At 39.4% G+C, this 53,770-nt stretch overlaps 3 protein-coding genes across 6 annotated transcripts; all 3 read right to left on the bottom strand.

Annotated features, from left to right (window-relative positions):
• Positions 1-5,596: 5,596 nt before the first annotated feature.
• LOC103698692 (cysteine-rich receptor-like protein kinase 6) lies at positions 5,597-22,289 on the bottom strand. Of its 2 annotated transcripts, none has more exons than XM_088724255.2 (7): positions 20,853-22,289; positions 7,818-7,940; positions 7,580-7,710; positions 7,207-7,417; positions 6,711-6,948; positions 6,490-6,640; positions 5,597-6,384 (listed from the first exon to the last, which is right to left on the bottom strand). In XM_088724255.2, the coding sequence occupies exons 1-7, from the start codon at positions 21,682-21,684 to the stop codon at positions 6,040-6,042; spliced, it is 2,031 nt and encodes a 676-aa protein (XP_088580381.1). In that variant the 5' UTR covers positions 21,685-22,289; the 3' UTR covers positions 5,597-6,039. The 2 variants fall into 2 exon arrangements, with proteins under 2 accessions (XP_088580381.1, XP_088580376.1); XM_088724250.2 differs by having other exon boundaries at positions 7,580-7,713; positions 20,853-22,276.
• Positions 22,290-24,759: 2,470 nt separating this feature from the next.
• Positions 24,760-33,792, bottom strand: LOC120110673 (cysteine-rich receptor-like protein kinase 10). The gene is made up of 6 exons (XM_089930896.1): positions 33,458-33,792; positions 32,289-32,416; positions 31,940-32,150; positions 25,623-25,860; positions 25,395-25,545; positions 24,760-25,307 (listed from the first exon to the last, which is right to left on the bottom strand). The coding sequence occupies exons 1-6, from the start codon at positions 33,600-33,602 to the stop codon at positions 24,957-24,959; spliced, it is 1,224 nt and encodes a 407-aa protein (XP_089787022.1). The 5' UTR covers positions 33,603-33,792; the 3' UTR covers positions 24,760-24,956.
• Positions 33,793-46,349: 12,557 nt separating this feature from the next.
• LOC148715234 (cysteine-rich receptor-like protein kinase 6) lies at positions 46,350-52,520 on the bottom strand. 3 transcript variants are annotated; one of them, XM_088724208.2, is made up of 7 exons: positions 50,544-52,520; positions 48,546-48,668; positions 48,071-48,204; positions 47,699-47,909; positions 47,204-47,441; positions 46,983-47,133; positions 46,350-46,877 (listed from the first exon to the last, which is right to left on the bottom strand). In XM_088724208.2, the coding sequence occupies exons 1-7, from the start codon at positions 51,391-51,393 to the stop codon at positions 46,533-46,535; spliced, it is 2,052 nt and encodes a 683-aa protein (XP_088580334.1). In that variant the 5' UTR covers positions 51,394-52,520; the 3' UTR covers positions 46,350-46,532. The 3 variants fall into 3 exon arrangements, with proteins under 3 accessions (XP_088580334.1, XP_088580337.1, XP_088580341.1); XM_088724211.2 differs by having other exon boundaries at positions 48,071-48,201; positions 50,544-52,384; XM_088724215.2 differs by lacking the exon at positions 48,546-48,668 and having other exon boundaries at positions 50,544-51,842.
• Positions 52,521-53,770: the final 1,250 nt, after the last annotated feature.

Here is a 53,770-nt window from a genome sequence, read left to right as displayed (position 1 = left end):
CATACTTCCAAGGATGCTGATGTGCCAGTTGGGAAGCTTAGTAAGAATGGACTATTCGGTGTAGATTTTAATGCCCTCTGGAAAGCCCGGGTACCTGAAAAGGTGAAAGTTTTCATGCGGCTAGCCCTAAAAGATAGACTTCACATGGGTGATCTTCTTGCAAAGAAAAGTGGGAGGTTGAATTCCCTCTATGTGGCACCATCTCTGATATAAGTGGGTCCAGCCCACTTGGGGAGGCCCAAAAAGCCCACTAGGGCTTTACCTCTTGCTTTTTTTTGGCAGAGCCACAGGAGAGCGCGCGTGAAGAAAAGAAGAGGTGCATGAACATCAAGAGGTGCGGCGGCACATAACGAAAAAAAAAAAGGGGAAACAGAGAGAGAACAGTGCATGGCGGAAAGAAAAAAAAACAAAAAGGAGATAGAGAGGCACAAATGGTGTAGTGATACTGAGAGGAAAAGGACACAACTTGCCGCATCAATTTTGCATGCCATACGGAAGAAATAGGTTTTTTTTCTTATTTTTTTTGATGTGGTTTTTCACACAGTGATTTAACAAATTGAGTTTCTATCTAAGAATTGTATTGGATGCTATAGAGAGTTGTAGTATTCATTGCTAGAGATCTCATTACATTCTTAGGTTCATCACATTATAGTAGTTTGGGTAAGATCATTGTTACTCTTAGGAAGGTGATATTGGAGTTTTTTCAATTTATTGAGAACTCAAGTTTTGGGCATAAACTTGAGTATTGTAAACTCTATATTCATTGTAGTGGATTGATCGGATTTGCATTGTGGTTTTTTTCCTCTATACTGGATGGTTTTTTCCCTCTATACTGGATGGTTTTTTCCAAGCAAATTTGGTGTGTTTTCTTTTTGCTCACCAGGTGTTTGATATATTGCCTGTATGAATATTGCTTCTAGTTGGTTTTGGTTTTGGCTTAGTTTATTCTGCAATATCCCTGTTTTGGCCCCAACAAGTGGTATCAGAGCCGAGGTTGTGTGAGTGTGGAGATATTGTGGGAGTAGATGGAGAATTCTTCGGGTACCATGATGAAACTTAGTGCTTCTAATTATTTTATTTGGAAGCCTATGATGGAGGATATTCTTTACTGTAAAGATTTACATAAGCCCATTGAAGGTGCTAATGCTAAGCCAAAGGACATTAGTGATAGTGACCGGAAGATGATGCACAGGAAAACTATTGGGTATATCAGACAGTGGATTGATCTTAGTGTGTTCCATCATTTATCTCAAGAGACAAATAATGCCTACAATCTTTGGATGAAGTTAGAGGGTCTATATGAGAGGAAGACAATCCAGAACAAAGCCTTTGCAATTAGGAGGCTTCTGAATTTGAAGCTAAAAGAGGGAAGATCTATTTCTGAGCATTTGAGTGAGTTCTAAAACTTGGTGAACCAGTTGACCACAATGAAGATAGTGCTAGATGATGAGTTGCAGGCATTATTGCTGTTGAGTTCATTGTCTGACAGTTGGAAGACTTTGGTAGTGTCACTTAGCAACTCTGCTCCTGATGGGATACTACAATTTACTCTGGTGAAAGATAGCTTGTTTAATAGAGAAGAGACTTGGGTAAGGACAATGCACATGCTCTTATTATAGAAAACAAGGAAAGAGGTAAGAGTAGAGACTTTAAGGGGCGCGGTACTTCCAGAATTCAGTTTAGTGCAAGAGGAAAATCAAGTGCTTCTACTGTAATAAAGAGGGTCATATGAAGAAACACTACAATGATTGAAAAAAGAAATTAAAAGAGGAAAAGAATCAGAAGAAGGCCAATAATGAGACACCACTGCTTATGTTTTAAATGAAACAGTGGCAGTTCTCTATGTAGGAGAGCCACAGGAGAGCCGAGAAGCCTCTATTCTGGTAATCGGTTGCTTCCTTCGGCGGCTCGAGACCCCCTACTCCGATGGCATCGCTCCTGATCCAGTTCCTTGGAGTGGAGGAAGGAGAGAGTGAGAGGCAGTGAGAGGTGAGGGATAAAGCCCCTCTGTGGGAAGTCCATGGGCTTTTATAGCCCTCAGTTAGAAAAGAGGTGGAGTGCGATCGTGGCTATTAGGCGGTTATAACCGCCTCAATAGTTGGCAATTACGGTCGTCTTCTTCCTCCTGAAGACACTAGTTTGGGTTTCCAGATGGGCCGCCGACTATGGTCTAAGGCGGCCCATCTGGCCCGGTATTGACACTATCTAAGAGTTGTATTGGATGCTATAGAGAGTTGTAGTATTCATTATTAGGGATCTCATTACATTCATGGGTTCATCACATTGTCGTGGTTTGGGTAAGATCATTGTTACTCTTAGAAAGGTGATATTAGAGTTTTCCAAATTTGTTGAGGGCTCAAGTTTTAGGCATAAACTTGAATATTCATTATAGTAAATCTATATTCATTATAGTGGATTGATTGGATTTTTCCTATTGTTTTTTCCGTCTACACTTGAGGATTTTTTCCGCGTAAATTTGATGTATTTTCTTTCTACTCTCCAGGTGTTTGATATATGGCTTGTGTGAATATTGCTTCTAGTTGGTTTTGGTTTTGGCTTAATTTATTTCACAATATCCTTGTTTTGGCCCCAACATCTGAGACCGTCTCCTATTTCTTCATCAGATGTCCAGTTACCTGGTCCATTTGGGTTGCAATTTTCTCTCACCTTAATATCAAAGGTCGACTTGTTAACTACCTCTCACTTTAGTCTTGGTGGAGGCGCAAGAAGGTTCTAGCCCCTTTGAGGAAGGGGTGGGATCAGTTGCTTATGGCACTTTCTTGGCACAGTTGACACGGGAGTTTAGAATTTTTTGAAGGAAGAAAAACTCTTCAACTGCAGTCCTGCAAAAGACCACCCACACGTTCTCCATATGAGGCAACCTTTGCTTGGGCAAGGCCCTAGATAGCCATAGGACCATCCTTAATCTCCTTGCCCCTTTGTATTTATAATTGTTCTTTCTTTTCTTCCTTCTCTCATTTTTAACCATCTTCTTACTCTCTTTGTAAATATCTTTTTCATTTTACATCAAAAAAAAAAAAGAGAATATCGTAAGTGAGTTCAGCATATTTAAGTGAGAGGGCTTATGTGTACACATTAGAATCTGTTTATGCTTCTTCAAATTTTCTAATTTTCTATTTTGAGGCAAATAAATGTGTAAGACCCATACAGATGCATGTTTAGTCTCACATCGACTATACACTGGGTAGATTTAAGATACTTACATCGGGCCAAGGAACTCAAGTAACATATTTCAGCTTTTTTTTTTTTTGTTGAGGTCTTGAATTGTTATGAATGATATAATTTCAGATCTGGTTCAGAGCCTATGTGGACTAGAAAACACTACAGCATGGATCTAATGAGTTGATCATGGGCTAATTGTGGTATTTGTAATTGAACTTATGGTACTTATGAATGGATTTAAACTCTTAGCCTGGCCATAATGCCAAGGCTTAATTGGGGGGAGCATATGAGGATCTGTGCAGGCATGTATTTAGTCCTATATAACTATGCACTGGACAGATCTTGCATACTTATACAAAATCAAGAAACCTAAATAATGTTTTTTGACTAACTTGTTTGGATAAAGTTGTAGGTTGTTACAAATGGTATCAGAGCAAATTCAACCCATGACTTATATGGACTGGAGGACATTGCAACATAGGCTTATTTGATTGACCCTGAATCAGTCATAGTATATGTAATTGGATTTGAATTAATTTGGACCTTTAGCTGCTGAGGATACCAGGGCGTAAATAAAAGGTGTATGTAAGGATCTGTGCGAGTATATGTTTATTCTTATATCTACTATGGACTAGATAGATTTTAAGTACTTATAGCGGACCTAAGAACTGAAATAGCATCTTCTAGCTAGTTCTTTTTAGTGAGATTTTGTGTTGCTACAAATGGTATCATAGCTGACTCGGCACATGACCCATGTGGATTAGGAGATACTACAACACAAGTTCGTTGAGCTAACTATGATCCGATCGTAATATTTGTGATCGGATTTATGATACTCATGAATAGATTTGAATGGATTTGAATTCTTAGCTTGGCAAGGATACTAGAGTTTAAACGGAGAGAGCATATGAAGATTTATACATATATGTATTTAGTTCCATATTGGTTGCACTGGATCAATCTTGGATACTTATATAAGGCCAAGAAACTTAAATAATATTTTTCTGGTAGCTTTTTTGGATAAAATTCTAGATTATTACATAATGAAAACATAATTTTTTTTTCAAAAAAATTGCCAGTTGTATTCTTGCGATGAAACAGACCCTTATTATTGTTTACATTTCTTTACTAGGGTAAACACTAGGCAAAAGCTCAACAGAGCTTAGGAAAGTACTTGGTAAAATAATTCCTCACTTCTATATTGGAGCTTCTCCCAATTTGACATGATTGTTATAGATTATTTTACATGATTGCTGATAAATTGGCTGGACTAAACCATTGTGCCTCTCCCAATTCAAGTCATAGATGGTGTATATTTGTGGTATGGCTCGTAAGATTTGCTTAACCATCAGAAACCATTGCAAGAAGCTCATCCTTGGGAACCAGGTCAATCCGATAGCAATCATGTGTCAAAATAAACAATGGTTTAGTCCAGCCAATGTTTTCTTCCGGCGGGGAGCAGACGATCCAAATGATCTCTCAACATACCCAATACGTGCTGCAGTGTCGTTCATAGATCGATCAAAGTTAACCTTCAGCACATCAATGGTAGGGAAGTAACATTAATACCACCCATAGTAACTTAGTAAGTGAGTGTCTGTGTCTGTGTCTGTGTGTGTGTGTGTGTGTGTGTGTGTGTGTGTCTGTGTGTGTGTGTGTGCTCTTCTCCTTTGAAACCGCCTCTCAATACTTGCTTGCCAAATAAGCTATCCAACATTAACAATCATGGACTTTGTTTCTTTCTTTACCTGTGGCAGAGATAGAAGATTAAACAAGACCATCGAAGGAGGCGGCAAAAATCAAACACGATATATTTTCTAACCTTTCTAACATTGCCTGGCAAAACTACAAAGTACCAAAAACCTGGTTACAGTCGGACTCGCAGTCCGCACATAGGTCACATGATTGCATACCGGCATTCAGAATCCCTCTTCTGTTAAGAATAGATTTACAAGGAATTCTAAACCATGCCAATTTCCACCATTTTTTTTTTTTTTTACCCTCGCTGTTGTATGTAGCTTCCATATCCAGGTAAAGGATGAAGCATTGTGCTGATAAGGCAAAGGCAACAGTAGCTTATCTATCTCCTCTACAAGAGCTTTAGCATGCCTGTTCTTCCCCCAATACAGCTGACCAGACCAGACAGCTTTTTATGAAGGAATCTTACATATATTGTCCATCATTTCAGCAGGAAAGATAGAAGACAATTTGGATTTGTTCCAAGATATTTCAGCAGTGATAAGATTAACCACCTTTCGATTTTCTATATCCACTTCCATATTGATGAAGGTAAGCTAAGCATTTAAATTTGAAATCCAAGGGTCATGAGTTACATTTACCCGAGTACCGGAGGAGACTAACATCCAAATAACTTGATGTTGAATAGAAGCAACATTCAAGCAGATCTTCCTCCATATAAGCATTCCGAGATCCAGAAAAGTGGTACTTGGCACATACCATCTAAACCCATAAAGAGTTAGGCCGAAGTACTAGAGGTCGGACATACTTTTAGCCGCTCTAACCTAGGTAGAGTGAGAAGCCTTTATCATTTGTGCATCTGCTCCATTGGTTGATTATTTACTCTACCTGTTTTGAAGATGTTGCTACAGGGTAGGTTTATACGCCCTCTTTTTCTGTATAATTGCCTTGAAGTATAAGGTTTCGAATAAATTAGTAAACATTATCTCAATGGAAATCTGATATTAGGTTATCTTATTAAAAAATGGAAAGACATAAGACATATGTTGATGCGCTAATGTTTCAAAGGACCCGAGGGATACTACATGTATTACATCCACAATATTCAGACTTCAGGTTGTTCAAAATACTCATCCACAACCTTCTTCTTACCTATATCTATCTTGGTTCAAGCTCCGTTATTGATACCTCATTTGGCGATATCGGTGACGACCTGTTCGCAGAGCGGTCATGTGTATCTCCATGAAAATCATTTGAATAAACATCTGAGTTCGTGCCACTCTTTCCAATGTAAAATGCAGGTTGGGAGGGATCTTGAAGAGACACAGAGTCGCTGCTGAGCATCGTAACGACTGTAGACATGGTAGGCCTGTCAGATGGATCTTCCTGAACACACAATAGTCCAATCTGAATGCATCTCAACACCTCGTTTCTTGGGCAATGGTTACCCAGAGATGGGTCCAAGATCTCCAAAATTGCTCCTTTTGTCCACTGCTCCCATGTCTGCATAAGGCGAATTTACTAAGTAAATAATCTATTATAGAGATACAGTGTGCATGTGGGAGTGGGTGGATGCTGTTGCAGGTGCTGGTGTAGTTTGAAACTCACATAGTTCAGAAGGCCTTTGGAAGATTCAGAATCAGAGGAACCAATGTTCTTCCTGCCTGTCACGATCTCTAAAACTAGAACTCCAAAGCTGTATACGTCTGACTTGATTGAAATTTGTCCACGCATGGCATACTCTGGTGCCATATATCCACTGCAACAAATTGGATAGCCTATTGGGATCAACCATAACAATGGGTAAATCTATCAAGATTTTCACTTACAATGTTCCAACAATTCGGTTTGTGATGCCTTGACTTTGGTCTCCACCAAAAAGCCTAGCCATGCCAAAATCTGAAATCTTTGGGTTCATGTCTCGATCTAATAAAATGTTGCTGGCTTTTAAATCCCGATGTACAATTTTTAGCTGAGACTCTTCATGTAGGTATAGCAAGCCTCGAGCAATTCCACCAATGATCTTGTATCTGGTTGCCCAGTTCAGCTGTTCTCTTTTTACAGGATCTGTTCCATACAAAAATAGTTAATTAAGGTAACACGTATTAGAATAAGTTGAGAGGATGGAATTTAGAGATGACTAGACCTTTTTTCCCCCTGTGCTGACAAAAAGGATGAAGTTAAAAATGAAAGTTCTAGATTCAATAGAATATAAGCAGCCACTAAACCTAAACAAATACAAAAGGTCTAGAAGAGTAATAATAGGCTGCAAAAACTATGATAACACAAATTCTAAAAGGGTGAGATTTCTGTGGAAGGCAGTACCAAAAAGAATGGTGTCCAGGCTTCTGTTAGGCACATATTCATAGACAATCAACTTCTCTTCTTCCTCCAAGCAAACGCCCAAAAGCCTTACAAGATTCCTGTGCTGGAGCCTAGCAACTAAAACTAACTCATTTTTCAGCTCTCCTAGTCCTTGTGTTGAACTTGTTGATAACCTCTTGACTGCTATTTCTCGTCCATCGGGTAATAATCCCTATACAGAATTATAAGGCTTGAAGTATAGAACCAAAAGACTACAAACATATTTATACAGAACCGATTAAAATGAAGAAAAATAAGAGATGATAAATCTTTATTTTGATGTATGACTGTTATTTTTAGGTGAAAAAATGTGCGATTGTTGCAATCATGTTACCTTATAAACTGCACCGAAGCCACCTTCTCCAAGTTTATTCTCTTCAGAAAAGTTTGCTGTTGCAACTCTTAGCTTGGATATATCAATTAATAGTGACTCAATACTTTCGATCTCTTCTGCGTTACTCCCATCTACTGAAAGAGAACATTTTGAAAAACCGTTATCAGAAATTTTTATAAATATATAAGGATAAATTTCACTCAAGCAACAGCAAGCATTTGATTTATGGATTACTTACAGGGTAATTTTATTGCTGACTTCCTCCTCCAGAAGCAAATGCATATAGCGGAGATTAGCACCAGAGCACTCACTACAGGTATGGCAATTGCAAGAACCATACCTGTCACATTCTTCTTGCTTCCTGCATGGATAAATGAGCAATTTAATATATATATATATATATATATATATATATATTGCACAATCTATGATGTCAAACATGAAGCCATTAGTTGAGTCACATTACATCAGGGAACTTATATTGTGAGTAGTGGATCTTTATGTCATAATATGAAAACTCAGAGAGGTGGGATAACATGTGGAAATTGAGAGAAACGGAATAACTTGTTTCAATGTTCACTGTAAACCACATCTTTGTCATTTAAGTTGGGCAGGAATCGAAGTGTTTTGAGTGAATGGATTGGGTTTGAGACAGGGCCATGAATTCTTGAAAGATTGTCATATAAGAAGAATCTGATTGCAATTATTTTATCCTCTGATCCCTGCTGTCAGAACATGTTCTATGGAAGTTTGCTAATGTGAGGCAACTACGATTGTTGGTGAGCATTGTGAACTATCTTTGATCTGATAAACTGGCGGAAGTTTCTCTCAGAAAAGAGATTTGTAGAAAATTCTCAGAATAAACTGGTGGGAGTTGGCCTAAATTTTAATAATGGTTCTTTTGTGGAGAATGACATTTGCATACACTACCAGAAAATACGCGTACAGTGACGGAAAATTAGTGACGGACCGTTATCAGTCACTATTTGTGACTGATTAGTGACCAACAGAAATTTGGTCATCGTGGTGTAAACTTAGTGACCGATTAGTGACACTATTTCTCAGCCCTTAGTATTAATCCCCAGCTGCACAGCCTAATAAAAAATGGTATTCTTTGTTGTGTTACAAATGTTTGCGGCATGTATGGTAATTGAGGCCGATCATATTGTGGGAAAGCTTTTATTAGTATTTACTCTATAAACCTTATGATTCTTGTCTGATAGTTTTGTTGACTGGAGTGTCTCGGATAAGTGGATTGAGTTTGGATACTTTGTGGTGAATGTTTTACACCATAGAGGTTGTATAGTCCTCGATGATTGCCACGTCATCTGATTGTGGAGACATACAACTGTCAAATACGGCATCGTGTTGCATTCCAAATGTTGTACATCACTATTGAATGCTAGATAGCTGTCTGTCTCCATGATCGAATGACATGGCAGTTAAGGATGATAGTGTTATTTTGATGATTAACAAGCAATAATCGAGAGTATGTTATAAGTTAATTCGATACTTCATTTATAAGTCTGTTACTCTCAGTATATTTGTATAACAAGTTAAAGATGCATTTCATTGTTTACTTGGATGAATCTAATCTTGAGTTGCAGCAAAGTGTGGATTGAGTCGACCCCAAGGTTGATTGGGTCGACCCCGGCACATCAAGAAAGCATCTGGCACACTTCTGCAAAAATGGCACAGATGAACAGTAAGTTGGGTCGACCCAAGGAAAGCATGAGTCGACCCAAACTTCAAGCTTCTCAACAACTCAGAAAATGGTTCTCTGGAAATACTGAGAGGGTCGACCCAAGATGAAGTTGAGTCGACCCAAGCTTGAGTCGACCCAAACCCTGAGAGGGTCGACCCAAAGGCAAGACAGAACAGATGACAGAAAAGGTTCTCTGGAAACCCTGAGAGGGTCGACCCAAGAAGAAGTTGAGTCGACCCAACTGAACCTTGAGTCGACCCAAAGAAATGTTGGGTCGACCCAAGTGAAGGAAGGCTGAATTGCAAGTTTCTGTGGTTCTGAGAGGGTCGACCCAAGGAAAGGTTGAGTCGAGCCAAGTGAAAGTTGGGTCGACCCAAGGACAGGTTGAGCCGACCCAAACACGGGCAGAAGCATAACGGCTAGTTCTGCAGAAGTACTTTTTGTCCTTCCAACAGTGAGTAACGGCTAGTTTTTGAATTCTAACCATTGGGGCTTGTCCAATGGATGAAGGAAACTATTTAAAGTGGCACTATTCATCAGAGAGAACATCCTTTTGCAAGAATATCAAAGAGTACACAAGAAAGACAAAATGCCCTAATCTTCTTCATCCAAGTGCTTCATTCAAGAGTCAAAAAAAAATGGTTGAGCAGATTCCAAAAGTCATTAAGAGCTCCATCCACCCTTGAAGAGTGAAGCATCCTTGACAAAGAAGAGAGAAGTCACATCAAGCGATAACTATTCTCTAAATTCTTCTTTGTAGATTATATTGTTATATTTGCTCATCTAGGAGCTTAAATCTTCTTACTTTGGTTATTAAACTCCTTGTAAAGGTTAGTTGGTAAGCCCGCAAAACCAACGGAATAGGTTGATTGGTGAACCCGTAAAACCAATTGTAAAGGTTCGTTGGTGAGCCCGGAAAACCAACATAGGTTCGTTGGTGAGCCCGTAAAACCAACATAGGTTTTTGGTGATCCCGGAAAACCAAAGTGTAAAGGTTTTTGGATTATGAACCCGAAAGACAATCCAACTGTAATCCGCGGGATTATAGTGAATTCCCAAGGGGTCGCTTGGGGAGTGGACGTAGGTGCTAAGGAGAGCACCGAACCACTATACTTCTTGTTGTTTGTATTGTGATTTGTTTAATTCCACTAACTCATCATTTAACATAAGTAAGATAGTTAAAATTAAGAGAAACCAATTCACCCCCCCTCTTGGCTTGTCACCTTAGGCAACAAGTGGTATCAGAGCAAGGTGCTCCAATAGTACTTATTGATATCACAATCAAGAGTTAAAGATCATGACAACCCAAGTGGGATGTTCTATGAGTGAGGGACAATCCACAAATAGACCTCCTCTATTTAATGGCACAAACTACACATACTGAAAAGCTAGGATGAGGATATTCATTCAAGCTTTAGACTATGAATTATGGTACATTATTACTAGAGGACCTCACACACCCACACTTAATATAGAGGGCACTATCATACCCAAACCAGAAATGGATTGGAATGAAAGTGATAGAAGATTAGCACAGTTAAATGCAAAAGCAATTAATGTACTTTACTGTTCATTAGATGTAAGTGAATTTAATAGAATATCTACTTGCGTCTCTGCAAAAGAAATTTGGGACAAACTTGAGGTCACTCATGAAGGGACTAATCAAGTTAAGAAGTCAAAAATAAACATATTAGTACACAAGTATGAATTGTTTAAAATGGAATCCACTGAGTCCATAACTGATATGTTTACTCGTTTTACTGAAATTATAAATGGGCTTAAGAGTTTAGGAAAGTCTTATACTAACTTTGAATTGGTGCGAAAAATTCTCAGGTCTCTACCAAGAGTTTGGGAGGCCAAGGTAACTGCAATTCAGGAAGCTAAGGACCTCAACACACTGCAATTAGAGGAACTTCTAGGATCACTCATGACCCATGAGTTGACCATAAGGCAAAATTCAGAAGATGAGGTCAAGAGAAGAAAGCCCATTGCCCTAAAGTCTACCACCCCTAAACAACAAACTGAGTCGGAAGATTCAGATGATGATGATGAATTGGATGAAGAAGGAATGACTATACTTGGAAGAAAATTTAGAAAGTTTATGAGAGGTAAGAATAGATTTCATAAAAAGAAATCCTTCTTCAAAGGTAGCTCAAGCAAAGAAAAGGGTAAGGACAAAGAAAAAGAAAAAGAAACTCCTATTTGTTATGAGTGTAACAAACCTGGGCATTATAAGATAGATTGCCCAGAATTGAAATGGATGGCAAGAAAACTGAAAAAGAAGAACTTCATGGCTGAATGGAGTGAAAGTGAGGAGTCAAGTTCAGAAGAGGAAGATCATCAAGAGACGGCCCAAATGTGTCATATGGCCAATGACGATGAGGTAGATTCTGAACTTGAATGTGATTTTACTGTTGATGAATTACATGATGCATTTTTAGAACTAATGGAAGAACATAAAAAACTAATCAATAAAAATAAAGTTCTAAAAGAAGAAAATCAATCTCTTATCAAAGACAAGTTAAAACTATCTCATAACTATGAAACATTAAGTAGGAAACTCACAAATGAAACCAAGAATCTAATTGCTGAAAATGTCAAGTTAAAAGAAGATGCTGAAAAATATAAATCCTTAGTAGATAAGTTTACACTTAGTTCAACCAAATTAAATATGATTCTTGATAGTCAAAAAGCTGTATATGATAAGGCTGGATTGGGTTATAAAACAAATAGGAATCAAAAATACTTAAAGAACATTTTTGTTAAAGCTAAAAATGAAAATATTACTTGTCATTGCTGCAATAAATCAGGACATAAAGCATATGAATGTAACTATAGAAAGTCCAGTCAAAACAAATTGAGTAATAATCATAAGATCAAATTCAAGAAAGTTTGGATTCCAAAAGGAACATCAAGTACTAACCCTAAAGGATCCAACATAGTTTGGGTACCTAAAGCTCTTTTTTGATCTTTATTGCAGGGGTGTCTTGCAGCTAATAAAGAAGAAAAACGATGGTATCTAGATAGCGGCTGTTCAAGACACATGACCGGTGACGTAGACCAATTTGTCACCTTGGAATCTAAGAAGGGTGGAGTAGTAACCTATGGAGACAATGGTAAAGGGTATATCATTGGAAAGGATAAAATTTTCATTACTCCATCTATTTTTATAGAAAATGTCTTATTAGTTAAGGGTTTGAAACATAACCTACTTAGCATAAGTCAATTTTGTGATAAAGGATTTAAAGTCACATTTGAAGCATCAGTATGCATAATCACAAATCCTAAAGCTAATAGCATTGTACTTGTAGGACAAAGGCAAAGAAATATTTACATGGTAGATCTACATGATTTAGGCAAGAAAAATGGATTATGCTTAATTACTAATGAAGAAAAAAAAATGAAACAAGTTGGCATCGTAGACTAGGACATGCTAGTATAGAATTAATATCAAAACTAGTCAATAAGGAATTAATAAAAGATGTGCCAAAGTTGATTTTTGAAAAGGATAAAATCTGTGGACCATGCTCATTGGGAAAACAAACTAAATCATCCTTCAAATTAAAAAATATAGTATCAACAACTAGGCCTTTTGAACTCATACACATGGATCTATTTGGACCCACTAAAACTGCGAGTCTAGGAGGGAAGAAGTATGGACTAGTTATTGTAGATGATCTTTCAAGATATACATGGGTTTCATTTTTGGCACATAAGAATGAAGCATTTTCAGAATTCTTGAAACTTTATAATAATATCATAAATGAAAAGAAGCTCACCTTAGTAGCAATTCGAAGTGATCATGGTACTGAATTTGAAAATCAACACTTTGAAGAATTTTGTAATAAAAATGGTATTTCACATCAATTTTCAGCACCTAGAACGCCTCAACAAAATGGGGTTGTTGAAAGAAAAAACAGGACATTGGCAGAAATGGCACGCACGATGTTGTGTGAGTCAAATCTTCCAAAGTACTTTTGGGCTGAAGTTATAAGCACTGCTTGTCATATTCTAAATCGAGTTTTAATACGACCAATAACCAAGAAAACTCCTTATGAACTTTGGAAGAATAAGAAACCAACTGCTAAATATCTTAGAGTATTTGGATGTAGATGTTTCATCTTAAACAATGGCAAGGAGGATCTAAGTAAATTTGATGCCAAGTCAGATGAAGGTATCTTCTTAGGATACTCCACATCTAGCAGGGCATACAGAGTATTCAATAAAAGAACCCTTGTAGTCGAAGAGTCAGTTAATATCATATTTGATGAGTCTGATAGTGAGTCTGCTAGGAAAGAAAATATTCTTGATGATGATACAGGAATTATTAACTTTGAAAAGTTGAATATTGATGACGTGCCAATTCAAGATAAAGGAGATGATTGCGTGCCACCACAATCTCAAAACTTGCCAAAGGAATGGAGGTATGCATCTGGACACCCTAAAGACTTAATCATTGGTGATCCATCTCAAGGGGTAAGAACTCGATCCTCTCTCAGAAATTTAAATGATTATCTTGCTTTTGTTTTACAATTAGAACCTAAGACTTATGAAGAAGCTGAAAAAGATACTAATTGGATAAATGCCATGCAAGAAGAATTAAATCAATTCAAAAGAAGTAATGTATGGACATTAACTGAAAGACCAAAGCATAACTCTGTAATTGGAACAAAATGGATCTTTAGAAATAAATTAGATGAAAATGGGTTAGTTATAAGAAATAAAGCTAGACTTGTAGCTAAGGGATACAATCAAGAAGAAGGGATAGATTTTGATGAAACATTTGCTCCTGTAGCTAGATTAGAGGCTATTAGATTACTTCTAGCATTTGCATGTTTCATGGATTTCAAATTGTATCAAATGGATGTAAAAAGTGCATTCTTAAATGGTTTTATAGAGGAAGAAGTATATGTAGAGCAACCTCCTGGTTTTGAGAATCATGAATTGCCAAATCATGTGTTTAGATTACATAAGGCATTATATGGATTGAAGCAAGCACCTAGGGCTTGGTATGATCGATTAAGCAAATTTCTGCTTAATAATGACTTTAGTAGAGGAAATGTAGATAAAACACCGTTTCTCAAAAGAAAGGACAAAAATCTATTAGTGGTACAAATATATGTAGATGACATAATCTTTGGTGCCACAAATGATACTCTTTGCAAAGAATTTGCTGATCTAATGCATGGAGAATTCGAAATGAGTTTGATGGGAGAACTAAGTTTCTTTCTAGGATTACAAATCAAACAAACTAAAAAAGGTATTTTCATTCATCAAACTAAGTATACAAAGGAAATACTAAAGAAGTTTGGGAATGAAAATCATAAGGGAGTAGACACTCCAATGAATCCTACTAGTAAGCTAGACAAAGATGAAAAAGGAAAGAGTATTGATATTAAGCTTTATAGAGGACTAATTGGATCCTTGCTCTACCTTACTGCTAGTAGACCAGACATCGTATTTAGTGTAGGAATATGTGCTAGATACCAATCAGATCCTAAGGAGTCACATTTAAGTGTTGTTAAAAGAATCCTTAGATATTTAAGAGGAACTACGAATATAGGATTATGGTACTCAAGAGACTCCTGTCTAGATTTGCTTGCATACTCAGATGCTGATTTTGCTGGATGCAAATTAGATAGGAAGAGCACTAGTGGAACATGTCAATTCTTAGGAAACAACTTAGTATCATGGTTTAGCAAAAAGCAGAATTTAGTGGCACTGTCAACAGCTGAAGCTGAATATATAGCTGCTGGCAGTTGTTGTGCTCAAGTACTATGGCTTAAGCAACAACTAGAGGACTATGGAGTTAAGCTAGATAATATTCCTATTAAGTGTGATAATACTAATGCCATCAACCTTACTAAAAATCCGGTTCAGCATTCTAAAGCCAAACACATAGAAATAAGATATCATTTTATTAGGGATCATGTGCAAAATGGAAACATATGTATTGAGCATATATGCACTGAAAAATAATTAGCCGACAAATTCACAAAACCCTTAAGTGAAGATAGATTCTGCACGCTAAGGAGGGAATTAGGCATATATGATCCTTTCTATTGAAGAGATATAAAAGGGAGCAAGCAGTCTCATGATACATTCCTCCCATTTCTAAAAACTCATGAAACATGAGTCAAAATTGTCATATATAGATTCCTTACTCATGTATCATTGTCCTAGAAAGAATTTGTAAGGATTGGAAGCAAGAAAAATTTTTAGAAGCAAAAAGGAAGAGAAAGAAAAAAATTCTGAACTTGGGTCGACCCAACCCAGAATAAGGTCGACCCAACGTTGAGTCGACCCAACGTCGGGACCCCACTGTTAAAAGGAAGACCCGTGAGCTTTTTTAGGGCACTGTTTGCCCTTGTCCTCTTCTGAAAACTCTATTCTCCACTCTCCAAACTCCTCCAATCAACTCCAAATGCTAGATTACTTCAAGATCTTGGAGAAATGTGACCCAAAAGAGCCGTAGCCAAGAGATCCGGAAGAGTCTCACGGATCCAACGTGAGGAAAGAGAAGCTACGGAGCTATCTACAGTGTCTCCACAACGTGAGGCACGTGCAGAGCCACCTCCTCCTCCCTCCCCCTCAGTACAACTTGCAAAGTTTGCGGGGAGACCGGTTACAACGGGGAGAAGGATCCATTCCGAGTTCTTTGATCAAGAAGGGTTCCGTTTGGGGGAATGGATCCGAAGGCAAGGTTGGGAGTATCTTTGCTCCCTAGATGTGGTGATCTACCCCGGACTAGTTCGGGAGTTCTATGCCTTCCTCAAAACTGGGATGGGAGGGCTCATTTCGGAAGTTCGAGGAGTTAGGGTTCGAGTTTCCGAGGAGAGTTTGAGTGAGTTGCTTCATCTCCCCTGCGAAGGAGCAACTCCAGAAAAGCCAGAAAACAAGATGAGAGCCCTGCAGTTGATACTTGAGAATGAAGACTTCGACTTTTCGGAGAAGGTAATAGCGAACTCTCTTTCTGCAGAAATGAGGTTGTTGCTCAGCATCATAAATAAGATTCTATTTTCGAAGAGCGGGAGATTCGATCTCATTACAGAGCGAGATCTAGTAGTGATGGAGCATATTATTCAGAGTATTCCCCTGAATCTCCCGGCCATGATACTGAGGCAGATGAGGAAGGTGATCTACAACTTCAGAGTATCCCTGCCTTATGGTATGATACTCACCTTGATCTTCCGACAACACGACATATCTGTCGAGGGGGAGATCTCCAGGCATCTGCTTCATACTGATACATACACTGCACGATCACTTATTCGCATAGGCTATGAGAAAGTGAACGGGCAGTGGGTTCATACTGAAGCAGGGATTCAGGGTGATGCACCTGAGGGTGATGCACTAGATATTGGAGACCCTATCCCTGAGGATGAGGAGCATATGGATCATCCTACTGCACCTTCAGAGGCTGGACCATCGTCATCTGTTCCTGCGGGAGATACAGATGAGTTCTGGAGTAGGATGACAGAGCTTATGTCAGCTCAGGCGAGGACTATCACTGATGGGCTGACGAGTAGATTAGACATCATGTCTGCTGATATCAGTGATCTGAGGGAGCAGATGGGAGCTCTACGGAGAGAGAGAGAGACTCATGGACCATCTGTGCCACAGGCTGCTGAGTCAGAGATTTCGGCACAGAGTTATCCAGCTCATCGTGCTCCACGCCAGACTCAGTCTCATCAGGCTCGACCTCCCCTCGCCACGTACACTAGGAGGATGAGGACTAGATCCCAGCCATTAGATACTTCCTAGGCTGATATTAGTATTTCTGTTTAGAGCCTAGGATAGGTATCTAGTTCTCATATGTATTTTGTGTTGATCATGTATTTTAAACTTTGATTGATGAACATTGTATTTGTTTTTATTTTTGGCATTATTGTACTAAAATGTTCCTATTTTGATCAATGAAGTTTGAATGTTTGTTATTTATTGTGTCTATTCCCATGCACCTATTTGATGATAACAAAAAGGGGGAGAAGTAAAGAAAGAGAAGTAAGTTGTGTAAGAAAAGAGAAATAACTTGTAAAACAAATTGAAAATTATAATGGAAAAGCATATACATTTAAGGAGGAGCAATTTGTAACAATAAAAATGATCAAATCAAAAATTTCTATCAAATTTCAGAATTTGGCACATAGAATTTCAGAATTTGGCACGCACCTTTCACACCTCGATACATAACCTGAAACTCATGCTTTATCTCAAATTTTTGGAGTTTCAACTTTAATGAAATATAAATGAAAGGGGGAGCAATTTAAAAAGTCAAATTGGAAACATTTGAATGATATAGGGGGAGACTTCACTCTCATATTTGAAAAGCTGAAATTCAGCAACTTGAGCCCTTTTAAAACTGATTTTAAGATAAGTATCAATAGGCTCATACTCTATATTTTGTAATCATCAAAAAGGGGGAGATTGAGGATGATAGTATTATTTTGATGATTAACAAGCAATAATCGAGAGTATGTTATAAGTTAATTCGATACTTCATTTATAAGTCTGTTACTCTCAGTATATTTGTATAACAAGTTAAAGATGCATTTCATTGTTTACTTGGATGAATCTAACTTTGAGTTGCAGCAAAGTGTGGAATGAGTCGACCCCAAGGTTGATTGGGTCGACCCCGGCACATCAAGAAAGCATCTGGCACACTTCTGCAAAAATGACACAGATGAACAGTAAGTTGGGTCGACCCAAGGAAAGCATGAGTCGACCCAAACTTCAAGCTTCTCAACAACTCAGAAAATGGTTCTCTGAAAATACTGAGAGGGTCGACCCAAGATGAAGTTGAGTCGACCCAAGCTTGAGTCGACCCAAATCCTGAGAGGGTCGACCCAAAGGCAAGACAGAACAGATGACAGAAAAGGTTCTCTGGAAATCCTGAGAGGGTCGACCCAAGAAGAAGTTGAGTCGACCCAACTGAACCTTGAGTCGACCCAAAGAAATGTTGAGTCGACCCAAGTGAAGGAAGGCTGAATTGCAAGTTTCTGTGGTTCTGAGAGGGTCGACCCAAGGAAAGGTTGAGTCGATCCAAGTGAAAGTTGGGTCGACCCAAGGACAGGTTGAGCCGACCCAAATACGGGCAGAAGCATAACGGCTAGTTCTGCAGAAGTACTTTTTGTCCTTCCAACAGTGAGTAACGGCTAGTTTTTGAATTCTAACCATTGGGGCTTGTCCAATGGATGAAGGAAACTATTTAAAGTGGCACTATTCATCAGAGAGAACATCCTTTTGCAAGAATATCAAAGAGTACACGAGAAAGACAAAGTGCTCTAATCTTCTTCATCCAAGTGCTTCATTCAAGAGTCAAAAGAAAGTGGTTGAGCAGATTCCAAGAGTCATTAAGAGCTCCATCCACCCTTGAAGAGTGAAGCATCCTTGACAAAGAAGAGAGAAGTCACATCAAGCGATAACTATTCTCTAAACTCTTCTTTGTAGATTATATTATTATATTTGCTCATCTTGGAGCTTAAATTTTCTTACTTTGGTTATTAAACTCCTTGTAAAGGTTAGTTGGTAAGCCCGCAAAACCAACGGAATAGGTTGATTGGTGAACCCGTAAAACCAATTGTAAAGGTTCGTTGGTGAGCCCGGAAAACCAACATAGGTTCGTTGGTGAGCCCGTAAAACCAACATAGGTTTTTGGTGATCCCGGAAAACCAAAGTGTAAAGGTTTTTGGATTGTGAGCCCGAAAAACAATCCAACTGTAATCCGCGGGATTATAGTGAATTCCCAAGGGGTCGCTTGGGGAGTGGACGTAGGTGCTAAGGAGAGCACCGAACCACTATACTTCTTGTTGTTTGTATTGTGATTTGTTTAATTCCACTAACTCATCATTTAACATAAGTAAGATAGTTAAAATTAAGAGAAACCAATTCACCCCCCCCCCTCCTGGCTTGTCACCTTGGGCAACAGCAGTGATTAAGGGTTGTACAGTTCTCTTTGGTGCAAAACACGCACTGCAGAGGATCCCGACTCAAGCGAATTAGATGTGAAGCAGAACTAGGGTTTCAAAATGGATTGCCATTTAAAAGGAATCCATGTGCAAACTTTTCATGTTCCAAGGTTAGTAATCAGCATGTGATCTTATGGAAGTATTAATTTGGTGCAATTATAATAGTGTGAACTACTTTTGATCAAACAAGATATACTGGTGCTAGCTAGTAAACCCTTAAATTAAAGAAAAGGTTCTCTACTTTGGCTGGTTTGTAGAAATGACCCTTGTATCTTACGGCACCAAGCATTAGTGCCTCGCTCTGTTGTTTATATAATATTGCTTTCTTTTTCTTTTTTTTTACTAGAGGCCAATAAGGAAGAGTTGATCTTTATTGTTACTTTAAAGGGTGTTATGTATGTATACCCTTCTAATATACAAAATTATATAAATATTCTCGTAAAATTACTATTTTCATGTATATTCTTCTGTTTTTTCTTTTTTGTATATATACATATACCATTTCATGTCTTTAAAAAATAAACGGCTTAAAAATAAAATGACTGAAATATCCTTATGGGTAGATATAAAAAAAAAGTTGTAAGGGTATACACACAAATAGCAACTTTATGAGGGTATTTATGCAATTTCTTATATTTAGAAAGATGTATATTTAAATAATCTATTAAAAAAACAAAACTCGGTTGAAATTTGCCAAGTCTTTTATGATTCAATTGGATCGATAAGTCAAAAAAAGATCGAGTCACATTTTGGTAATGCTATTTACCATTTGATTTTGATATAATTATTATTATTGAATCTATGACATCTACATATTCTTCATTATTTTTAAAAGATTAAAGGATATCGAATTTAAATTAATTATAGATGTTTAGATTTGTAAAATATTTGTTAGTGATTTGTAAATATTGAGTTTTTTTTTTGAGGCAAGAATTTTGTAAAAGCAACATAATTTATTCTATAAGAGTTGATATTAACATGATTTAATATTTTTTGTTATTTTTTTAATTAATGAATTATCTTTACTAGATTTTGATCATTTTTTAATGAATTTTTTTTAAGTGTATACCCTTCTAAATATGTGTAATTGCATGAATACCCTCTCAAAGTTGCTACTTGCATCTATATCCATATAAAATTTCCTTTTTGCATGTCTACATGTAAGGGTATTTCAGTCATTTCAATTTTAAATCATTTATTTTTTAAAAGTGTTGGTTAGTATTATGTAAAAAAAAGTAAAAAAGGGGTATACATGCAAAATTAAATATTTTATAAGGACATACATATAAATAACAATTTTATGAGAATATTCATATAATTTTATATATTTTAAAGGTATATATGCCCAAAAAAAAAAAAATCTACTTTAAATCACCTAATACTTCTCAACTAAATTATGTAGAGACATGCGTTTAGCCAAAAAAAACAAAAAGAAAATGTAGCCATTAAACTCAAATCGATATGATATTAGTAAACAGATTAGAAATGATTGGATCTCAAACAGAGTTAGGAAGGACTCATCTATTCCCTATTAAGTCGCCGTCGATAAACTGATGCTATTGAAACTAGTTTACTGGTACCGGTCGGCTACTACCCTTACCTTCTTCCTCAGGTGTTTTGGTAGGTGGAGGCACTACCGGCGCCGGTGCGTTCTCCGGCGGCTCCTCAAGTCTTAGCGACGGTGCCCCGTTGAAGAACTTGGATATCTCGTACCTAAAATTGCAGCTTGCTGCGACCACCCTCCCTCCCTTCTTCCCGTCTAGCTGTGTCGGTCTTGGCTCAAGGATATTTTGGAGGCACTGCTGGCACTGGCTCGGCGACAGGTCCTGTGTGCACTGCACCAGACCATATATCTGAGGAAATGGAGCCTTGGTGGAATTCACCATCTGCCCGGTGGCGAACCTCCTCGTCGAGTTGGAGACGGCCCAATCGGTGATCGCGCTCATAAGCTCGTCCACAATCTTGTCGAACCGGCTGGCGTCGGTCACGTTTTTGACGTTCCACTTGATCATCCCCGAGGAGTCGACGGTCGAGAAGAAGCGCTGGTTGGAGTAGCGAAGGAGGCAGTCCTCGTAGTATACGATGGCGCCTTTGTTGTACGCGCAGAGCTGGGGGGCGTCTTGGATCGCGTCGCCGCTGAGGCAGGAGCGGCAGACCGAGGCATTGGTGTCGCCGCGGCACATGGCGAGGCCGTAGATTTGGTCAGGGATCTGGCCGACGGTGGCGTTGAGGAAGCCACCGGAGAGAGAAGTCTTGGAGGCGAAGGAACGGAGGAGGAGGTTGAGGTTGGTATCATAAGTGCTGTTGGCGGCGTAGTTGCCGGTGCTGCCACAGTGTGTGTAGATGGGATCGCCGGCAGTGGGAGGGGAAAGGAATATGAGGAAGAGAAGGCATAGGAAGAAAGGGAAGGAAACATGGCGAAATGATACCATGGACTACGGTTACAGCGGGAGAACACAGTGCTTCTGAGCACGACAGAGCAAAGTTGTTAAGTATGGCTGGCTGTGGAAACAGGGTGCGAGCTAGAGGAAACTGTGAGGCGACGCGTTCGAAGGAAGCTGGAAATGCCTTGGGAAGGAGAAACGACTAAGAGCAGCAGCGGTCGACTTGGTCGTCGTTTTATTTTGCGATTTACCATGCCTACGAGGATGCGACTGTGAGGCAGCGTTGGCCCAAAATGACCACTTAGATTATGGCGAATTAGGGTTCAGTCCAGTGGCATGGCTACATGGATTCGATCAATAGGTGTTAAAGACCAGATGCTATGGCCTTGCCAAATTGCATTTGTATCTCGGCATTCATGATTTTGCCTACTCAAACCAGAAACAATCCACAAGGGCCCTGGAATGCCCACCATAAGATCGGCAGGTGTTCTCATGTTTGTAAAATTTGCAACCTAAATCTCACGTTTGTCCCAGTCAAGTTCCATGCTAAATAAATAGCAAATACAAACACGCACTCTTTTTTTTGGGTACAAAACACGCCATCTCGTGGAAGAAAATGAAAGGAGTGGTCTGTTAGACCTGAGGAAAGGTTGTTGGTCAACATAGGTGGGCTTAAAAAACTATGTATGAACAATAAGATTCCATTCAACTTGCGGAAAAGAGGGACAAAAGTACTCCGTGGACTCTATAGAAAGCATCGTGTAGGCCGTTTAATGTCCTGTTCTACTGACCTGTGGCTCTACCATTTGTAGAGAAGAAAGAAGTCACAACACAAAGGAGGCACCTTATCAGCTAGTATAAGAATCTTAAAGCAGATGCCAGAGGGGACCAGACGGGAACCAACATAGAAGGTTCCGTTAAATCTCCAGAGGACAAACTCACCTCGTCCCTCCGATCTCTTGTTGATCCAACTGCTTCTTGCTTTTTTTTTCTCTAAAGAAAAGAGAAAAAAATTCCCCTTTTTTTCTTTCACTTTGTACCTGATCAATTTCTTAGGGTCCCGTGGGTGGTCGTACATTCTTGATCCCAATTTTTTTAGGATTTCTCTTGCTTTGTTAAATAATTATCTTTTCTAGTCACACCTCTAAATTGATACATTGGTAGTCTGAAATGTGAATAACTTGATGTGCTTCATTCCGTCTTTGTCGCTGTCTCTATGCGTTGCCATTGGCTGCAGCGGAATCGAACGCTCATGAGATCCTGTCCGAATTCCAAAAGCTGTAAACTTTTCTGACAACGAGAAGCGCTTGTTGCAAGCTTGGTTGATTCAGATTGTTGCCTGGGTTAAGGGGAGACTGTGAATGTTAACAGCCAGGAAGAGATTTCATCTTTGGCTAAAGTGATGCTCAGGAATATTGGAGCTGCAAAGAAAATTTTCACCACATAGAGTTCCAATGCACCATGGTTGTTATTTAACATCTAGGACTTATTTTTGTTTGTGTTACCAAACAAAAATTTTAGGATTTCATGTTTATTAAATCGTATTGATTGAAGACAAGTTTCACGAGATGGATAACACTAAAGACCATGAACTTTGGATTTTCGCTGGCTAGTTAATTGAATGATTCATTTTCTTAACGGTTAGGTAGCAAGGGGATATGCCCAACATGTATTGTGGTTAATGCTTAATGTTGCATTTTGCAAGATTCCCTCAGCACAATTAGTATTCAGTGCTACATCTGGAACTTACGTGGCTAGGAGTTTGTGTGGGTGTGCAAGAGCCCTAACTGGGCTCAAAAGATATTTGAGACATGGATAACATAGGTGCTGGTCACAAAATTTGCTGGGTTAAATAGTAAGTTTTAGGTGTTAGATAACCATGGCTATATATTTGTTAGGGATGGCAACATGTCGGAAATAGATCGGCTATGCTATTATCTGTTCCTGCCCCGTAATTGCCTCAGAGCGGGGCGGGGCAGGTAGAGTCAAGGAAAGGGGTAGGGCAAGTAAAATTAAATGAGGTAGGTTGGATGGGTTGAGTCAGTTAAAGTTACAAAATCAATTTTTTTCTTACATATAAATCAATTTATTTATTTATTTATTTGCCTTGAGGGAGAAATTTGTGAAGATATATATATATATAGATATACAGATCGGGTTCGGAGTAGGTTTTACCATTATCCTTATCTGCCCCGGATCTATTACGGGTTAGGTGAAATATGCTCCATTCAAATTGGGTTGGGTCGGGTGCCTGATGGGGTGGACTAAATTGCAAGCCCTAGTGTTTGGCCATTCCTGCTAGGTTTAGACCTAAAAACATTGTATTTTTTTTCGGGAGGGGGTGAGGGGCAGGCAGATGAGCTTTTGGTTGCCTTAGGTCGAAGGAATTTTGAATGCCATGGATCAGCTCTTAATTGATTAAATCATAACTATTATGTGAAAATAGAAAGATGTAAACAAAGTTCACAAGTATTTAGTGATCACATATAGCTAAAGACATGAAATCTCGTCACAAGTATTGAAAAGTAAAAGAACATGCTTGGTCACACTGACCAGTAATTTCACCCAATGCCTTATTGCCAATTGGCAGCGCATTTTACCAAGTATTTTTTGTGGCATTTAAATTTTTACTACAAATAATGTACAAACATTGAGTCTGCCTTTAAAAGCTAGCTATCAAAGTAAAACTTTCATGAGTTGTCTTGTGGCTTATTTTAAAAAGTCAAAGAAGTTAAAACTTTATGCCGAATCACTGATGCTTCCTTTCCTAGACTTTGACAGACAAGCTTATATGATGAGATTAATGTAACATATTGCTGTCATGCAGAAATTAAAATGCAATTATTTTCATAGCAAGTGGATATCTATTTGGCAGCTAGGCCATTTCAATAACTTCCTTCTGAAGTAGCATAATAATAATTCTAAGTTTCTGAGTTAGCTTTTCATGCCTTGCCCCCCAAAAAATAGCAAAATATGTAATAATCATAACTTTGAAAGATGTCCCTTGGAACTTATGATTTGAAATGTATATAGAACTCTTTAGGAATAATGAAGGCCAATATCTGGTTAAACTTTTTCTTTCTGATGTAAATATCTAGTTAACATAGGGAAAGGAAAAGAATATATTGTACAATTACTGTCTCATCATGTATAATAAGGTATTTTTGATTACCTTGCTTACACATCAAACATATCAAACTATCTATATGTAATTTGTGAAGTCCATATATAATTCCAAAACTACAAAAGCAACCAGCCATCTAGATTTGAAAGGCAGGCTGATGGAATACAAACATTTACTAGTACAGTTGTTTCTCCCCCTAACGTGGGTTTAGTTCGGTAATTGATGCCTCATTTGAAGAGAATAGAGTCGATGTACTTGTAGACTGCTCATGTTTACCTCTACATGGACCGGCATCTTCAACAAGTCCATATGACTCTGTCATGGCATTTGCATAAAAAAATGCAGGCTGTGAGGGAGTTTGGAGTTTCATTTTGTACCGGTTGAGCATCAAAAAAACTGATAACATGTTTGGCCTGTCACTTGGATTTTCCTGTACAGATAACAACCCAATGTTGATGCATCTCAAGATTTCGTGGATTGAATAATTTTCAGCCATGCTTGGATCAACTAATTTCAGTGCTGTCTCATTGGTCCAACATTGCCATGCCTGGTAAAAGTCTGTTAGAATATGGCGTAGTCATCTCTAGACATATATCATAGTAGAAAATGTAAATGTGAATTTTGTAGTACTTACATAGCTTAGAAGATTCATCACATTTCCAGGGTCATAGAAACTATTGTTCCTTCTTCCGCTGACAATTTCCAAAACTAATACACCAAAACTAAAAACATCTGACTTAAGGGAAATACTCCCATGTATAGCATACTCTGGTGCCATATATCCACTGCAAACCATTAACAAACGAATAATATGAACCATTAAGGCTTAAAGCACAGTGAAATTTAGGCTTCAAAAACTTACTATGTTCCTACAACTTTAGTTGTCTTGCTTTCAGTATGGTCTCCACCAAAAAGTCTTGCCAATCCAAAGTCTGCAATCTTGGGATTCATGCTTGCATCTAACAAAATGTTGCTAGCTTTCAGATCTCGATGAATAATTCGTACTCTAGAATCTTCATGAAGATACAATAGTCCCCTAGCAATCCCTTGAATGATGTTGTGCCGTTGTTCCCAGTTTAGTTGTTCACTTTTGGCTGCATCTAGTTAATCCAGATAGAACATGTTTAATGTTATGTACCACTGCCAAAAATGGTTAATTTATTAATTTATAGAGATCAAATTGTATGCTAACCGAAAGAGCATTGCTGGTTTAGTTGGTTAGCACAAACCTATTAACGTATGTAATGTATGCTTATACGGTACCAGTTACTTCTCACTTCTTCCTCAGTTTCTTTTGACTATCCAATTTGACCTTGAGTAGTTCTACATGCTCAGCCTTCCTGAGAAACCATAACAAACAAAACTCTGGGATTATGTATCACCTACTACGGAACTTCTTTTGAGTGAATTTTGTTCAGAACTTCCTATTATTTTTGAAGTTTTTTTGGCCCTCTTGTTTTGTAAATATGAGTGTCTTTTCTATGTATTTTGGAGTACCTGTATGCATCTTTTGTGAGCATGTTCATTTTATATACTCATTTTGGCATATGTTAAGAATATAGTCATGTTTTCATATCTAGCAAACATTATTGTGTGCCTTCACAATCTTATGCTATGTGTTTATATTATGAAATTTTCTTTTTGCTTTGTTAGCTTCATAGTTTTCTTACTAAGCCTATTAATCTTTAGATTAATTGGCAGGGATTTTAGCAGACCAGTTTTGACCTCAAATGTCAAACTTACATGTGTGTACTCTTTAAGTCATAGATGTTCTCTTGAAACATAGCTCCTGATATGCTGCTGATACGCCTCTGTTACAGCTGCTGAACTCAACCTGGGCTCCACCAAAGCTTCACTGATATGCTGCCTGATACGCCACTGATACGCTGACTCACATGCTGATGAGGATTGGTGTGAAGAGATGGAGCTGAGCTGGAGCTGAGGAGGAAGCTTAACCACTAACCATATTCAGTTGATCAGTTCAACTGATAACTGAATTCAGTTGATTCCAGTTGTACTAGTTAAGTTAGTTTCAGACTTACTTATAAATAGATGTGTTCATGATGTAATCAAAGAATTTTTTCTGTGAAGAAATAAAGGAAGTCTTCCTCCATCTATTCTTCTTCCCTCACTGTTCAAAGTTTCAGTTTTTGTCATGGTATCAGAGCAAGTCTCCATGGCAGCGTCTCATTCACAGCATTCTTCTTCCTTTTCTTCTTCTGCCGATGATCAATCAAGCCCATATTTCCTGCATCATGGAGACAATCCAGGTACTACTCTAGTTTCACAAATGCTTAGTGGGGAAAACTATCCAAGTTGGTGTAGATCAATGGAAATGGCACTAAGTGCAAAGAACAAGATAGCTTTTGTTGATGGATCACTTCCCAAACCAGAACCATCCAATCCATTGCTTTCAGTATGGATTAGATGTAATGATATGGTGACTTCTTGGATTCTAAATTCACTGTCAAAAGAGCTAGCTGAGAGTGTTCTTTATATCAACTCAGCTAGAGATGTTTGGAATGATCTACGAGAAAGATTTTCACAAGGTAATGGACCTAGAATATTTCAAATTCAAAAGTCCATTGCTTCTTTGTCACAGAATCAATCCAGTGTTAGTTCCTACTTCACTAAACTCAAGGGTCTATGGGAGGAATTATGGAATTATAGGCCAAATCCTATCTGTTCTTGTGGTGCAATGAAACAGTTAATAGAATATCAAAATCAGGAGTGTACCATGCAATTTTTGATGGGGTTAAATGACACTTACTCACACATACGAGGTCAGATCCTCTTGATCGATCCTCTTCCCTCAATAAATAAAGTTTTTTCATTAGTATTACAAGAAGAGAAACTGAGGGAGGTCACTTCTGATGCTAATCCGAATGTGAATAATATAGCATTCTTGAGCAGATCTGCTACTAAATCAGGAGTTAGCCATTTTCAAAAAAAGGATCGCCCCATGTGCAGTTACTGTGGTATGATGGGGCATACAAAGGACAAATGCTATAAGTTGCATGGATATCCTCAAGGATACAAGCCCAAAACTAGAGGACCCAAAATACTGAATCTCAAGTTTCTGTGAATCAAGCAACTTCCCAGAAGTTACCATTTACAGCAGAACAATGTCAACAATTACTTGCATTGATCAATCCTACTGCAAATGGTGATTCTAAAGTCACTCAATCCTCTGTCTTCTTGACTCCTGGGGCATCTTCATCAGGTTCTAAAAGTGAGAATCTAGCAGTAAACATGGCAGGTATACCCCCTTCACATTTCTTGGCCTCTGCTTTTTCTTCATCCCCAAGACACTGGATACTTGACACGGGTGCAACTGACCATATGGTGCACTCTCTTTCCATGCTGACAACCATTACTTCTGAGATTTTTACATCAGTCAAACTCCCAAATGGAATTTCTGTGCCGGTTACACATATTGGCACTGTCAAGATTTCAAAACATATCACCCTCACAAACGTTTTGGTGGTCCCTTCATTCTCTTTCAATTTGATTTCTGTCAGCTCTCTATTAAAGCAAATGTCATGCTGCCTAATCCTCTTGTCTAACTGCCTATTCATCCAGGACCTGTGCACTTGGACAACGATTGGTTTGGCTAAAGAACAAGGTGGCTTATACTATATGATCCAAGATCATATTGCTGAGGTTGACAATGTTTGTAAACCATCTGCTAATACTGTCACTGCAGACTTGTGGCATTTTAGATTAGGTCACCCCTCTTCATCTAGAATGCATTCTCTACACAATTGTATTCCTAATATTGCAAACACAAAGCTACAACACTGCACCATTTGTCCTTTAGCAAAACAGCACAAACTACCTTTCCCTGTTTCATTGAATAAAACCCAATTCCCTTTTGAGCTTGTTCATTGTGATGTATGGGGACCTTTTAGTGTTCAGGCATATGATGGTTCTCGTTATTTTTTAACCATAGTTGATGATTACAGTCGTTGCACTTGGGTTTTCTTAATGAACTCAAAGTCACAGACACAATCCCTCATACAGTCATTTTTTGAGTTGGTGGAGACTCAATTTCGTGCCAAGATCAAATCAGTACGTACTGATAACGGCTCTGAATTCAGTCTTCATGAGTTTTTCAGTTCGAAAGGAGTCATTCATCAACATTCATGTGTTGAAACTCCTCAACAAAACGGTATCGTAGAGAGGAAGCATCAGCATCTTCTAAACATAGCCAGAGCACTTAGATTTCAATCTAATATCCCTCTCAAATTTTGGAATGACTGTATATTGACAGCGGCATACCTTATTAACAGAACATCATCCCATTTGCTTGCCAATAGGTCTCCCTATGAAATGTTATTCTCTTCAAAGCCAACTTATGATCATCTTAGAACATTTGGCTGTTTGTGTTATATGTCAACACTCACTCGGAACAGAACCAAATTTGATTCTCGGGCTGAGCCTTCAGTTTTCCTTGGCTATCCATATGGAATAAAAGGCTATAAGGTTTACAATTTACAAACCAAGTCTTTTTCCATCACTCGGAATGTAGTTTTTCATGAACACGTCTTCCCATTTAAACAATTTCCTTCTTTACTTTCAGAGTATGCTGATTCACACTGTATTATACCAAATTCCATACCCGACAACCCTCTATTGCATAATCTTCCTTCACCTGTTCCTTCAGAGCCTTACCTTCGACATACTTCATTCGAACCTTCCTTGAATCAAACTGAACCAGTCTCACAACCACAGTCCAACGCTGAACTAAGAGTTCAACCTGTGAGGAGATCTACTCGAAATAGAAGACCACCTTCCTATCTGCAGCAGTATCATTGTCAATCAGCCACTTGTTCTTCTGCTTTTCCATCCATGATGGCAGGTTCTACTACTTCTTTAGGTAAACAGTATGACATATTCTCCTTCCTTGGCTATAATAAACTCTCTCCCACCTATAAGTCATTTGTTCTTACCATTAGCAAAGAGATTGAACCCACCTCATACAAGCAAGCTGTTCAATGTCCTGAATGGAGGGAAGCCATGGCCAAAGAAATTGATGCTCTAGAACAAAACAATACTTGGACCATCACAGATCTGCCACAGGGTAAAGAAGCGATTGACTGCAAATGGTGTTACAAAACTAAGTTCAAATCAGATGGAACTGTGGAGCGCAAAAAGGCTCGATTAGTGGCCAAAGGATTCACTCAACGAGAGGGATTTGATTATTTTGAAACCTTCTCCCCAGTGGCAAAGCTAACTACCATCCGAATTCTTTTAGCTGTTGCAGCTGTGAACAATTGGTATCTTCATCAGCTTGATATCAATAATGCTTTCCTACATGGTGATCTGCATGAAGAAATCTATATAAAAATACCTCCTGGTTTTACTAGAGAGGGGGAGCATAAAGTTTGCAAACTAAATAAATCCCTTTATGGTTTGAAACAAGCTTCTAGGCAATGGTTCTTCAAACTTTCTGAATTTCTCTTAGCTACTGGTTTTAAGCAATCCAAGGCTGATTACACTCTGTTCACAAAACAGCATGGGTCAACATTCATGGCACTTCTGGTGTATGTCGATGATATCATTTTGGCAAGTAATGATCTTGCTGCCATTACTGATCTTAAGGTTGCAATTGATCAGAAATTCAAAATCAAAGATTTGGGTGAGCTCAAATATTTTTTGGGACTTGAAGTTGCAAGGTCTACAGATGGAATTTCAGTCTGTCAGCGCAAATTCACCCTTGATCTACTTTCAGACACGGGTTTTCTTGGTGCTAAACCATCTAAAACCCCCATTGAGCAGAATTTAAAACTGACTAAGGATGAAGGCTTGCCTCTTGCTAATCCTACTGAATATAGGCGACTCATTGGGAAACTTCTATATCTCACCATCACTAGACATGATCTATCATACTGTTTGCAAGTTCTAAGCCAATTCATGGACAAGCCTCATCATTCTCATCTCACTGCAGCCCATCGTGTGCTGCGATATCTTAAGGCTACTCCTGGACAGGGTCTATTCTTCCCATCTTCCTCTGAATTAAGTATCAAGGCTTACTCTGATTCAGATTGGGCTGGTTGCCCAGAAACACAGAGGTCTCTTACAGGTTACTGTGTATTCCTCGGTGACTCCTTGATTTCATGGAAATCAAAAAAACAGTTGACTGTGTCACGATCCTCGGCTGAGGCAGAATATCGAGCAATGGCTAATACCGCTTGTGAGATAACGTGGATTAAGTACATTCTGACTGATCTTATGGTTCCACACTCCAAGCCTGCTTTACTATTTTGTGACAATAAAGCAGCCTTATCCTTAGCCACTAATCCGGTTTATCATGGAAGAACTAAGCATATTGAATTGGATTGTCATTTGATTCGAGAGAAAGTTCAGTTGGGGATCATTCACATATTGCATGTCCGCTCTCAATATCAATTAGCAGACATTCTCACTAAAGCACTCAACTCTTCTCAGTTTATTCTCCTTTTGTCCAAGATGAGTATTCACAATATTTACTGCTCATCTTGAGGGGGAGTCTTGAAACAAAGCTCCTGATATGCTGCTGATACGCCTCTGTTACAGCTGCTGAACTCAACCTGGGCTCCACCAAAGCTTCACTGATATGCTGCCTGATACGCCACTGATACGCTGACTCACATGCTGATGAGGATTGGTGTGAAGAGATGGAGCTGAGCTGGAGCTGAGGAGGAAGCTTAACCACTAACCATATTCAGTTGATCAGTTCAACTGATAACTGAATTCAGTTGATTCCAGTTGTACTAGTTAAGTTAGTTTCAGACTTACTTATAAATAGATGTGTTCATGATGTAATCAAAGAATTTTTTCTGTGAAGAAATAAAGGAAGTCTTCCTCCATCTATTCTTCTTCCCTCACTGTTCAAAGTTTCAGTTTTTGTCATGTTCTGTACTATATTTTGGGTCTAATTTTGGTATATGGTTCATTATAAAGTTAACAATTGTAACCATTTGTAAGCATAAACAAGAAGACTTATCCCATCTAGTTTGGGTCACGTATTTAGGAATCTTATAATGTCATTGGTCCATATCCAAGCCAAGCAGTCTGAAATGATGAAGTCATTTCTCATATGAAAAATTAAACCTTAAATTACTAAGTATGTTTCAGCAGACTTTGCAAGCAAGGTTTGTTAGGGACTTGGAGATATCTAAGCAATGGAAAAAGTACCAAATATAAATGTGTCAAGGCTCTTATTCTGGATGTATTCATAGACAAGCAACTGCTCTTGCATTTCCAAGCAATAACCCAACACTCTTACAAGATTCTTATGGTGAAGCTGAGCAACAAAGTCCACTTCATTTCTTAATTGTTCTAGTCCTTGCCCTGAACTTTTTGAAAGCCTCTTTACAGCTATGTCCTGTCCATCTGATAATGTTCCCTGTTAGAAAGCATAAGAGAACTAGGTATTTTATCAATTTGTAACAGAAAATTAGAAGATAGCACCATACGCTGTTTATTATTGAAATTAATGAATCTTTGTCTAAACAGCCAGTAGCTTATACTAATCCATTACTACCTTATAAACTGTGCCAAAACCACCCTCTCCAAGCTTATTTGCACTGGAGAAATTATTAGTGGCTTCTTTGATTGTAGGCAAATCAAATAGCAGAGAACTTTTCCTTGTAATATCATTGATGTTTTCCCCTATTAGCAAAAGAATAAGCAAGATGAAAAAACCTCTGCAGTGTGCACAAAGAAATATTTAATGAAAGAATGTGAAGGAAATAGTAGAAGAATTCACAGGGCATTCTGGATATGAATATCATTGCCCAACAATGTTGCTGATAAATATAGCATGTTTTATAGGTGATTTATTCCTCACTTACATAGACTACATTGGTTTTTCAAAGTATTATTTTACTAAATAAATAAATAATAAACAACCAGTTATCTTGTTTGATCATTACATGAAACCTAGCATGGTCCCCATTGTTTAGGTGGCCACCTGAGCACCTAGGTACCTTTGGCACTTGTTGCATACATGGATGCTAGCTAGTGCGGCCATCCAAGCACCTACCTGGGTATTTGCACATAACCACTATCTAGTTCTTGAAGGTGCACCTAAGATGGATATTTAAGGTTGCACTACCTTGTACTACTATCTAAATGTTTTTTATGATTTTTGAAAAAATTAAATAATATAATCATTATCATAAAATTTATCTGTATGTGAGAGTTACTACATTTCATACAAATTTAGTGAATCATTGTGTAATTTAACGCCAATAACAGACCTATGTCCTTGGTATACCACGAAGGACCTTAAAGGGGTTGCTGCCCAGGTTTCCCTTATTGGTCTGACAACGTTGTGCATCCACAGAGTCTGGCAGATATTTGGGTATAGATGCAATAAGAGAATCCATTTGTAGTTATTGAACCTAAGACTGTTTAAATTGACATGCCAGCAAAGGAAGGCCATAGAACCATGCAAATCTGATGTCTAGTGTAACGCACATTCAATGCACATGGTAATGTGATGAAATATGGATGACCAGGATTTAGGGCATGTATTAATCCATGATGATGGGTTTCTTGTTCATTTATGGTTGATCAAATTATTTTCCATCTTTTCTCCAGAACGGTGATACATTTTGGGAATTCAATCACCCATTTACCATCATAGTTTATTCTTTGGCTACTCAATAACCAATGACAAGAATTTGAGAATGTCTGTTGGCTACTTACCGTTTCTTTTCTTTATAGCCTTCTGTCTCCACAAGCAAATGCAAACAAAGCATGCTAGCATGAGTATGACTACCATAAGGGCGAAAACAATAATGCGAGTTCTTGCTACGTTCTTTTCTTGTCCTGCACCAAGTGAAAATTTCATGTATAGCTGTCCTTTTGGTTATATCATTTGAATATTTGGTTAAGAGATGTTAAAGGCTATAATTAACAAACACGAATGTGGCAAGTCTACTTTCCTCAATGTTGTAAAATAGATTGCACGACTCAGATTGTAAATCCCGGCCCATCTGGAGACTTGGGAGGAATAGCGGTGGAGATCGGCAACTGTTGAGGCGGTTATAACCGCCTAACAGCCACGATCACTACCACTTCTCCTTCCCCGCCGAGGCTTATAAGAGCCCAGGGACTCTTCTCAAGGACGCTTTATCCCTCACCTCTCACTGCCCTCACTCATTCTTTCTTCTGCTACAAAGAACTGAAGCAGGAGTGGCGGCGCCGGTGGAGGAGGTATCCCCTGCTCGACACCGTCGCCGAATCACCGGAGGAAACATCAAATGCTCCGCTCTGGAGCTAGGTAAGTCTTGATCCCTTCTCCCTCGTATCATTCATACTTCATTCAAGTAGGATCTAGTCTAGCTATGAAACAAAACCAAAAAGGGAAAATGAAATAGAGATCGAAGAGTGAAGAAGAGAAGGAAGAAGATGAGGAGGAGGGAAGGGAGAGATCTTATCTGCAGTGTTCGGCCTCTGAGCCAACACTGACACGATCGGCCACGGTCGTGGCCCCGACCGTCGATGGCCGAAGACCCTTCTCCTCCCGATCATCTCCTTCCCCTATTAGCCAAACCCTAACTCTTGATCCATGGAAGGAGGGGTCGGTCCAAGCACATCCGGTTCCCATGGGGTGGAACCGGTATGTTCTTAGGGTTGCCGGAGAGGAGGGCTTCTTGCTTCCTTCTCGATCTTGGTGGCCCGAGGGAGAGAACCCCTGATTCGGCCGCAGCTGTCGTCGGCCTCAGCCAAGGTGGCGGTAGAGCCAAGGGATCTTCCCTCCCTTGATATGCCGACGGAGGAGGGCTTCTCCTCCCCTCTATTGCATCGAATCCAGGAAAAAAAGACCAAGAAGTAGAAAGGGATCTCTATGTTCCGGCCGAAGATACCACCGGGTCGACCACGGGCGTCGGCCGCAGGGCCGGCCGCGTGCCGTTCGGACGCCGCTGGTCGGCCGCAATGCTGTCAGCTACGGGCCAATCTCCACCCAAGCTCACCTCCTTGCTTCATGGGAGAAGAGGAGGAGGAGGGGATGGGGACGGGAAGAAGAATGAAGGAGAAGAAGGTTCGGGAAGAGCGGAGAAGAGAAGAAAAAAAGAAAGAAAAAGAAAAAGAAAAGAAGAAGAAGAAAAGAAAAGAAGAAAAGAAAAGAAAAGAGGAAAGAAAAATAAAATAAAAAAATTGATATGGGCCGAGTTGGGCTTGATTCCAGCGGTGGGCTTCATAGAAACCGGACTTTAAAGACCCGAGGCCGGGTGGGGCCCTGGTCCGAGCCCAATATTTTTTTAAAAACCCAGAATTGACTAAACCAGTATGCAATTGACCCAGGTCTAAACCAGTATGCAATGGACCCAAGCCTGAACCAGAAATTAAATTAGGCTATGGACCCGAAAATGAAATTGAGTCCTATGGATGGGCTGTAAATGACTTTAAGATTATGAATAAATAGAAATTAAATGTACAAGTGACATGTAATTTAATGAGCTTGCTAGGTATCGGAGACTTGGCATTTGGTGAGCAAATTAAGATAAGTAACCTGTCTTAATCTTATTATGAATCATGTATTACATTTTATATGATGAAAAAGTATTATTTATAGAATTGGAATTGTGTATATGAATTGTGGAAAATGTAAGTAACCCGGATATAATCTTATGTTTTATCAAATACTTGTGACTATTTGATTATGAAATTGTATATGATTATTTATATTTTTACAAAATTAGGATCCAACATGTGTTAGCAAATAATTGCATGATTTTGGATAAATAGCATCCATCATGATTATTATATTATTTACACATGATTATGATGATGTAGAAAGATGCATGGAAAGAAAAATAAAGTTTTCAGCATGATCATGAATTTTATTTAGCATGATGCCATTATTCACTTTCCAATGTACCGATGAGAAAAGATTTATGAAAAGCATGATATGTTTTTAAGAACTCTCAGATCGCTATGCACGACCCCCGCCAGTGGGTAACAGTAACTAGGCATACGACCCCAGCCAGTGGGTAAAAGTAACTTGGCTTTACGACCCCCGCCAGTGGGTAATAGTTACTGGAAGAAGATCCTGCTAACGGGGAACAATAGTTGGCAAAGATTATGGCCCTCGCCAGCGGGTTACAGTAGCTCGGCATACGGCCCTCGCCAGCGGGTTACAGTAGCTCGGCATACGGCCCTCGCCAGCGGGGAACAATAGTTGGCAAAGATTATGGCCCTCGCCAGCGGGTTACAGTAGCTCGGCATACGGCCCTCGCCAGCGGGGAACAATAGTTGGCAAAGATTATGGCCCTCGCCAGCGGGTTACAGTAGCTCGGCATACGGCCCTCGCCAGCGGGTTATAGTAGCTTGGTTTAGACCCTGCCAACGGGAAACAATAGTTGGCAAAGATTATGGCCCTCGCCAGCGGGTTATAATAGCTTGGCTTAGACCCTGCCAACGGGGAATAATAGTTGGTAAAGATTATGGCCCTATCACGGGTAATCATAGTGACCATAGCTGCACTATCATCTGAGAGCACGAATTTCAAAGCATGAATAATGATGAGTACGGATTTCAAAGCATGAATAATGATGAGTACGGATTTCAAAGCATGAATAATGATGAGTACGGATTTCAAAGCATGAGATAATGACAAAAGTTTTATGATGCATATCCATGTTTATGAAGTTGCATAAATGGACATGCATAGTTTTATGACTGGTTTGTTATATGAAATGCTTACTTTGTTACAACTGTTAGTTTCTTAAATTAATGCACTAGTATGAGAAAATATTATGCTTGATCAGATAAGATTATGCATGGTTAGTTACTGAGCTTTATAGCTCATACCCATTTATTTATGTTCTTACAGATGAATAGGAGATGCTAGGAACGAGGAGCGTGATATGCTTCAGGGTTATGGGGAAAAGAAAATGACACATTAAATGTTGCTATTTTTAGATGCTTTGTAATCAATCTTTTATTGAGGAAACATTTGAAGTTTTTAAGTGGCTGCGTGTTATTGCGGGCAAAAGTTTGCAATAGCACGGCCGTGTCATGATCCGAATTCGGAGCGTGACACAGATGACATAAATAATATGATTGAAACATAAATTATATGTTTGTCCACACAAATGTGCCTGTGAGTGCAAACAGAAAATACTTTATAGGTTATATAATTCTATTCTTTAGTTTTAAGATTCTTAATCATAAGAGTTTCTTATTTTGTCTAACAGAACCTCTTTCCATGGACAGGAGCTTTTTCTTTTTGAACCTCAATTGCAGGTTGTGCTAGCTTCCTGGTACTTATCTTGGTCTTCACATTGTCTATTGGAACTTTCATTTTCTCTACAGGAATAACTGGGTTCCTCCCATTGAGAGCATTGACAGGAGACTCACATCTGGAAAGATAAACTCCTCGCTTTCAGAGGTAGGCTTATGTTTGATGAATATTATTCTTTCTTCTTTTCCAACCTTATGCCAGCCTCCTTTGTTTCAAGCTGGGTTATCAAGAGAATTGACTCCGTTAAGCATTATTTCTTTTGGAAAGGCTGAGAATAAGTTTGGTGGGGATTGTGTTTAGCAAAATGGAGGGTGTTTTTTTTTTTTTTTTGGTTTGAAGAACTTGAGAAATATGAATCTGGCTATCCTCAGTAGTTTTATTTTGAAGGTTTGGGAAAAGGAAGGAGTAAAAAAACATAGATCAATTATTATTGTAGAAGTCCTAGTTCAGGGGACTGGTACTTGTCTTTGCTTGCCTCAGTTTTCTGGAAAGACACCCTGAAGATGGAGAACTTTTCCAGATATGTGATTATTTTCTGTGTGTTGGTAAAGAAGTTTTGGCTTGACTTCTGGTTAGACAAGATCACTCCAATAGACTTATTTCCTAATCTCTTTTGGATCTATGAGGGAGTGGGCTCTCAGAATTGGGCATTTTATTTAGAAATCATTAGTTAAGTTCTTAAATCTACAAATAATCCTATTGGAAGTTCAAGCAGTGACTTCCAAGGATGGTAGAAGATGAAGATGGAAATCATCTAGAATCTGATCTGTGAAGTCCTTCAACTGCTTTCTTCTTCAATAATTGTTAAACACATTCTCACCAAACAGCTGTGGAGATATTCTATCACAGAAAAATACAAGATTTCCATGTGATGGGCCATCAACATCATATAGTTAACAGAAGGAAACCTGAGGGGGAATTGGTGTACACATCAAAGTTGTCTTCTTTGTAATCATTAACCATCTTGTCTGAGAGATCTGTTTTATATGCTATTTATCTTTATTCAAGCATGGTTTCAAGATCCGTGGCTAGCTAGGTAGATTTTAATTCCTTATGATTGGAATGGAGGTCAAAGAAATTATAGTGGAATTCATGAGAAGGTTGATTCTGCTGGTCATAACAGTTTGTTGGTGCTTTTGGAAGGAAAGAAACAGTCATCTACTGATGAAGAAAAAGACCTTCCAATTTAGGTCTCTCAATCATATTTTAAAAGGGCTTGGAGTTTCAGTACTACAGGCATTGTATTGGATGTTGAAGGGTCTATTGCCCCACTTGCAGGGTTTAAGGGTACCTTCTTGTTCATTCTGGCTTACTTGGTCTTAGCTAAATCTTTTCTGAACATTTTATCTGCTCCGTGAAAAGTTTGGTTGGTTTTATCCCACCCTTTTCTCCGAAAAAATGAAGATTGCTTTATTTGCTAATTCAACTAAAGCCAGTTTGTTATTATATTATTAGGATAAGAAGGCACAGGATATGGTGTTAGTGTTGTGTAAAAAAGTGTCTAGATGCAATACACACATTTTAGAGGTCAGATTCTTACTTGTAGTAAATGCATTATATGATGGAGGAGGAAGGGATGGTATTATTGATGGTGGAATTGGATCTAGAGGAGGTGATGAAACTGTCCAAACTGGAGCTGGCTCAAAGAAGTGGGTCATGTTGTACTTCAAAATACAGCTTATTTCTAGAAGTGTCGCTTGTCACGGATTAAGCATTTCAGGCAATTTCATCAAAATATTTGGTGCAAACCTTTCCCTACTGAAGGGAACCTAAAGAGCTAGAGATCTGTGGAATTCTCTAGAAGCCTACAGATGTAGCAAGAAGGATAGATATTTTTCTAAGCTTTTATAGAAGTTGCTGTAAGAATCCTAACCATTAGAATTATGCCACTTTTACGTAATCCTAACCATCTATTGTACTTGGTAGATCCTATGAAAGGAAGGGAGGTCTCACTGGCCAAACCACCAAGGGAGGAGTTGAGAGTTCTCTAGTAAATACTACTCTTCATTCTCCCAAATTCTCTCTCTCGTGTGCTCTTCTCCTCTCTTTCTGAAAGTTCTAGCTTAAGGTGCTAGAGTGATAGGCTAACTTAGAAATCATTGTAGCCAAGCAAGGCTTCTAAGTGCCGCATGGGAACTCGAGGAAATACGAAGCCCGCGACATCCTGCCTGTGCTGCATAGCAGCAATCATGAAGAGTGCCACAAGAGTGTCTAAGGCATTGGAGGCATTGTTTGCTTGATAGATGATATCAAGTGCATTGAACCAGCCCATATAGTTCTATAGATCTTGTAACATTTAAGTTTTCGGTGGCAAACATGAGAGAGAAGAATTTGAAAGATGCCATTTAGAAATCTCAATCATCATTTTTCCTAGTTGCGGATCAAATATTTTTCCCTCTGTAACATTGATTGTATCCCACATGTGAACTCTTGGAGACTCGTCCAACTTTGAGCAGAAATTTGTGATAGTGGAGTACTTGCGACAATCATCATACCAGATAATTGCAGATGGGCGCAGCTGAATGAGATCCAAAGATGCATTGTTGAGGCAATCTAAACATGTAGATGGTATTGACATATTCCTCTAGTACCGTCCTGTTCCACTGAGAGAACGATATTTTTGATCTTTTTTCTTTCCTTCATGTACTTATTAACCTTCAAGAATTCATATCCTGATGGTATTGATGTGTTCCTCTGGTATTATATAGTTCCAATAAGAGAATGGTATTTGGGATGCCCCTGAGAAACTGCTTCGCTCATAAACTAGGATTGCTCAGCTGTTCCGGTTGGTACTGGTCAGGACAGACCAGGAAGCTATCTGGGTCCCTTGGTACCAAACAGATAGGTGGATCCCTCTCTTTTTTCTGAAAAAAGTGGGTTCTCTTTTTTCTGAAAAAAAGTGGGTTCTCTTTTATCTCCTCTTGTTCATCCACAGAAGGGAGGAAAAGTGAGAAATACAGGAAGAAAGGAAGGACAAGCAGGGAGAAAAGAGAGAGAGGAGAGGAAAAAGTCAAACCCCATAAATCTATCTATGGACTTCAAAATTCTATCGAGGATTTAAAAATATGTAAAAATGCACTAATATTTTATTAAAAACAATAAAAGTTATAAAATTGAAGAAAAAATTTAGGACAAAGGAAAAGTGGCATAATCTAGGATGCCAGCTTGTTATGAGTGTTGGGATAGAAATGCCCCAGTATTGTACTGACCTGGGACCAAACTGAGGTGGGTACCACTACTGAGACTTGAATCTTTGTTAACCTTCATTCATAAACTCCAATTTTCAGAGTTTATGTTGGAAATTCAGTCATCTGTCTATTTGTTGCAAACAGAATAATCTGAAATTCACTATACTTGCAATTGCATTTGGTACCCCTTTCTTTTTGAACGTACCAGAAACTATAGGTGTCATTACACAGAGATACTTAGCATAGACTGGAAGTGAGAAACGAAGATACTTTTTGCATCTGCAAAGGCAGTTTATATATTTATAGAAACTACTAAAGCACACAAGAAAAGTTTCCAATACTATTGTCAGTGGCACCCATCTTGCTTAAATATCTATCTGCCTTCTTAACCTGGTAAAAACTTACATAGTTCATTCCTTTGTCCATTGACACAGGTGAGGCTTGATTTAACCTAGACCCCTGCAAATCTCTGAACTTTGTGATAATCCAAATTCTGAGTGCATATCAACTTTATGAAGCCATTTTGTGTCCTAACTAATGTCAACATCCTTTTGTACCTTAACAATTGCTGAAATACTCATAAAAATCGAGTAAAAGTGATGCTGCAAGGATCAATTTGGATTCTATGTATACTTCAAAAACTCTGAAGTATCGCTATACGGGGGGTGTACCAGTCTATGTCATTTAAGGATTGGGTCTCCATTTTTGCTACTAGCATGTCAATCAGCCATATTGCCTTGGGAAAGGAGTTAGAAGTTTTACAAGGTGTCTTTTGGGTGTTGGCACACGCACACGTTGCCAGCTTCTTCTCAATCTGCAAAACCTGGTAGATCTCAATAATGTAGAGCTGAAATTTCAGAGACCTCATTCAGAACATCTAGTCGTAGTCTAGCTTAATATCTTGCAACTATCACCTCTTCAAACTCATAAACCTCTGTTTACATGGACGGTTCCAAGAATTCCCAGTACCTGTCCATGCTATTGAATAGTCATTAGTGAAACCCGTGAAATTGGATAAATAGTGAATGCTGATGGTCCATGAGGAGAAACTGCATGCAGCCACCTCATTTCTGTTTCTCAGCTTGTATGGCACCGGGAGACTAACATAAAACTCACTGTTTAAGTTTTTAGATTGGAAGCCTTTTCATTTCCTCCAAAAGTTTTTAAACGAATGTTTAACTCAGCATAATTCTTTAATTTTATCGGTAGGCCACTTGAAACTCCCATTTTAGTTATAGGATGAATTACGGCAGATAAAATTTACTAATCTTAAAGTAATTATTTTGTAAGAGTTACCTTTCTCGACTTGATTAACCTTGTTTGGGTGCATTATTTTGGGAGACCTCTCTAAAAGGATGGAAGTCTCTATTATGAAGAATTTACTAATCTATTTAAGTTTTCATAAAATTAAGCAGGCCATGCATTGGAAAATGTATTAAATTTCCCCTTATTACCTCAGCAATTTTGATGGTCCTCTATGATGCTCCATCAAAAGCTAATAGGGAGCAATCTCATGACCATTTTGGAGCAAGTTCTAACTTGATCGTGCTTCACACTAATACCTGGTTTGTCAGTTTAAAGAGATATTGGCATGCAATCACATAGTTTGAAGAGGTTAGATTTTTACCTCTGGTAGCTGCACCAGTTGATGGAGGCCGAAGGGATGGCACTGTGGATGAAGGCGGCGGAGTATCCCGAGCTGTAGCTGAGTTGGTGAATGCATCATACCTCAATATACATCTTGCTCCTAGAGCAATTCCTATCAGATCAGCGTAGCAGCAATTCCGAAGGCGGTCCAAGGAGTCTCTAAGGGCTGGTTTGGTTCGCGGGAAGTATTTTTCCTCCTAGGAATATGATTCCTGGGAATCAGATTCCTAGGAAGAGGATACCTAGGAAAGTACTTTTGGCATGTTTGGTTAACCATGGGAAAGTGACAAATTTTCAAAGTGCTTATGTTTGGTTGACCATCCACTTTCCTAGGAAAGTTATGTATAATTCCTATTATGCCCTTAATAAAAATTAGGTCTTTAATGCCTCTTTAATGCTTCTTTAATGCTGAAGGGTCTTTTTGGGAAAAAATAAAAAAGGAGTGATTCCCACCTCATGGGAAAGTAACTTTCCCATGTTTCTCATGGAAAAGACTTTCTCATGAAATGTGGGAATTATATTCCCATGGGAATACAACTTTCCCATCTCTCTCCTTTGAAAACTCCAACCAAACAAGAGGCATTTCATTACTTTTCCGTTGACCACATTTTCCCCCCTCCTTTTCCTGCGAACCAAACGAGCCCTAAGGCACTGGATACATTGATCTCCCGACATATCTCTCGTGCACTGAACCAGCCCACGCAGCGTCAAAGAGCTCGTGACATTGACTTCACCGGTGGCAAACATGCGAGCGGACGAATTGTAAGCTGCCCGCTGGAAAACTGCATCCATCATCTTTCCCAGTTGCTGATCAAATCGTTCTGATTCCGGGGCAACCTCCGGCTCCCGCAACAAAACGATTGAGGAATTTTTCACTCTGGAGAAGAAATGTTTGGTTGTGTACTGCATGTGGCATTCATCATCCCACGCAGTTGCACTTCTCTCGTATGGGCATAGTTGAATGAGATCCTGCGATGCTTCATTAACGCAATCCGAACATTCTTGGGAGCTGACATCGCCCCGACAGAGAGCGAGACCATAAATTTGGTCCGGTTCCATGCCTTCGGTGTCGCCGGATATTGGAGTCTTGGAGGACAAGGAAGAGAGCAAAACATTGAGGTTTGTCTGGAACGTGCTATTCATGGTGTAGTTGCCTGCGTTTTGGCAGTTGTAATCAATAAAGTCGCCGCCGGTTCTGGAGCGATGGAGCACAACGAGGAAGGAAGAGAGCAAGAGTAACCGAGGGATCTTTGGAAGAGGAGGCATCAGTCACATGCCTTGCGAATTGCAACGCTTGGAGGCTCAGAGCTGATAAATTTCAGATCGCAGATGTAATATATAATTAAATGTGAAGCTGCAAGTCTTTGCAATTATTGCCGGGTTTGGCGTGCCTTGCTGGGTGGAGAAACTATCGCCTACACTGCGTGCACCATGTGGCTGTACATGCAGTCAACCACAACTGCTGATTCTAATGGTGGTGCTCGTGTGGAGAATAATTTTTCGCCTAGGTTAGGTGAGATAAGAAGAAATAAATCGGAAATATTAAGGGTGGTCTAACGATCTGAAGCTTCGTGGGGACTTATTTAGAAAGATTCCTTTCATGTGGAAAGTTTTTGAGAAAGTCATGGGTGCGAGGATTGCGTGACTTTTAAACTTGCATGACGTTTGCAGCGATGTGGATGCCATTTGAAATTGCACTAGATTTTAACTTGGCGACGAGGATTAGATTTTGGGAGGATCGTGGGATTGGTTCTACCCCTCTTGCTTATCTTTTTCAAGATCGTGGGATTAGAAGGAACTCTTCGGTGGCTTCTTATCGGAACAGGAGATCTAGGAAATGGATAATCAATCTACTTGGCCCTCTATCTTCTAGTGAAGTAGCACAGTTTGATCAACTTTAGAACCTCATCATGTCTTCTGTTCATCCTTCCAAGGACGCTGATGTGCCAGTTTGGAAGCTTAGTAAGAATGGACTATTCGGTGTAGATTTTAATGCCCTCTGGAAAGCCCGGGTACCTGAAAAGGTGAAAGTTTTCATGCGGCTAGCCCTAAAAGATGGACTTCACATAGGTGATCTTCTTGCAAAGAAAGGTTGGAGGTAGAGTTCTGGATGCCCTCTATGTGGGTACCATCTCTGATGTAAGTGGGTCCAGCCCACTTTGGGAGGCCCAAAAAGCCCACTAAGGCTTTACCTCTTGTTTTTTTGGCAGAGCCACAGGAGAGCGCGCGTTAAGAAAAGAAGAGGTGCATGAACATCAAGAGGTGCGGCGGCACATAACAAAAAAAGAAAAAAAAAGAAAAAAAAAAGGAAACAGAGAGAGAACAGTGCATGGCGGAAAGAAAAAAAAACAAAAAGGAGAGAGAGAGAATCAAATAGTGTAGTGATACAGAGAGGAAAAGGGCACAACTTGCAGCATCAATTTTGCATGCCATATGGAAGAAATAGGTTTTTTTCTTGTTTTTTTTTATGTGGTTTTTCACACAGTGATTTAGTGAATTGGATTTCTATCTAAGAATTGTATTGGATGCTATAGAGAGTTGTAGTATTTATTGCTAGAGATCTCATTACATTATTAGGTTCATCATATTGTAGTAGTTTGGGTGAGATTATTGTTACTCTTAGGAAGGTGATATTGGAGTTTTTTCAATTTATTGAGAACTCAACTTTTGGGCATAAACTTGAGTATTGTAAATTCTATATTCATTATAGTGGATTGATCGAATTTGCCCCATGGTTTTTTCCCTCTATACTGGATAGTTTTTTCCAAGCAAATTTGGTGTGTTTTCTTTCTGCTCTCCAGGTGTTTCATATATTGCCTGTATGAATATTGCTTCTAGTTGGTTTTGGTTTTGGCTTAGTTTATTCTGCAATATCCCTGTTTTGGTCCCAACAAGTGGTATTAGATCCGAGGTTGTGTGAGTGTGGAGATATTGTGGAAGTAGATGAAGAATTTTTCGGGTATCATGATGAAACTTAGTGCTTCTAATTATTTTATTTGGAAGCCTATGATGAAGAATATTCTTTACTGTAAGGATTTACATGAGCCCATTAAAGGTGCTAATGCTAAGCCAAAGGACATTAGTGCAATATCCCAAAATTGCTCAGTAAGTAACCATAGATTATGCATGGTTACTTATTGAGCTTTATAGCTCACACCCCTTTATTTATGTTCATACAGATAATTAGGAGTTGCTGAGCAAGGAGCATGACATGCTTCAGGGTTATGGGAAAAAATGATATAGTAAATGTTGATATTTTAGACGCTCTGTAATCAATTCATCCTGATGAAACATTTGATTAAATTCATGAATGACATTTTTCATAATTGATTTGAAGTTTTAAAGTGGCTGCATGCTATTGTATGCTTAACTTGGCAATAACATAGCCGTGTCATGATCCGAATTCGGGGTGTGACAAGGTGGGCCTGAAAGAATTCTGCAGTCAAATATATATACATATATATGTTGTGTTGCTACATCACCCGGAGAAGAGACTTCCCTTTGAAACCGCCTCTCAATACTTGCTTTCCAAATGAGCTATCCAACATTAACAATCATGGACTTTGTTTCTTTCTTTACCTGGGGCTGAAATAGAAGATTAAACAAGACCAACGAAGGAGGCAAAAAACTCAAGCACGATATATTTTCTAACCTTTCTAACATTGCCTGGCAAAACAACAAAGTACCCGAAACATGGTTACAGTCGGACTCGCAGTCCGCACATAGGTCACATGATTGCATACCGGCATTCAGAATCCCTCCTCTGTTATGAATAGATTTACAAGGAATTCTAAACCATGCCAATTTCCACCAAATGTTTTTTTTACCCTTGCTGTTGTATGTAGCTTCCATAACCAGGTAAAGGATGAAGCATTGTGCGGATAAGGCAAAGGCAACAGTAGCTTATCTATCTCCTCTACAAAGAGCTTTAGCATACCTGTTCTTCCCCCAGTACAGCTGACCATACTAAACAGCTTTTGATGAAGGAATCTTACATATATTGTCCATCATTTCAGCAGGAAAGATAGAAGCCAATTTGATTTTGTTCCAAGATATTTCAGCAGTGATAAGATTAGCCACCTTTCAATTTTCTATATCCACCATATTGATGAAGGTAAGCTAAGCATTTAAATTTGAAATCCAAGGGTCATGAGTAACATTTACCCGCGTAACAGAGGAGCCTACCATCCAAATAAATTGATGTTGAATAGCAGCAACATTCAAGCAGGTCTTCCTCCATATAAGCATTCCGAGATCCAGAAAAGTGGTACTTGGCACATACCATCTAGACCCATAAAGAGTTAGGCTGAAGTGTTAGAGGTCGGACATACTTTTAGCTGCTCTAACCTAGGTAGAGTGAGAAGCCTTTATCATTTGTGCATCTGTTCCATTGGTTGATTATTTACTCCTCTACCTGTTTTGAAGATGTTGCTACAGGATAGGTTTATACGCCCTCCTTTTCTGTATAATTGCCTTGAAGTATAAGGTTCCGAATAAATTAGTAAACATTATCTCAAAGGAAATCTGATATTAGGTTATCTTATTAGAAAATGGAAAGACATAAGACATGTTGATGCGCTAATGTTTCAAAGGACCCGAGGGATACTACATGTATTACATCCACAATATTCAGACTTTAGGGAATTGACTTCAGGTTGTTCAAAATACTTATCCACAACCTTCTTCTTACCTATATCTATCTTGGTTCAAGCTCCGTTATTGATACCTCATTTGGCGACATCAGTGTCGACCTGTTCGCAGAGCGGTCATGTGTATCTCCATGAAAATCATTTGAATAAACATCTGAGTTCGTGCCACTCTTTCCAATGTAAAATGCAGGTTGGGAGGGATCTTGAAGAGACATAGTCTCGCTGCTGAGCATCGTAACAACTGTAGACATGGTAGGCCTGTCAGATGGATCTTCCTGAACACACAATAGTCCAATCTGAATGCATCTCAACACCTCGTTTCTTGGGCAATGGTTACCCAGAGATGGGTCCAAGATCTCCAAAATTGCTCCTTTTGTCCACCGCTCCCATGTCTGCATAAGGCGAATTTACTAAGTAAATAATCTATTATAGAGATACAGTGTGCATGTGGGAGTGGGTGGATGTTGTTGCAGGTGCTGGTGTAGTTTGAAACTCACATGGTTCAGAAGGCCTTTGGAAGATTCAGAATCAGAGGAACCAATGTTCTTCCTGCCTGTCACGGTCTCTAAAACTAGAACTCCAAAGCTGTATACGTCTGACTTGATTGAAATTTGTCCACGCATGGCATACTCTGGTGCCATATATCCACTGCAACAAATTGGATAGCCTATTGTGATCCACCATAACAATGGGTAAATCTATCAAGATTTCCACTTACAATGTTCCAACAATTCGGTTTGTGATGCCTTGACTTTGGTCTCCACCAAAAAGCCTAGCCATGCCAAAATCTGAAATCTTTGGGTTCATGTCTCGATCTAATAAAATGTTGCTGGCTTTTAAATCCCGATGTACAATTTTTAGCTGAGACTCTTCATGTAGGTATAGCAAGCCTCGAGCAATTCCACCAATGATCTTGTATCTGGTTGCCCAGTTCAGCTGTTCTCTTTTTACAGGATCTATTCCATACAAAAATAGTTAATTAAGGTAACACGTATTAGAATAAGTTGAGAGGGTTGAATTTAGAGATGACTAGACCTTTTTTCCCCTGTGCTAACGAAAAGGATGAAGTTAGAAATGAAAGTTCTAGATTCAATAGAATATAAGCAGCCACTAAACCTAAACAAATACAAAAGGTCTAGAAGAGTAATAATAGGCTGCAAAAACTATGATAACACAAATTCTAAAAGGGTGAGATTTCTGTGGAAGGCAGTACCAAAAAGAATGGTGTCCAGGCTTCTGTTAGGCACATATTCATAGACAAGCAACTTCTCTTCTTCCTCCAAGCAAACGCCCAGAAGCCTTACAAGATTCCTGTGCTGGAGCCTAGCAACTAAAACTAACTCATTTTTCAGCTCTCCTAGTCCTTGTGTTGAACTTGTTGATAACCTCTTAACTGCTATTTCTCGTCCATCGGGTAATAATCCCTATACAGAATTTAAGGCTTGAAGTATAGAACCAAAAGACTACAAACATATTTATACAGAACCGATTACAATGAAGAAAAATAAGAGATGATAAATCTTTATTTTGATGTATGACTGTTATTTTTAGGTGAAAAAATGTGCGATTGTTGCAATCATGTTACCTTGTAAACTGCACCGAAGCCACCTTCTCCAAGTTTATTCTCTTCAGAAAAGTTTGCTGTTGCAACTCTTAGCTTGGATATATCAATTAATAGTGACTCAACACTTTCGATCTCTTCTGCGTTACTCCCATCTACTGAACAAAAACATTTTGAAAAACCGTTATCAGAATTTTTTATAAATATATAAGGATAAATTTCACTCAATCTGGCAATTGCAAGAAACATGCCAATTACTGACACATCATGAAATCTGGTTTAACAGGTAATAACGCCCGGTGAAATTAATAATAAAGAAGTGCATATTTTATTCCTTTAAAGTAAATTTATGATCATATTTTCAGGGTCACATTCTCCATCTTACTGCTTTTTTATCCCCCTAATCGTAGGCCTCGCTAAAGCTCTCTAACAGAAACTTAAGAAGGCAGCTGCAGTTTTATGAAAGCAACAGCAAGCATTTGATTTATGGATTACTTACAAGGTAATTTTATTGCTGACTTCCTCCTCCAGAAGCAAATGCATATAATGGAGATTAGCACCAGAGCACTCACTACAGGTATGGCAATTGCAAGAACCATACCTGTCACGTTCTTCTTGCTTCCTGCATGGATAAATGAGCAATTTAATATATATATATATATATATATATATATATATATATATATATATATATATATATATATATTGCACAATCTATGATGTCAAACATGAAGCCATTAGTTGAGTCACATTACATCAGGGAATTTATATTGTGAGTAGTGGATCTTTATGTCATAATATGAAAACTGAGAGAGATGGGATAACATGTGGAAATTGAGAGAAACGGAATAACTTGTTTCAATGTTCACTGTAAACCACATCTTTGTCATTTAAGTTGGGCAGGAATCGAAGTGTTTTGAGTGAATGGATTGGGTTTGAGACAGGGCCATGAATTCTTGAAAGATTGCCATATAAGAAGAATCTGATTGCAATTATTTTATGCTCTGATCCCTGCTGTCAGAACATGTTCTATGGAAGTTTGCTAATGTGAGGCAACTACGATTGTTGGTGAGCATTGTGAACAATCTTTGATCTGATAAACTGGCGGAAGTTTCTCTCAGAAAAGAGATTTGTAGAAAATTCTCAGAATAAACTGGTGGGAGTCGGCCTAAATTTTAATAATGGTTCTTTTGTGAATGGCACTTGCATATTTCTCAGCCCTTAGTATTAATCCCCAGCTGCACGGCCTAATAAAAAATGGTATTCTTTGTTGTGTTCTGGGACATCCGACATTGTATATATTTATTTCAGAACGCCAAAGAATTCCATGTATCTCAACATTAGCCTATGGTATCAGAGAAAGATGTAGTAAAATTAAATATGAAATCTCATCATATGGAATTTTAACGAACTAGACGCGAGACTGCATATATTCTGTAGGAGCAACATCCCAGGTAACAGACGCTTTGCTAGATTCAAATGCCATTTTTTGGAGTTTGAAACTAATAAAGGGTGGCTTCCTAGCTATCTTCTCTTGGTTGAAAGATGAAATTGATGTGCTAGACCATTGCCAGGTAATTTTGATACCTTACCGAATGAAGTATGTGATGAGGACAATAGGGAGCTGATCAAACATATCTCTGTTGAGAAAATTGTTTACTTAAACAATCTATTTACTGGTATCAATTTTTTGGTTTTCTGCATCATAAATAGACAGAGTTCAGCTAAAGCTCTTTGGCCACCCCCACTTTTTTTTTTTTACTTTTTTTTTTTTTTTTTTTTTTGAGGAGCATGGGGACCAGCAGCCAAATTGATAGCGAACATATTTCAGTTTTACTTATAAATATAAGAGCAAATATATGTCCTGCGCAGCAGGAGGAGGTATAATTATTGCTTGTAATCGGCTTATGATCTTTTTCCCTTTCTTATTTGGTAATCTGGGAATAATCCTTTTTTTTCGATGGAGGAGACGAGCTTCACCGGAATTATCAAATTGCACTTGTTATTTTGCTCTCTCTCTCTCTCTCTCTCTCTCTCTCTCTCTCTCTGTGTGTGTGTGTGTGTCTGTGTGTGTGTGTGTGTGTGTGTGGGTGTGTGTGTGTGTGTCAGGGAGAAAATAAGAAAAAGGGAGGCAGCGTGTCAGGTTGCATCCCATAGAGTCCGCAACTAGTAAGTCCCTCAACTCCTGTAAATAGATTTTAGCCTGCTGAAAAGCAACAACCTACATATGGTGGGTTTCCATAAAGGTAGTCTGGTAAGTATAGTTGATTTACAATTACTTCACCCAATATTCGTTGAAATATGAGCGTATGTTTTAAATTCTCTCAATAAAACTTGAGGAAATGCTTATGTTTAGAAAAAAATTGGATCCAAACAACTCTGTTTCGTTGGTTACTAAACAGATTTAGAGAAGACTGAAAAATTTTGAACCTTCGTGAGCGCCTATGAACTAATAATATCACAATTGATATGCTAATGATAGCCGTAACAATCTTACCTCCTCCACTAGCTTCTCTAGCTGGGGGAACAAGTGGAGACACGAAAGGAGCCGGCGCCGGCGCGTTCCCCGGTGGCGAAGCAAGCCTTAGCGTTGAGGCTCCGTTATAGAAGGGGTAGACCTCATATCTGAAAGTGCATCTGCGTCCGAGCACCCGACCCCCTTGCTTCCCAGCGAACCACTTGGGTATGTCGTTGATGAGGCCCTGCAAGCATCGCCGGCACGGGCTGCCCGGCATGTCCGGCGTGCACTGCGCTAGCCCGTATATCGTCGGAAAAGGTTTCGTGAAGTTCACCTCGCCGGTGGCGAACCGCCTTGTCGAGTTGTACGCAGCATAATCGGCTACGGCATCGATCAGCTCGGTCAGCAACTTGTCGAACTTGTCGCGGTCCGTCACGTTCTGGGTGTTCCACATGAAGACCTGCCCGGAGTTGTTGTAGGACGAGAGGAAATCCTGGTCGGAGTAGCGGAGCATGCAGGGGTCGTACCAGACAATTGCGGTTTTGTTGTAGGGGCAGAGCTGGAGGACGTCTTTGGAGGCGGTGTTGAGGCATGACTGGCACTCGGAGGTGTTGACGTCGCCACGGCAGAGGGCGAGGCCATAGATTTGGTTGGGCGTCAGGCCGATGGTGGCAGTGGCGAAGCCGTCGGAAGAGGAGGCGTTGGAGGTGAGGTTGGGGAAAAGGAGGTTGAGGTTGGATGCGTAAGCGCTCTTGGCAGTGTAGTTGCCGGTGCCACCACAGAATTCGTAGAGAGGGTCAGCAGCGGTGGGAGCACAACGGAGGAGGAGGAAGACAAGGGATCCGAGGAAAACTGAAGAGGGGGAGGGGGAGGGGAGAGAACGAAACATGGCGATATGATATTACTGGTTGTGCGAGATTGGAGACTCCAGAAGAGGTTTAAGACCGGAGAGGATCTGAACTCGCTTGATATTTTTTAAAAACGTTGAAGCAGCAATCGTTGACTAAGGTCAATGGAAAACGTGGGCTCTGTGGTGTCATAGAACGCTGCTGTTCCAATGGAGAAATTATATCATGCGCCCGGTGTACAAGCTCAGCAGTACGCCGTACCAATAGGGTTTCACCGCATGGACATCCTGACCATCTCAGCTTAAGAGCAGAAAAAAGAAGCGAGTGCTCCTCCCATTCCATGATCCCATGCGAGCACTCCACCGCTATCCCCTCGACGTCGGCGGTTGTGAGGGTCATAAACGATGCCCCCATCATCTTCTGCTAGGCCATCCATCCCGTTACTCCAACGGGATCCACGGGGAGCGTAACAAACACCGACACACCCTCGCCGGAGCACGGTGGTGGAGCTCATCGCCGCCATCAGAGAGGGAGAAGGAGTGGCTATCGAGAGTTCCGTTGACGCCAGAGGAGGGCTTGGAGGAGTGGTTATTGGAAGGCAGCGTGGACACGAGGTGGGGAAGGGCAGGGCAAGGCGCGATGGAAAGGAGGGGTCGCGACGGGCGGAGGCGGCGACATTTGAAGATAACGGACCGGCACTCAGGAGAGGGGATTTTAGGATCCGATAGCCGGCCAGCACAATCCCAGCTGAAGGAGAGAAGGGAGACGGCGACGAGTAGGGTCGCGAGGCCGCGGCAGTCAGAGCAGGGCCCGGCAAAAGAGGGGGAATCGTCGGATAAGGATTTGGCGGCGAGGGTGCCGGCGAGATCGGCAAGGATGGAGGCACCAGTGCCGCAGTAGCGGAGGGCGTGGAAGCAAAAGAGGAAGACGAGGGTGAGGAGGACGAACTTGGCAGCGATGTCCCGGCAGAGGGAGGGGGACGAGAGACGTAGGGTTAGGGTTAGGATTTTGAGGGAGAGGAGGCAGGGGAAGTTGGGACTGAGAGAAGGCCGTGAAGGAAAGAGGTGTTGTGCTGAGGTGGCCACATGGTGGAAATTATTGGTCTGATGTACCGCTGAGTTGGTACATTTTTCTCATTCCAACAGAGATGAGCAGTAGATCACTGTGTTACGTAGGTAACCATCCACTAAATATAGTTATATAGATAATTACCAACTAAATATAGCTATACCTGATGTAGTACTTTTTATGAAAAGAAACTGACAAAATTTTGATTATCTGATGAGAATCTCTAGCATCAAGAGGTTAGAAGACGACTCCTTTTAAGTCTTGTAGATTAGAAGACTTCTTGTTCTTCAAATTTCTTATGAATAGATTTTAATTAAATACTTGAAAAATTAAAATTAAAGGTATGTTTCATAAATATCATCGTTTTATAATATTATTTGGTTAAGATAGGCATCAGAGCCACCTTCTAGCTTTATTGTTTAGTATTAAATGGTTAAGATAGGCATCAGAGCCACCTTCTAGCTTTATTGTTTAGTATTTACACCTAAATGGCATGTGAACTTGATGGCACATAGTAGTATTTACACCTAAATGGCATGTGAACTTGATGGCACATAGTTTTATACACTGTACATGTAGGTTTATTCCGGCATGTTAAAGATTTTACAAATAATGTTGTAGAAATAACGGATGATAGTAAAGCCACCACCTGTGGATCTGCCATTGTTTGTCCATCCTTCATTCTACACCGGCCAGTTGCACCCGTATACTTTAATTATTTAAAATAAATAAAAAATAGTTGTTTTGCCGTTGTTAATACCATTGGAGCACAGAATATCGATAATTTCGGGAACGAAAACAACTCTGAATTTCAATGTCATCTATTACCTCTGAAAGGAATCAATCTATGAGTATCAACGAGGAGACGTCCCTTGCCACGAGGTGGTAGCTCAGTAAAATTGGATCTTACTTCCAACCAAATGGCTCCAAGTTCGAAACGTGCCAATTAAATTGAGGAGACTGCATGCTTTCTGCTTCGACACGGAGTCTAAAAGGACTTATTGATCTGCTTGTAGCTTTGGTGGTGCTGGGTGTGATGTACTTACACGAAGAATTCGTGCCAGAGCCCAGAGAGGCAGTCAAGTTAGACCCACGGGTGGAGAAGTCGCTTTTGTCCTGGGCCATAGAAATTAAAAGAAAGTGTCCCGCCCATGGAGGTCTTAGTACTTCTTTTGCAACGTGTTGCGATGATCTGGTCCAGATGGTCATTGTATGGGGATTGAGTGGAACACTTCCTTCTCCTTACGGAACTTGGAGATTAGCCCAATAATAAAAGCTATCCACATATTTTTGGAAACTTTTGAAGAATATGTGGTTCCCATGTAGTTGGTTAAATCAGACTTAATTAGT

The sequence above is a fragment of the Phoenix dactylifera genome, chromosome 1 (assembly GCF_051530095.1).
Source record: "Phoenix dactylifera cultivar Ajwa chromosome 1, Ajwa_hap1_PhDact_Kaust_v1.1, whole genome shotgun sequence".
NCBI classification, from domain to species: Eukaryota; Viridiplantae; Streptophyta; class Magnoliopsida; order Arecales; family Arecaceae; genus Phoenix; species Phoenix dactylifera.
The sequence above is the reverse complement of the archived record's forward strand: the minus strand, read 5'-3'. Positions and strand labels throughout refer to the sequence as shown.

Bases quoted from the DNA above. Each gene is read 5' to 3' on its own strand.
- LOC120110673 (XM_089930896.1), bottom strand. From the start codon at position 33,602: ATGAAATTTTCACTTGGTGCAGGACAAGAAAAGAACGTAGCAAGAACT. The intron at 32,417-33,457 runs GTAAGTAGCCAA...TTTTGCTAATAG, and splicing joins GGCTATAAAGAAAAGAAACG to GGGAAAACATCAATGATATT. The intron at 25,546-25,622 runs GTAAGTTTTTGA...AATGGTTTGCAG, and splicing joins ACTAAAGTTGTAGGAACATA to TGGATATATGGCACCAGAGT.
- LOC148715234 (XM_088724208.2), bottom strand. From the start codon at position 51,393: ATGTTTCGTTCTCTCCCCTCCCCCTCCCCCTCTTCAGTTTTCCTCGGA. The intron at 48,205-48,545 runs GTAAGTAATCCA...GTTTTTGTTCAG, and splicing joins GTCAGCAATAAAATTACCTT to TAGATGGGAGTAACGCAGAA. The intron at 47,442-47,698 runs GTACTGCCTTCC...TGTATGGAATAG, and splicing joins CCTGGACACCATTCTTTTTG to ATCCTGTAAAAAGAGAACAG.
- LOC103698692 (XM_088724250.2), bottom strand. From the start codon at position 21,684: ATGGTATCATTTCGCCATGTTTCCTTCCCTTTCTTCCTATGCCTTCTC. The intron at 7,941-20,852 runs GTAAGGGTAGTA...TTATCCATGCAG, and splicing joins CAAAACACCTGAGGAAGAAG to GAAGCAAGAAGAATGTGACA. The intron at 7,418-7,579 runs GTAACATGATTG...AATTCTGTATAG, and splicing joins GCTTCGGTGCAGTTTATAAG to GGATTATTACCCGATGGACG.